General features: G+C 40.1%; 1 protein-coding gene across 2 annotated transcripts; it reads left to right on the top strand.

The window, feature by feature from the left end:
• Nucleotides 1-3,231: 3,231 nt before the first annotated feature.
• On the top strand, nt 3,232-41,738 carry mvb12ba (multivesicular body subunit 12Ba). Of its 2 annotated transcripts, none has more exons than XM_037533740.1 (10): nt 3,232-3,621; nt 7,910-8,029; nt 13,514-13,621; nt 21,672-21,768; nt 22,810-22,939; nt 25,384-25,536; nt 33,693-33,784; nt 35,096-35,151; nt 35,640-35,699; nt 37,097-41,738. In XM_037533740.1, the coding sequence occupies exons 2-10, from the start codon at nt 7,919-7,921 to the stop codon at nt 37,181-37,183; spliced, it is 894 nt and encodes a 297-aa protein (XP_037389637.1). In that variant the 5' UTR covers nt 3,232-3,621; nt 7,910-7,918; the 3' UTR covers nt 37,184-41,738. The 2 variants fall into 2 exon arrangements, with proteins under 2 accessions (XP_037389637.1, XP_037389636.1); XM_037533739.1 differs by lacking the exon at nt 3,232-3,621 and adding an exon at nt 3,652-3,855.
• The last annotated feature ends 14,954 nt before the right edge of the window (nt 41,739-56,692 follow it).

A 56,692-nucleotide genomic window follows, 5' to 3' on the forward strand; every position in this document is an offset into this window, starting at 1 on the left:
GTTGCACCTGTTGATGCATGGTGAACTAATCAAAAATCAGTAGCTATTTTAGTGGCAGGCAAACATTATTATATTTTGATGGAAATCTACAGGGACAAATTTTAACCAGGTGAAAAGGTCAGTTAATACTGAGCTTGAAAAAAGGTTTGCCCATGGTAGCTGTGGAACCTACCCGTGTTATTCAAACTGGGTTTTTGGACCATGAGCAAGACATCAATTGAAGGAATAATTCACTTTAAAACACTTTCATTTCCCAGAACAGCAAACTTCAGAGTGATGACATTGCTACTCATCCATCTTGTTTAAATATAAGCACAGTAACACAGTAGTGGAAGGAATTAAGTTATGTTTGCTCATTTCCTGCATACTTATAGATTTCATTTTCTCTTCTTCATACTTCTGCCAATATGCTGACACACTGAATTCACTAGTGTTTCAGGGAAGAATGTGTTAAGATATCCATTTGTTTAAAGTTCCAAACAGAAATCACTACAGCAGGCAGGGTGGATTATGCACCGCCATGTTATAGAACAATCCTACTATAAAGCTGGTGAAAATTACAGAACAGTATGTACGGGTGGTGGAAAAAATAATGGAAACACCATGTGAAAGTCATGCTTAGTGTCCCACATCGTATAATGTGTGATGCAGAGGCCACAAATAACAATAATTGTGTATTACAATATGCAGACTTTTGTTCTCTGCAGACCCATGGTCTCCTGCCCTCCTCCTGGAGATCTACCTTCCAGCAGAGTTCAGTTCTAGCCTAACTTAGGTACAGAAATCTATGGCACTGTAACAATATGGTAGAACTCCGGTATGGATATCTGTGGTATCGTATCAGTGTGGTAGAACTCAGGAATGCATATCTATACTGCTGTTTCAGTGTGGTATAACTCAGGTATGGATATCTCTGGTGCTGTATCAGTGTGGTAGAACTCCGGTATGGATATCTGTGGTGCTGTATCAGTGTGGTAGAACTCCGGTATGGATATCTGTGGTATTGTATCAGTGCAGTAGAATTCCGGTATGGATATCTGTGGTATCGTATCAGTGTGGTAGAACTCAGGAATGCATATCTACAGTGCTGTTTCAGTGTGGTAGAACTAAGGTATGGATATCTGTGGTGCTGTATCAGTGTGGTAGAACCTAAGTATGGATGTCCATGATGCTATATCAGTGCGATAGAACTCAGTTATGGATGGCTGTCTTACTGTATAAGTACTATTTAAGTGTGGTAAAACTGAGGTATAGATGTGTATTACTGTATATGTGTTAAACGTCTATAGTCCGTTACTGTGTGACAGTAAACTGCTGTGTAATTGACGACAAATTCCATGCAAACATACTTGAGCAATAAAGCCTGATTCTGATACTCAAGCATGGTCTGCTCGAATTGCTAGCATGTTAGTGGGGCTATGTGCTCTTGGCACTCCTCACTTGGCAAAGCTTTGCTGAGAGGGTTTTAAGAATAAGCTGTAGAATAGATTACACTGATCTCATTAGGTTCATATGGGATCTGGGGCATCTAGTGTGTACAGAAACTCACAGAACTAGAAGCACACACTGCCAGCACTTTTCTCCTCACTAAAAACTTTCTTTCTAATTAACCAGAGAATGACACAATGTGTTGGAAAGTAATATTCTAAATGAGATCTCCTCTTAATCTCATTTACTTCTCCTCGACATAGTTAGTGTGAGACTCATAATCAGTGTGAGACTCGCCTCCTGAGAAACAAGCCTCAGATTTTTTCACAGATGGCTTAACTCTTTTCCCTCTGACTCATCTTGTCCCAGCCTCTGCTGAATTATATTTACGTAAGTGTGAGATCTTTTTTCTTTTACAGCTTTTCTGTGTGTCAGAAATATTTCAGGATTCTGTGAGTGTAGATGGAGAATTCTGAAGAATTCTTGTCTCATTTGTCTCTGGCACTCATTTGTCTTTAGACGAAATTTGGAAATTTGGAAAATTGGAAAAGCTGTCCAACTAGTAAACTGCCCACGGACAACCAATCAAGCTTTGTTTCCAAGTGAAAAATTCAGGAACTCTAGAGCTGTGTTTACCAGATGTGACGTAAGTAGATGACCATTCATTGTGAAAAATGATAAACCTGGCCTTGAAAGTGATGCCTAAAAATAATTCTACGTGCTTTTTTTTTTTTTTTTACATAACAAAGAAAACGTGAGAGGTATTCTCCAGACATTCATTTTTTCTGTTTTATTAGTTAACTATTTGGTATGTACAACCTTCTGAGGAGCACCTAAGTGCAGCATTAACCTCTTCTTTGTTCATATGGGTGGTTTAGGAGAAAGAATTCCTAAATCAGTGGTTTGGATATTTGAATTTATAAGGTATTATTCAAAAAATATCCGTACTGTCTGTATTATCTGCTGCCCGAGGTGCCAGAGACTGTCTGGTGAGGCAGCACAAAGCTTCTCCTCCATTCTGCAATAACCTCTAGCTGCCTGAAGTAGTCTTTCTGTACTTTGGACTAAACATGCATCAGACTCCAGTCCTTGCAAGCCAAAACACTGCAGACTTCAGCACACTGCCTCACTGAAAACACGTGATTCAGCTCATCATCTTCTTAACAAGGCCTTCAGAAACTGAATTCAGAGTGTTAGATGAGGGTAAATGCTAATTTGGGCAGGATGGTACACGGTTGGACATGCCTAGACTAAGCCAAAGTGCCTATAGAGAGTATGTCCACTTGATGGCCGATGGCTCTTGGTAAGGCCCCCTGCAGGCATTTCTAGTCATACAGCAATAACACCTCCTATCTCTGTTAATGGAGAGATACGTCTAAATTCAAAACTAAAAGCCTCATTACCATTTCAAAGACATCATAAAATCATTGGTAAAATCTGACAAACAGCATAAACAGGTTTTAGAGGTTGCCTCAAATAATGCACAAACAGCAGGGGCTGTGTTTTCTGTTTGAGGCTTTACCAGCAAGCTGACTGGCTCTTTTCATTAAACAGACGCGATGTTGAGCATTGCTTTGTTTTGTCCAGTGTCCTGTCTCTAACCAAACACATATGAAACCGACCAAAACGTAAGACACAGGCTCTTCTGCGCGCCATTTCACACCAGACCACTCTGGATGACGCCTTATTTATTGAATTATGCAGAAAATTAAAATGGAAAAAATGGTGGAATTTCCCTTTAAAATAACAGTGCTCCCTTTGTTTAAGTTAACCAGTCTAAAGAATCATTGATTGATAAATAAATAAATAAATAAAAATGATTGTTATTAATGTTGTTGTTGTTGCTACCAAAGTGAACTAGCTAGCATTAACTGAACAAGTTTCTTTTCTTCCTTTCCTTTTCTTTAAAGGTTGATTCGTGGTGTTGGCAAGGCGGTACAAATCCGAGCTGCGCGACTCAACACACCCTCTTCACTCTGACTGTGGGATGCAAATGGCAGTTATCGAGGACCGCTAACTGCACTCGGGCCAGTAACAGGGGACTTCTGCTGTTTTTAACATGGACTGATTCAACGAAGGGCGCGTGGACTTGCCAGCCTTGAGCCGTGGGAATAAGGGAGAAGAGGATCTAGTGGATTTAGCTTTCGGAACCCCAAATCGTTCGTGTGAAATAAAATTGTTGACCTCGACAGGGTAAGACATCGGTGCATCAGCTAAGCTAGCTAGTAGGCTGCTACCTCTGCTACCTTTCCCCGCTGCTGCCTCCCTCTCACCGAGGGCTGGCCTCACCCGCGCTGCCTTCCCCACCGCTTCCCTCCGCTGTGGCCTCAAGCTCACCCGAGGCTCCGGCGTCTGCAGCTGCTGTGTGGTGTGGTCATGAAAAGCTGCTTTTGTCAGAGAAGGAAGGACGCACTGCCGCGAGTAACAGTTAAGTCGAGACGACATTTAACGGTAGCCGTAACCAGACCGTTCGCTGATTTGCCCTACCTAAGCTAACAGCACTTTAGCAACCATTGTATGGTAAGTCGTTGAACCAGCCAGCTGGATGGCTAACCTAGCTTGCAAGGAGAGCTGTTTACCGTTATTTTCTCCACAGCCGTCCACCAAACGGTTCCTGTCTCTTTCTCATGCATGACATGGTGAAGAATAAAAGGTACAGTAACGCTAATTACCACATATATGAAACTGGCGAGTCGGCTAGGCGAGTGTAGCATATTCAAGTTTTATAGTTGGCGAGCTAATATAAACACTTAAGCTAGCTAACTAGCTAGGTGGGTAACAGCTAGCTAGCTACACCGTACATTTTTCGTTCTGTCGTCTGTGTAGCCGTTTGCTTTTCAAAACGTAGCTACAAATCAGAAGTCTGTTTAACGTGCAAGCTAGTTGCTAAATCTATTAAATAAAAACGTTATGCAGAATATATTTAAAACCAACTAACTAATGCTCAGTGCACTCATATCAAATTGGCCTGTTTATGTGCTGTGGGGATATAAATGCTCGGCTTATTGCGGTGTCGATCGGGTAGCGAGATATCCAATTATAGCCAGGCTAATATTAACTACTGTCGTTATTTATTAAGACTATTTCAGGATTTCAAAAGCTAGTATTTGCTTAAATTGTCATGTCCCACACTTCGGTTGCATTGTTGATTCTCTTTGCTTTCCATTGCTTGTTTGTGGTGGTCATCAGCTTTCAGACATCTCACTCTCATCAGTGGTCAGTGTATTGGAGTTTGGGTTTGATGGATCTGATGGGTATGTAAAGTGGGTATAAAATTCTACTAAAAGTGATCTGAACTGGCTCATTTTAGTAACCCAGGTGGAGTTGTCTGCTTGGTAAGAAGTGTTTTTGGCTGAAATAAGGCAGCAGCCATTCGCTTTGACAGTACAAATTTAATAGAAACATTGCCCAAACCTGACAGACATAATAAAGGCCATAAAAGCTTTCACTGACTCGGAGATTCCACCTCACTTTGTTGTTAAGTAAGATTTTTTCCAGACGTTGTGATATGAGTAGAGAGAGAACATGAAACCAGTAAGTGTGCTATTTGAATCAGCCATCAGTGCCTGTAAAGTGAGAGATGTGAAACCTGACCGCCCCATGCAAGGTGAGGAGCATCTCAGTGAACAGCTCATATTGCAGGCCAGAATGTAATGTTTGTCTCTGGCACCTGCTAAGTTTGATGTGCCTTTATGCCCTTTGGAACATTTACTTGCTGGCAAGTTTGTTAGGTACCTTGCATCAACATTTATTGTCCATTTTATCAAGTCTGCTTAAGATGTACGTTCACTTTGCCGCTCTACAGTTACAGATTATGCATTACCATGTGAGTGTCACTGCAGTACTGAGAATGATCCCCTACCCAAATAATACATGTTCTTTGCTGGTCCTTTAGTGGTCTTGACCATTGAGGAATGAGATAAAATGGGAACTAACAAATCGTAGAGCTACAGAATGTCCCTAAATGGTAAGTGGGCATGATAAAATGGACAGTGAGTGTAGATACTACAAAGGTATGGTGTTTATTTACTAGCCATGGTAGGTCTTATTATTTGTTCATGTTGTAAATATGTATTGCTTAGATGGCCTAGCTTACTATTATAATTACTGTTATAATTGTAGTAAAAATTAACTGCAATATATTGTTTTGTCAATGGTAAACAGCTGTTGAACTGCCTGAAGTAGCCAGGCTGGCTTATTAGAGTTAGTCTTGCGATCTAGCTGTCCAAACTTATTAGCAGCCAACTGAGGACAGACGCATCTCAAATAAACTAACATTGCACACTGCTGCCTTCACCACTGTGTCAAAGCTAGTCAGAGCAGTTTTTATTTTAGTGAGACAATTAGTATGTTTTCATAGCCCAACAGATGAAAACACCTCCACTTCACGTTCTTTTTGTGATCTAAACAAATGATTGTGAAAGCTAATAACAGTGGAAAATAATGGCAGTCAGCTCAAATAATGGCAGTCAGCAGATTATGTAATAATTGTGACAGGCCTTTTGAAAATATCTTGTTTAGACATCCAGTTCCTGAATATAGCATATAACCTACCACCAGTCTTCATGACACTTCATTACGAAAAAGCCTCTTCTGTCAACTGTGATTTGCCTTGTTTGTTGATGCTGCAGGCTTCTTTTCTGACCCCCCACATCAGAAGAGTTCTCACACTGAGCTTGTGTTCACTTTCTCACCCTTTCTTGCGTCTGCTGTTTGCCTTACCTCAAGACAGCTCCATCTGTGCCAGTGATTTGACACAACCCCTTTGTGACTTGTTTGGGCAAGAGCTGAGAGTAGCCAAGAAGAAAAAGCCAGTCAGGGAGGTCTGGTTGCCAGGCTGCCTTCAGAGCGTTTTGCTTCCTTCAAACACTGCTCTTATTAGTATGCTACTGTGGTCTAGGCGTCTCGGGTCTATTTGTAACTCTGGAGAGTCTCTGATTAAAGAAAATACGCTTGAAAACCATTGCAGCCTTTATTATTATATCAGTCCATACTATGGATGACTTGTAAACTGGTATCTCTTCTGGCAGGTTGTGCTTATCTTAATCACTGGATCTGAACATCTGTGTCTGGGCTTTGCCGTCATGCCGCCTGTATTCAAGATAGTGATAGTTTAAAAAGTTTGCACAGATGTCCGAACTTGCACCTTAAGCCAAGCGTGCACAAAGCTATTTTAAGGCTGATTTTAACTCCAAGTGATGCTTCTGAAGAATTTTCAAAATCATAAACAATTTTTCAGATTGGAAGCTTGATCAGAAAGATCATATGGTGGTGTGAAAGGAACAAGTTAGTTTCAGCAGTCGCTGACATTGATTCATCACCAGATATTGGTATTGGGCTGATATCAGTAGAAAATGCTGAATTTGGTATAGGAGGGGAAAAAAATAGTAAATCTGATCCAATCATGTAACAAATCTAGCCTGAAATAGCACAGTCACATTGTGTGATGTGATGATGATAGTGTTTGAGTAGTTTGAGCATAATGGTTTACTTTTAGATGTTCTTCTTAAGTGCTTAAATTAAATTGGAAAAATTTAGTGGCTTTTGAAGAAATTGTGTTGCCATTGGTTATAGTTAAAAGCAGTATCAGAAAAGGTAAAGTGGTATTGTGCCTCCTCTAGTTGCTACTTTGTAAATTGGAATCATCGTATCTATAAGAAGTTTATATGTGCCTTCAACTTCCCTTTCAGGTTGTCTTTAAAACTGGCAAAGCGGTGCACTTCACTAGCCCCCACTCTGTAATCCCCTCCCACTGAGCTCTCTCTTTTGACTGTACTTTCACAGACCACTGCACTGTTCTAACATGTTTCCTGCTCAGGGATTTAGTTCCTTTTATGAGGTCGTTTTCATAGTTTAGCAGTGTCGTCATGGTTTTGCACCATCCCGTGTTTTAGATAAATGAGCAACATTTGTTTTTTAGCATTACTGTGGAAGATGTTCTTAACCAACAATTCATAGAATAACACATTTTTCCATGCACTAACTGCGTAGAGTTCGAGGTGTTTTCATACATAATTAATCTTTTACATGCTTCTTTTCAGTGTCTTTACATTGTTAAGTTTGACATCTTTCATAAATGTAATAGAATTATTACAGAATGGAATTTCACACAATTCCTTGTAAAGTGTTATGCAAGTGAACAGAGTGTAATCTGTTTAGCAATAATTGATCATTTACCCTGTTGTTATAATGCCATTGTAACTGTATGAATTTGACCAGACTTACCTGCAATTCTGTTCCCCAGCAAGCCCCCAGTCAGTAAATATTTTTCATCCATTCCTGCTTCAGCACACATTACTCAAGGCAAGGGCGTTAGATTGCTGATTTCTTGGCTGAATGGAATAGAAGAATTGGAATAGATTAGCTCACTAAACAGTTTTTAGAGTGTTTTTCTGCAGTTTTGTCTGTATCTTGGTTGTCCGTTAGGTGGTTTTGTTTTCCATCTATGTATCAGTTGTCTAACGAAATACTTTACTTTCAGAACTCCAGGATGCCTGAGGTACGGGACCTGTCGGATGCCCTACCAGAGATGCCCATGGATCCCATCACTGGTGTTGGTGTTGTTGCCTCAAGAAACCGAGCCCCCACTGGCTATGATGTAGTAAGTATCTTATAACAAGCTATCAGTTCAGAGTGTATTACACTGTAAAATGATGATAAAAAAAACAGATCAGTCCAGAATTTCACGTTATGCTCACACTAAAATGAACTGAACTTACTGTAGTTTTTATTGGCAGCGTACTATATTACCTAAACTGTGCAGTTGATGTTTAATATTAAAGCACTCAGATGAGATTGGACCCCAAAGAATGATTGAGGACATCTTTAATTAAACTGTAAGATGATGCCTAAAGACAGTGTTGAATGTATAAACATAATACACACGTCCACCAACCAAAAATATCTAGCCGACAGCGATCCTGTGATCTAAACTGATCGCTGAGGATAGCAGAACTAATAACTCAAAAATGATCATGTAGTCTTGAAGTATATGGACATGTTTCTGTTCAAAAGGTTGGGATTTTAAATGTTGGTTTAAGGTTTAGGTTTGAAGGACTGAATTTTATTGTGTACGGGGTTGGCTTGAGGCATCCTTCTCGAATGTTATTTCGATTGCTTTTTTTTTTTTTTGCTCCTCTGCAATATAGATTTTTTTTTTTCCCGCCTGCAATATTGATTTTGCAGTTTGAATTTGTAAAGGAGGGTCTCTAGTTACTTTTCAGGGCTGTAGTATTGATTTATGAAATACATTTGCCTCATATGTGCTAACTAAAGAAAAGAAAAAAATAACAATGCCGTTCTTTATATCAAGGGTCCTTAAGAAGAGGTTGTTGTTGTTGTTGTTATTATTATTATTATTATTATTATTATTTTTATTATATATTATTATTATGTTTTGGCCAGTGGTGGAATTTCAGTAGTTAGCAGTGTAAGCAACAATATCTGGCTGTACTGGCTTTGGTTCAAAGGCATATCCAGTTAAAACTTTTTGGGTAACCTGAGTATGCAAATGAAGTTGTGTTTCCAGGGCTTGACTTGGAAATGCCGCCAGACATGCAGGATAGACCACACTGCCAGACGTGCAGGACAGACCACGCTGCCAGACATGCAGGACTGTATTATAGTGATACCGTATACCAATTCATTAAATAATATTATTTAAATTCAGTGAAGTGGTTCTCAGTGCTGTTATTTTTTAACATAGTGCAAATGTGCTTCATGTTAATTGTTTGTTATTAGCGCATTGAACATTATAAAGTGCAATATTTTATAGAAATGCTCTAGCATGTTCAGTTATTTTGAACACATCTGGCAGTCTAAGGGAGAACATTTTAAGCTGTTTTGCATAAAGTCTATCACTTCTTTTCTTTTCTGATGTTTGCCTTTTTTAAAGGATTTTCTTTACAATGTTCAGCTTTCTTTCTATTTCGGAGAACTGTACTGGTTTCAGAAAATCAGTGGGATTGTGGTGTTTCCTTTGGCTGGCTTTGTTGTTGTCGACACCCCAGTGTGGACCATAACAATGCTTTCTTGTGTGATGTGAGGCAGCAGAGTTTGTGTGAAAGCCCAAACCCCCCACGTGTCATTCTCAAATGGCAACCCAATGGCAATTTACATGCAGACACAGACAGTGAATAAGAGCAAGAGAGACCTCTGTTGTGTCCGATGATTACAATAGATTGGTTGTCATCTTTCTGTTGGCTTCACTGTCTGCGTGTCCATGGGTTGACATTTGGTTCTCTCTAAAGCCCAGATTAATGCAGTAGTAATTGTTTTCATGCTTTATTCCTTGTGTTAATTTTCTGTCCCAAAAAGCATTTAATTCTAATCTAGATGTTAACAATGAGAGTTTATTCTGGTGAATCCTAGTTGCATGCACTACTTACTTATGAAATACTTTGGAAACCTCTGTTTGGTTCAAGAATCGAGAGCAATATTAAACTGGCGCATAAAGAACTTGGGACTGTTTATAAAATTATAAAAATGAATTAGATATGAACATGTTTTAAAGTTTTTTTTGACTGAGAACCAGCCACAGACTTCCACATCTAAAAGCTGAGCTGCGTTCAAAGGCATTTTAAAATACTTATGAGTGCACACATTAACTGAATTCTGGTTTAATGTATGAAATGAATGTAAGATTTTGAGTGTTTCTTGTATGGGCTGCAGATTGTGATACTGAAAGCTGGGAGCTAGGCCTTTGCCAAGTCCTCTTATGCAGGTAACTGTGTGGGGAAAACCACGCTTCTGTAATTTTCCAGTTGTCCCTTACACTGACGTGGAAACAAAAGAAAACACTGAGCATGTGTTTCATGTCTGGATCATTTGATCGAACTTTGGCCAGATTCCATTTACAGTTTTCACTAAAATGTGACCCCAGCGTGTCCGATTTTGCTTTCTCTTTTTAAAAAAGCATATCAGCACATGCGATCTTTCCATATTACTTTGGTTTACTTTTTTTCCCGTTACAACACGAGGTGACAGACTTGGTTTGGACATTTTCAGTGACCCAGAATGCAAAACTGCTGTTGTTTTGGGGAAAAGTCCAGAATTGTCTTTTCTCCATCTTTCATTTCATTGTTTATCCTCTCACGTACCGGTCAGCTCAGCAGATGCATTTCCGCTAACGTAACTGTATATGGACAATGAAAACGCATTCTGTTCACACTTGTGTTAAATGTGGTCAGAATCTGTCTTGAAACATCTCTAAATGTGTTGGTGTGATACAATCAGAATCTGATGACAGTCCGATCACAATGTGTTCTGGGTGCGTTTACACCAGGCACTTCATGTTGTCAAGTGAAGTTTGAGTGTGATCCAGTTACCAAGAACGCATGCAAGGTCAGGCCCTTTTGTGCTGAGTTGTAATTTTTGTCAAATAAAAGAATGTAATGAAGTCCAGTTCAGTAAAAGTTGTTTGTAATACCGTCATATTTAAGTCAGCCACAAACTGATTTAATAATCTCATTGCACTGTGAGCTCCTGTAACCACAACCAAATTCCTTGTATGTGTTAGCATACCTGGCCTATATTTAAGTTAACTGATATGTAAATATGTGTGATGTGTTCTGTTAAAGAATTTCATTAAGTGAGTGATGATTTTAACCATTTTCTGCACAAGATTTTCAAAGGCTGAAATTCTAATTCATCCGATACCACCTGATACCATATGACAAGCCTGGTCTAGGGCTGCTATGCTAACAAAAGAAATGACTCAAGTTGACCGTGAACAAGGGTATGCTAAACTGCAGCAGATGCCTTGGCAGTGGGACCCAAATTGTTGGTCGCTGAAAACATCCCAACGTGGGAGGCTAACAAAACGGTGGCAAAAAAATTGATATTTGCTGCCAATGTGTCTTTACTTGGTTATAAAGTATAACATGTAATGTAGCCATTTTTAACTGTCCTTTGTAAAAGAGTCTGCAGAGAGATTGTATAGTCCTTCCCACGTACATAACAACTTGATTTTAGTTTCAGTGTGGCACAAGTCAGCAGAGCTGCTACAGCTCAGTTTCTTAGCATGTCTGTTTAGTACTTGATGTGTAGCCTGCTGTTTTGATTGAAAGAGCTTTACTGATAATTGACCATAGACAGAGCTGTGTGAAGGGACTACATTTGGCATAATCTGTAAACTAAACCAAGTGTTCTCATACAGTTTGTGCATGTAAATCTTAGGCTTTACATGTACATGATGGTCTGTTCAAATGTACAGTGTAGGCCATCATCAAAGAATAGATTTGCTAAAATCGCACAGTTTATGCTTGCCTTTATAGGACATTCAGTCAGTGCTTAACCAGCCAACATGACAAAACTGGGCAAACATGTTCTTTGGCTGCATTAGACTCAGATGTGATTTCTGCTGTCACTGTGCCACAGAGTCTGTTGTTGAAAGAGACAGATGAAGTGCATGAAATCAAAACTATTTAACTATTAATGATTTAACTGTTAAGACACAATGCACTCATTTTCACTAAAACTGCTTAATTCTAAGTAGGTTCCTTGTTATGGCTTCAGTATCAGAAGTACTTAAAAACATTAACTACTCAGTCTGAAAAAGATGGTATAGATGCATTCCTAATCGTTTGAGTTGATTCAGATGCTTGTGTGTAGTCTTTTTTTATATATATATATATATATATATATATATATATATATAAGTCTGTAGGAAGGAGCACAAAGTGGTATGAATGGGGTCTCACTGGTAGGAACCATGTTTCAACACAGAAAACATGAAATGCAGACACTTTTAGGAGGTCTCTTCATTTTGCCAGATCCTCCCTGGCTGGTCTGGCCTAGTATTTGTTTCCTCTCTCTTTCATGTTTTCACTGTTCTTTCTTTTAACTGCTGTTGTCAGGATGCTGTGTGTACTGACCTGGGGAAAAAAGAGTAAAGTAGTTGTTGAGTAGATCTCTGCATAATAAAAAGGTGTTTGAGTTGGAAAGTGATCATTGGCTCATTAGGAAGTTATTTGCATCTCGAAATCCTGCATCTCTTTTTCTGCTGCTTCTTTTTCTTTAATCCTGCACTTGTTCTCACAACCCTGTGCTTGTTTTTAAACTTGAAGGTGACACCACAGACTTCAACCATGCCAAGACCAAAGTGAGACAGGTTTTCAGACTGGGAGTTGTGTGATTTAGACCAGCCCATCCTAGCTTAAAACTGTATTTTCTCTACTAGCCTTTAGTGTTATTCATCTGTCTCTGCTCTGTGTCTGCAAATAGGAACATAACATAAGAGCGTTTCTAATTAAAAAATGTGACCATATTTTGTGTTTTACGAGCATGCAAATGGGTGCACTAATATGTAGGGTACTTGCAGCTTAGCTGAACACAGAGACAGGCCGACTTCATCTCTCTGTCCATCCACCTATCCATGCATTACTGTGGGCAGGCCTCAGAGGGTCATGCCCACTGGCTAATTTGCTAGGCCGATCTAGAAATGGTGCACGTATAAGGTTTTTGTTTTATGTGACAGTTACGTACTCTTTAACTGCAAAAGGATTGGAATCGACCTTTTGCAAGAATTCAGTATAACGTAAATATAGCACATCCTAATTTCTCCAGAAATGAACAGGCACAAAATGGTGATACCGCTAAGACTATAATTAAAAAGGCCAAAGGGCAAGACACCTATAATTGCTAACCGGATTAAAACATTACTACAGGCCTACAGGGAACTCTCGCAATCCTCCTGATTTACCCACTTCGACACTGACTGCGGTCCAGTATGATCTCCATATGCTGTTAATTGAACATTCGTCTTTGTGGACAGCACTCATAAAAATGATGGAAATGTTGACATTTCATGACGAAATATGCCACTTGAGAATCTGATTAGTCTGCATTCTGAATAGTAAGGCTGGGAGTTGAAATTCTGAAAGGCTGTTTAGCCCTGATCAGATCTGTTTTGTTTGTTCATTATAAGGTGGCCTTCTTTCTATGTTTCAATTAACAAACCTTTGCTTTCATGTGTAGCAACTGTGAATATGGACTAAGAGAAATGGCAGATTTCTTCAAAGGGCTTATAGGACTATTCCAAAAAAAAAGAGATTGCACCCTTGTTCATTCTGCTTATTTCCCATAGGTTGCACAGACCACAGATGGAATGGATGCTGATTTGTGGAAAGATGGCCTTTTCAAATCTAAGGTGACACGGTACCTCTGTTTCACAAGGGTCTTCTCCAAGGAAAATGTAAGTTGCTTTTTGCCTTTTATGGTTAAACTTTGAATTGGAAATGACCTTGAATCAGGAATTCTGCTTGTTCTTGGTGCAGTGTTTATTAATTCAGTTACATCTGTGACTTGATGTAAAATGGGAAGTTGAAGTGTTGTCTAGGAAGTTCATGGAAATACTGGGATGTTGTAGTTCGGTCTGAAAGTTTGGTATTGGAGCTGATCATGTTATTGTCATTTTAGCTCTCTACCACATTGTAATGGAGCTGGTATTAAACAATGAATTTGAGCTCAAAGTACAGGCTTTCAACTTGAATTTGAGAATTACAAACACTTCATACAGAGCCTATCCATTTCAGGCGGGACTCAAAAGTAACTGGATACTTGACTGCTCAGCTGTTCTGTGGCCTGTTACTCCCTCATTATTTCACTTACAAATAAGCAAATAAAAGGTCTTTTGCATTTGAAATCGATTGCTGTTAACTCTCATTATGAAGTTCAAAGAGCATTCACTGCCAGTGAAAAGTCAAAACAAAGCCATCAGACAGAGAGCCCCAAAAAAGGGTGTGGCCAAATCATCTACTTAAAAATAACACCCCGATGAGCTCAGAAATACCAAAAGGCCTGGGAAAGCACAACAAACGACTGTGATGGGTAGCAGAAGAATTCTTCCCCTTGTGGAAAAAAAACTCCTTCATGACAGTTGGCTGCATCTGTGTTTCTGTAGCTGTATCAAAGTCAACAGTCAAGAAAAGAGACTTTACCAGAGTAAATACAGAGGGTTTACCACAAAATGTAAACCATTGGTAATAGGCATGTACTGATGGCACTTTTTTTCCTTTCCGATACGGATACCTGATGCCGAGTACCCATACTGATGCTAATTGTATCTAACCTAACTAGCTTATTAGTCAACAAAGATCATTGTGTAAAAAAAATTGGGGGAAGAGAAAAGTATGGAAAAGTATGAAGTACGATAAGGAACTAATTCCCTTGTATTTAATGATAATGTGGTAATCTGCTTAGAACATGAAGGAGATGAAGTCAGCTGCAATAAAGGCCTGGCAGAACATTACCTGGAGAGAAATGCAGTGTTTAGGGATGTCTGTGGGTTCCAGACTCCAGGCAGTTTTTGACGGCAAAGGATTTACAACAAAATATTTAAAATGGCAGTTATTTTTAAAGCACCTGAAAAATGGGGGACTGTGCTTGAAAATGGTTGTAATTCATACATCATTTGTAAATACCCCAAAATTTAAATTGAAAGTCTGCGCCTTGAGCTCATTATTTAATTTCGTTTCTGTCTCTGTGGTAGACAGCTGAAAGGACAATAACTTGAATCACTGTCCAAATATTTATGGACTTGATTTTGTCTATTGGCTCTATAGAGAATGACTAATTTAGATTATTTGTTAAGGCAGTTTTACTTGGATAGTAGACTTGAGCTGACTGGTATCAAGATGGCTAAGCTGAATGATTCAAATGTGAGAAAATATACTGCTCCTGGGTTTAAAAGCACAAAAGTAAATCCTGGTTGTCACAAAATCTGTGGTCCCCTGAATCAGCCCTAACATGCTGTCAATCTTCAAAATGCTCTATAGCAGTGTAAATAATGTACAAGCCTAAATGACATACTTATTGGACTTTTGTCTAGGAGTAGTGGGAGATCAGTCACTTTGTGAGTAGCTGATATATATATTGTGAGTAGCTGATATATATATATATATATATATATATATATATATATATATATATATATATATATATATATATATATATATATATATATATATATATATGGTACTTTGATAGCAGTGGTGTCACCTACATCAAATTTAGACACACCTAATTCACTTTTTGTCCACAGAAAACTGCAAGGCATCAGTATTGTTTTTTTTGATGCCGTTACACAAGATAAATATGCAGGATTAACAAGATGAGCCTATGAAGACAAGTGCTATAGGAGAGTTAAGGCTACGTTTACACAGCAGGTAAAAGTGGCCCAAATCTGATTTTCTCACCAAATCCGATTTTTTTGTTTGCTTGTTCACACTATCTTTTAGATGTGATCTGTATGCAACAGCAGTCTGAACAGATCAGCTCCCAAACCGACCCGCATGCGCAAAAGAACGATATACTTCACGTGGCTCATCCAGAGGTAAACAGTCATGATAACTAGGGAACACTAGTCGATCCTGGTTTCGTCTTCACCAGCATTACAGGAGCGATTATGCAGTTTCAGTGGTTGACAGCTGAGCTCATTACCCACAGTTTGTTCAAGTTTGCTATAAAAAGGGCTTTTCTTATTCGGCCACTTCTTTGGTTCGTGTCCTCGGATTGTTTAAACTGTTCTCTGACACTGCAGCCTCAGGCTCCTCCGGCCTCGCTCGGCTGTTTCGTTCCAAACCGCTTCAGACACGGAGCGGCTATGATGAGTCTCCTCTAATATTTTGGTACAGAAGCATCAGCCTAAATGTCTGAGTCTCAGCAGCGCGAAATGATGACAAATGTCGGGTTGTACTGACGTAAAAGTCGCATGAATTCCGATCTGGCTGATCAGACTGAGTCACGTTGCCGCAGATCGGATTTCAGTACCACGTATGAAAGCGTCTCAAATCGGAATTGAAAATGTCAGAATGCATTTTTTGCTGTTCACACAGCCACAAAGACGACACATCTGTGTCACATTTGAGGAAAAAGATTGGATTTGGGCCACTTTTACCTGCTGTGTAAACGTAGCCTTGAGACTTACCGTTTTTTGTTAGCTACTTTCAAAGGAATCTTACTAATGTCAGCTTAATTGATTAATGTAAAGCTATTTATTTTAAGTTAGCAAAGTTATATTAATGTTATTATTTATGACTAAGTATTACTGATAAAATCATTTCTATTAATTTGATACTAGAAAGCTGGAAACCATCTAGCTAATGTCAGAGCTACAAGCACACTAACTGACTCAATACCACAGTCAACATACCTTGACCAATTGGCATATAGCTGCTTAAGAAAAGATGCCATGACTGGTGCACTTACAAGAATGACCCCTCAATAGCTCTGATTGGCTGGAGTTTTTACACAAACGTTCAGACATTTTACAGCGAGCAGATACAAAAGTTGAGAAACCAGCCATTAGGGGTGTAGTTTGTGTACTTCTGGTGCCGGTCCCAAGCCTGGATAAATGGTGAGGGTTGCGTCAGGAAGGGCATCCGGCGTAAAACTTGTGCCAAAACTATCATGTGGATCACAAATATGATTACCATACCGGATCGGTTGAGGCCCGGGTTAACAACGACCACCTCCGGTGCTGTTGACCAGCAGGGTGCCGGTGGAAATTGGACTACTGTAGGTCGAAGACCATCAAAGAGGAGAGGAGGAAGGCAGGTTAGAAGGCAGCGAGAGAGAAGGAAAAGCAGGAGTTTGGAGGTTAGAGTAGGGACTCTGAACACAGGGACAATGACTGGTAAAGGCAGAGAGCTTGCAGACATGATGGAGAGAAGGAAGGTAGATATTCTGTGTGTCCAGGAGACCAGATGGAAAGGAAGCAAGGCCAAGAACATTGGAGGTGGATTCAAACTGTTCTATCATTGTGTAGAGAGGAAGAGAAATGGAGTAGGGATAATCCTAAAGGAACAGCTTGTGAAAAGTGTTCTGGATGTAAAGAGAGTGTCAGACAGGATCCTGAGCCTGAGGTTGGAGGTTGATGGTGTAATTTTGAATGTGGTCAGTTCATCTGCACCACAGGTTGGTTGTCAGTTAGAGGAGAAAGAGGAATTTTGGAGAAAGATGGATGAAGTGGTAGATGGTGTCCCTAGAGAGGAGAGATTAGTGATTGGTGCAGACTTCAATGGATATGTTGGTGAAGGCAACAGAGGGGATGAAGAGGTGCTGGGTATGTATGGTGTGAAAGACAGAAATGCGGAAGGTCAGATGATTGTAGATTTTGCAAAGAGAATGGAAATGGCTGTGGTTAACACGTATTTTCAGAAGAGGGAAGAACACAGGGTGACACACAAGAGTGGAGGGAGGTGCACACAGGTGGATTATATCCTTAGCAGGAGATGCCACCTAAAGGAGATTGGAGATTGTAAAGTGGTACCAGGGGAAAGTGTAGCAAGGCAGCATAGGGTGGTTGTCTGTAGAATGAGATTAGAAACAAAGAAGAGGAAGAGAGTGAAGACAGAGCCAAAGATTAGATGGTGGAAGCTGAAGGAGGAGGATGGTTGCAGGCAGTTCAGGGAAAAATTGCAACAGGCCCTTGGGGACAGTGAGGAGCTACCTGAGGACTGGGAAACTACAGCTAAAGTGGTGACAGAAACTGGCAAGAATGTGTTGGGTGTTTCGTCTGGTCAGAGGAAAGAAGACAAGGAAAGTTGGTGGTGGAATGAGGAAGTCCAGGAGAGTATTCAGAAGAAGAAAGCAGCTAAGAAAAAGTGGGATAACCAGAGAGATGAAGGAAGTAGGCAGGAGTACTGTGAGGCTAGTCACATAGCGAAAAGAATGGTGGCAAAGGCAAAGGCTCAGGCCTATGATGAGCTGTATGAGAGGCTGGACAGTAAAGAAGGAGTAAAGGACTTGTATCGTTTGGCTAAACAGAGAGATAGAGCTGGAAAGGATGTACAGCAGGTTAGGCTGATAAAGGATAGAGAGGGAAATGTACTAGTGAGTGAACAGAGAGTGTTGAGTAGATGGAAGGAGTACTTTGAAGAACTAATGAATGAGGAAAACGAGAGAGAGAGAGGAGGACAACGGGGGGAGAGATAGTGGATCAGGAAGTGCAGAGAATTGGTAAGGTGGAAGTGAGGGCAGCTTTAAAAAGGATGAAGAATGGAAAGGCAGTTGGTCCAGATGACATACCTGTGGAGGTATGGAGATGTTTAGGAGAGAAGCAGTGGACTTTTTAACCAGGTTGTTTAACAAAATCCTGGAGAGTGAGAGGATGCCTGATGAGTGGAGAAGTAGTGTACTGGTCCCCATTTTTAAGAACAAGGGTGATGTGCAGAGCTGCAGTAACTACAGAGGTATAAAGTTGATGAGCCACACCATGAAGGTATGGGAAAAAGTTGTTGAAGCAAGGCTAAGGCGAGAGGTTCAGATCAGTGAGCAGCAGTTTGGTTTCATGCCCAGAAAGAGTACTACAGATGCAATTTTTGCGTTTAGAGTGTTGGTAGAGAAGTACAGAGAAGGTCAGAAGGAGCTACATTGTGTCTTTGTGGATCTAGAGAAGGCAGATGATAGGGTGCCAAGAGAGGAACTATGGTACTGTATGAGGAAGTCAGGTGTAGGTGAAAAGTATGTTAGGGTGGTGCAGGACATGTATGAGGATAGTAAGACAGTGGTGAGGTGTGCAGTTGGAGTGACAAATGGTTTCAAGGTGAAGGTAGGGTTACAGCAGGGATCAGCTTTGAGCCCCTTCTTGTTTGCAATGGTGATGGAAAGGTTGACAGATGAGGTCAGGCAGGAGGCTCCATGGACCATGATGTTTGCAGATGACATTGTAATCTGTGGTGAGAGTAGAGAGCAGGTGGAAGAGAATCTGGAGAGGAGAGGAATGAAGGTCAGTAGAGACAAAACGGAATACATGGGTGTGAATGAGAGGGAGGCAGGTGGAAATGTGAAGATGCAAGGAGTAGAGGTCGTAAATGTGGATGACTTCAAATATCTTGGGTCAACCATCCAGAGCAATGGACAGTGTAGAAAAGAGGTGAAGAAGAGGGTGCAGGCAGGAAGGAGTGGGTGGAGATGGGTGTCAGGGCTGATGTGTGACAAAAGGATAGCAGCAAGAGTGAAAGGGAAGGTTTACAAGACAGCAGTGCGTCCTGCTATGATGTATGGTATGGAGACTTTGGCTCTGTCTAAAAGACAGGAGGCTGAGCTGGAGGTGGCGGAGATGAAGATGCTGAGATTTTCGTTGGGAGTGACAAGGATGGACAAGATTAGAAATGAGCAGATGAGAGGGACAGTGAAGGTGGAGCAGTTTGGAGATAAAGCCAGAGAGGCCAGGTTGAGATGGTTTGGACATGTGTTGAGGAGGAATAGTGGATATATTGGTCAAAGAATGTTGGAGATGGAGCTGCCGGGTAGAAGGAGAAGAGGTAGACCTCAGAGAAGGTTTATGGCTGTAGTGAAGATGGACATGGAGATGGTTGGTGTAAAAGTAGAGGAGGCAGTGGATAGGGCAAGATGGAGGCAGATGATCGGCTGTGGCGACCTCTAAATGGAGCAGGAAGAAGAAGAAGAAGAAGAAGAAGAAGAAGAAGAAGAAGAAGAAGTTGAGAGCACTGTGCAGCTGAGAGCAGAAAGTATTTGCATGGACATACAAGTTCTGAAGCTGAAGAGCACGATTTAGCGAGTTTCCAGTTTTGAGTGAAACCCGGAGTGTTTTGCACATACGAGCTCTGAAAGGGATGCATTGTTGTGCGGATTTTCAAGTTTTGAATGAAACTAGTGTTTTGTTGAGTAAATCTGAAGGCATTTACCTGCAAACTTTGTGCTGAGAAGTCCATTAAAGTTCATTAGCTGTGTGCTCAGAGCACTGCTTTTCTCTCAAACTGACATTCCTCTCTCAAACATCAGGATCTTCTCTCAAACATTCTGGCACAAAAGGAACTTCTTAGTAATAAACTGAGAAATTAGGCAGGGCTTTAACAAGTGGTTTAAATGTCTGTTGCTGCTGGCTGCTACTTTTCTAAAGTGGAAAATTAAAGTGGTCTAACAGCCAGCTGTGGTATACACAGTGCTTGAGCTTTGACTGTGGTTGTGATGGCTGCTTTTGGTCAAACACTGTGAAACTAGCTGCATGTGTACCTACACAGTTAGGGGTAAGATTATCACCATCTTTAAAGAGGCAGAAAATAGACTCTAAGCAGAAAAGCTGTGTGCTTAAATTTAATGTGCAGCTAGTTTTTGTTGAAAGGTGTCTTGATTACAGACAGTCAAAACATTGGCATTAGAGGTATTACAAGTTTCATTTTCCATGTATACTTGGTGAAACACTGCAGACATTTAAGATTTTTTTAACTTTGTGTCTATGAGAATTAGCTCAGGCTTCATATAGCCAAAATCCAGCTGATTAACATGTGTCTGGATCAGCTCCAATCCTGATCCTTCAGGTTGGATTGAGATCACTTATTGTTTCCATTTTCCTGCAGTTGAAAAGAGGTAAAATTTTTATGTTCCTTTGAAGCTAACTTTTTTTCCCCCCCTGATCCCTGGCTAAAGTGGGGATGGCTAGTTTGCCATTGATTTTGAGGTTGTGATTTGTCTTTTGGCTGTCTTGTCTTTTCCCTGTACAGTTAAAGAATGTATGCTGTGGCAGTCCATACCAGCCGCTCATAGTCCAAAGAACACGGTTGTTAATGGAAGCGCTTAAAGAAGAAAACTAAACATCAGTCATAGTCCAGCTATGGCTTGATTGGGTATTAAATATGTAGAACTCTTTCATGCATTTTTAAATAGGAGGATCATGCATCAAGACTTAATTCAGAACATTTTAAAAGCGCTCTTTTTGATCTGTTGACTATCTTTCCAAAGAAGAATATTTTATTTCCACTGTTTTTTTTCTTAATCTGACACATGGTCTCTGTTTAGTTTGTGTTTAGGGTGTTGTCTGCTGCTTTAAAAATATCCTTTGTCTGTGAACTTATCATTTGTGAGACTTAAGACGTTTCAGAGTCTTGGATAAGATGCAAGACAAGCAGAGTTTTAGAGAAAAGCCAGAATACTTTGTCTCACGGAATACTTTGTCTCTGTCAATTGTTTCTTGTATTTAGGTCAGCAGTGTCTTAGAGGAAAAACTTGAATTATGGGTTTTACATGTGTGTATTTTTTTTTCTTTACTAATTCTGTATCTACTGCCAGGTTATTTATTTTTTTTTTTTGTCAGAATCTCTAATACTTGCTACGTAAGCAAATCTCTTTGGATCAGGAAGAATTTCATTCTCTTAAAACTCTGATCTAAGATCAGACCTCATCATTGTTTGTAGTTCTATTCAGTGTTATATAAAAGGCAAGAACTGATCTCAGATCAGAACTCTTAAATAATATCGGCTGTTGTATGCTTCTTTCCACAGAGTCATTTAGGAAATGTGCTGGTAGACATGAAACTCATTGACATTAAAGATACACTGCCTGTGGGGTTTATCCCAATCCAGGAGACTGTGGACACACGTAAGCACTGCTCTCTACTTTTATTCCTTTTTTTTTTTTTTTTTTTGCTCCTCATGCCTTTTTTTTTCGAAATGTGACTTTGTTACTAACTCCTGAAGTGCAGACATCTTGACAGAAAAGGTGTGCAGGTATACATTCACTTGTAGGTAAAGCAAGGAGTACATTAAGGTATGGTGATGTTTAGTTGAACTTAAGAATATATAAAATTTTACAACAGGCAGTGTACATGCATATGTACAGTATTTTTGAAATATCACATTAAAAAAAAAATTTTAAATCCCTATAAGCCTATACATTTTAAGGCTCTGTCTGCAATTAGTGCAGATAATGAGGGTCAAAGATTTTACTTTTGAACTTGCAAAACTTTTCATATCCAAACAGTCATTGCTTTTAATCGTTAAATGTTAAAAAAAAATAGGGGCAAAATGCAGATGGAACCTTTTTAGCTCTGCTTGCTCACCTATGAAAATAAAACAGTTTTGGTTTAGCAAATCATACACATTTTCATGAAATTAGATTCCATCAACATTACTAAAGTAAAAATGCGTAGTTGAACTGAGGGACCTGCAAAACAGGTACTGTGAAAGTTATAATGACCAAGGATGTAAACTAACAGGCTGAAAAAAGGTGCATTTTGATTTAATGTCAACCCTAATTACTCTTTATATGCCAGCTTTTAATACAAACACCTGATATAATACATGATCAAAGGGTTTTTCCTCAAGTGCTGTAGTGTACAGTATCAGCAGGAGAACTAATTAATACTTTCTTCATGGGTTATTTTTCCCCTTGTTGTGGTTTAGTGAATGGCGCAAGAAGTCACTTATAAAACAGTAGCAACCTTTAATCACATACCTGCATACATCATTATTACCTTGAGCCTTTTCTTTCTGTAGTCTGGTATGTCAGTAATATAATGTGCCTCTCTTGTGTTTCCTGCACTTAAACTAATTAAGTGAATTGATCCTTAACCATGCTTTTGACCCCACTGCAGACTTTCACTTCATTCACACTTCTTCCTCTGCCTCTCATCCTCTGTAGAGGAGCCCGCATTCCGAAAGAGGAGATTGTGTATCAAGTTCATCCCAAGGGACTCAACCGAAGCTGCCATCTGCGACATTCGCATCCTAGGACGCTCTAAACAGGCTCCACCACAGTATACCTTCATAGGGTCAGTTGCAATTTAAGATAATGGGGCTTCGCTGATATGAGCATGTTGTAAGCAGCACCACCTTGAAGGAGTACAGTCTCTGAAAGTGTTGAAACAGCAAGGCCAGGTCTTTTTTATTTGCTATGTACACTGAAGACATATCTGTTTCAGGTCGAAAGATGAATGAGAAGGTAGATTAGAATTTCAACTTTTATTTCCTAATACACAACTAGATGTGTTACAGTTTGTAACATAGCGCATTTTATTTGAACTGATCTATTTTTCATGTGAGCAAAAATACTGGACAGTGTTTTGAAAGGTGTTTCTTGTCGCCAAGTTGTGCTCTGTTAGATTGTTTGTTTAAACAAATAATAGCTCTGTATAGGCCTGGACAGTAATGTATCGTTAATGTAATAAATTATGCCACAGTATGTCACGCTAAGCTTTTCTGAAGAGGAAAGAGGAAAAATCTGTCTGAGCCATTGCACAAGCATTGTGCATAGATTTTTATGGAATGATGAGGTCAAGATTAACCTAAAAAAAATGTATCTGCTTAAGATCCAAAACATACAAGCTTATTGGTCAAGCATGGTGGAGGTAGTGTCATGGCATGGAACAGAACATGACTTCTAGAACAGGTTAGCTAAATCTTTACCTTTACTGATAATGAAACTGGTGGTAGCAGCAGAACAAATTCTGAAGTCTACAGAAATATGCTGTCTGGCAGTTTACACAGAAATGTATTGAATCTAAATGGGAGGAGCTTCATTATGCAGCAAGACGGTGGCTATGTTTACATTCAAAGACACTGAGGTGTTTATATTCTCACTCTATTCAAGAATTTGATGGAAGTTCAAGCGCACTAGAAGTAATCCGATGCAAAATGATGCATATGTGTGGAGTAGTGCTTAAAGTAAACTTTACCATGACAGTGAGCATCACGAGGTCCAGTCCGCGTGAGATGAGTCTGCAGTTGGCGTGCTTGTTTTTATTTTCTTTAAGATATCAGACTCAGAAAAACCTATCAGATGTACTTATTAAGGAAGCAGCAAGAGGAAGACATCATGTTTTGAGACTAGCTGGACGTCCGTCCCACCGCTGTCTTTTAAAGATCAGTGCATAAACTTCGTCTCCTCTCCAGACCAGTTTCTGCTCCCGCCATGTTGAACAATATATAAACTTTCACTATGACGCGACACGCATGCGCAGAATGTACTTAAACGTTCCGATTGGAATGTAATCGGATTCAGGTGTTCACATGGCTATTATTCTTTTATTTAATGGATTATTTAGAGGTTTACCCACCTCGTTCAATCGGATAGAAATTGTATTGCAAGTGTCCTCAATTGGACTAGACTCTTCAAATTGAGGTGTTTACATGGACATATTCAATTTCGATTGAACTATTAGTTGGATTATTAACGGATTATTAGGCTGCATGTGGCTAATGACCCAAAACACACTGCCAACACAACAAAGCGCAAATCAACCACCAGAGCTTAAAATAAGCATGCATTTTATTTCTTGAAGAGGAGGCTGACTTGAGAAACCCTATTAAACAAACAACTTAAATAAATAAAGTATTAAAAGCAAGAAATTGCAGAAGTTATAAGCAAGGGATATGTGCTTGAATATTAAGTGTTATTTACTTTTGATTTACTTTTGATTTACTTTTAGACTACCTGTTCTGTGTGCTTTTGTGCACTTTGGTCTGCCAGCAAGAGTGCCATTCTCCAAGTTGTTTGACAGAGATGGAAATATGTCCAACAGACATTCTCATCTAAAAATTAAGCACTGTCTAGTCACTTTACTAATTGTTGACCTCCACTTTTAAGCTAAATGGTCCTCATAGCTGTATCTTACCGGTTAGGGTATTTTTTTCTGATGTGCAGAAAAACTATGCAAGACAGTGGCTCAGAGAATAACAGCTACACTCACATACTTGATTATGGATGTCACTCAACACCATTCCATTTACTTTGCACTCTAAGATGTGGATCCTTTAATTTCTAAACCTGTATAATTTGAATCAGGGTGAACTGACATACTTTATTTGACAGTCTATACACAAAAGCATTATTCTCTGCAGAAGTAACATGGTAGTCATGGTCATCAGGCTTACTGTGAAGTAACTTCACCATATGCCTCTTATTCCCATCAAACCCAAAGCAAAAATTTAAGCTACAAAATAGATATTTTGGTGTTTTGCTATCCATGAGCATTCCAACATGTTCTTATGTCCAGATGAGCTCAGGTTTGATGTTTTTAAGTCCTCTTGTTATGACAGAGTTTGCCAGGCAGATTTCAGCAATTTTCTATTTCAAGGACCTGAAATGTGCCATTATTGCTATCATTATTTATTCTTAAGGCCAAATAAAAAGCTAGATTACTATTTAATGCCCTGTTTAATGTCATCATTGGCTGCTGTTGATATACTTCTGACTTAATTGACATTTCCTCTGCAGAGAGCTGAACAACATGGGGATTTGGTACAGAATGGGGAAAGTGCCCCGGACCCAGGACTCATCTCCAGTACAGAGCAACTCCTCCTCCACAGGCAATACCACCAACATTCAGACAGTCACCACCAACTCCACTCCAGCACCTGTCATGCCCAAGTACGTGTAGCTGTGTTATATTGCTTGTTCTATACCACATATAGCATGGCATGACCAGCAAAGCAGAATGTTTCCACTTTGCTTTCGTTTTTACATCAATTCTCAATGAAAACCGTTGCATCAGTGCATTTTTTACATGCTTCTAGTGGCATTCCATTCACAGCAACTGGCAAAAAAATAAATTTAGAATGCATATGTGGCTGTTGCTAAGCTGCTTTCTATACGCAGCCAGTATAAAAGCTACCTTTATTAACCTAGGAGCATAATGCATCAGTGCAGATGTTGTTCAGTGTTGCTGTTAGTGACTTCCAACCTAAAATGTACTTCAGAATGTATAGATGAAGAAGACTAAGTGGAACAAGAAGTATAAGGAAGTGTTCACCATTCATGCAACTCAGAGCTGACCAGTGCCACTGAGAAAAGGAAGAAGAAAGAATAAGAAAGTGAGCGGGAAGTAAACGCTAGGGTGTGTGACTCTGTCAGGCGGCCAGATGCGTTGCATTCCACAGATAATAGTATTAACAAATGTGAGCCTGCTGAGATCCCCTGGTGCTTTGCAGTTGAATCTACAATGAAAAGTCCAAACAGTTAAAAAGGGCTGCCTTGAGCTGTCTTTTCAGCATTGTCTGACATTGTCTGTCTTAGCAGAGTTCATGTAGTCATTATTGGTGTAAAACAGGGCTGTTAAAACTGATGAGGCCTTTAGTTTTTCAAAGTAGGTTGGAGGCTCTTGAAAGGTTTTGCTTGATTCACATCACTGTGAAACAAGAAGTCAACTTCAGCTGTTGTTTCCACATCTGTCTGCTTCCTGACTTTAACGTGTGTGTCTCTCTTGTCCTCTAAAAAAAGATTTGTCTCGATCAGAATCCCTGTCTGTGCTGTAGGTTCTGTTTTAGAGGCAGTATTAGAGGCAGTATTTCCCAGAGACTATGCATGACCCCAAAGATGGTTTAAATAAATACATGATAAATCATTTTACATGCCACTGTTGTCAGAACAAAACCTCATATCAAAATTAGAACTTTACAGGAGAAGAAAAAAAACATGCTTTCAGTGGAACCCATTGACTGACTTATATTAAAGTCATTCAGTGACTTTTTAGAGCAATTCATTTTTAGTAATTTGTTTTGGTCTGTTCATCATGAAATGCACACACAATGTAAAGGGCAGGAAGGATTTTCAAATCCTTTTACCGAAAAACGCCAAACATGGAGATATGAGGTTTTGTTCCTGACAGCAGCCATATTTACTATTTATTTATTTATTTTTTTCCCCCTTTGAATTTGTCATGAATTAATGTTTAATTAATTAATGTTTAATTTAATTAGTCAAGCTGCACACAATTAGACAATTCTTTATTAAGGAAAATTAAATCAACAATCTAATTGTAGGGCTCCAGACTAGCTTTTTCCAAAACGGTCCCCAAAGATCTTGTCAGCTGTCCAAAAATGAAAATTGTCCGACCAAAAAATTCAATTGCTTTTACTCTGCATTTTTGTTGTATGTTTTTGTACTGCCATACATTTATGTACACCCAGTGTCTATGAAAGCATGGATAACAAACATTTTGTAACTATGTTTTAAAACATTACTTCATTCTTTGTAAATTTCATTCTTGAAAAACTCTATTAGTATTATGGAATAATACTAGAATGTTGATGCTCCTCAGAACTAGCATGCGTTATTATGCACAGTCATTATAAACATTTATTTATAAAATTTATGATCATATGGTTACTATTAGAATAAGAATTAAGCAAGCTCATATGATTGTGCCCTGGAGCATAATTTGTCTTTGAAAGGGTTAAATCCTCTGCCGCTATGAGACGTTGTTAACTAATCATGGTGCATAATAAACAGTTGACCTTAGTCTTTATAGTACTACCTAGTGCTGGGCGATATGACCTTGAGTCAGTATCACAATTAAGTGAATGTTTTACCTTGATTATGATTAACGAACAATTTTGTTTTTGTAATTTTGCACTCAAGGTTCACTAAAAAGGTGTGTTGTAAATATGCTCTGCATATCTTAATGTAAATCATCTCAACAACCAAATTGGAATTCACGCCACTTTTACGCCAGTCCAACTCGACATTCGTCATAATTTCATGCTGCCGATACCTCAAACATTAGGGGTGATATTTCTGTACAAAAATTAGCAGAGACTAATCCAAAACCCCTCCGTGTTTGAAGAGATTTTGAAAGAAACGGCCGATTGCGGCCGTAGGAGAGCGAGGCTGCTGTGTCAAGGAGCAGTTAAAAGTCTGAAAATAAAGTTCCGAGGACACGAAGTGACTGCACCTTTTTTGCTGTGAGCTCGAACACATACCAGGTGATGAGCCCAGCTGTCAGTGAAGCTTCATGATTGCTCCTGTGAAACTGAAGCCTTCGGGAGCTGCTGGTGTTCATTCATAGTCAGGCCTGTTTAGCTCTGGATGAGCCACGTGAAGCAACATGATGTGCTGTTCTTTTGCGCATGCAGATCTGTTTAGGAGCTGATCTGTTCAGACTGATGTTGCATACAGATCACATTTAAAAGATATTGTGAACGGCCAAAAAATTTATTTGGTAAGAGAATCCGATTTCGACCACTTGCTGTATAAACATGGCCTTAGTTTTTCCTGGTTGCAGACTGGACGTGGTGGAGTCACATGACTACACGTGCAGTAGTACGTTTTTTTAAGGGGAACACAGTCTGGCAAGGATTAACATTAGAGGTTCTGAATGTTGGTTTCTATTTCTTTTTGATTAATCGCCCAGATTCTCGAAAGACTGTGAAACTCTAGCATACAAAGTAATGAATGTTACAAGCTTAAATTGTCTATGTTGAAATGTGCAGTATGCTAAGAAACATTAATGCACACAGTTGGCTTGATGCTCATATTACATAGAAATTCTAATTAAAATTCTAATTCAAATGACCATTATGCTAGCAGTATAAAATCTATGAACAATGGCATTTATACAGCAAATTAAATGCATTTTGGATAAAAAATTGCTTTATTTGGAGTGGGTGTGAATGACTGGCATGTTCATGATGTTATGGTCATTTTAGACATTGTTTTTGCACACAAGCTAATTGTCCCAGATTAGCTGTTAGTTAGTTACATTAGCCTTGCAGCAGCAGTGCAAAAAACGATTTTCTGGCACCAAACCTCTCTTAACTGATCAGTTTAGAATAAGGGAGAAATTGTGTAAATTAGATTTTGTAGTGATGCTTTAACAGATGTTCTTGACACATGCAGTGCTAAAAAGGAGTGTGTTTACTTTCACACCTGTAATACTATCATTGTCTGATTTTGTCAGTTACCTGATTATTCAAGTGGTCTTCTAAACAGCATGCTCTGGTTTCTTAGATCGGATTAAAGGCGTTATCTGATTTCCAGTAAGGGGACCTGGGTTTAAGCTTGGTAATCCTGTTTTTCTGTTCCTGTAAACAGTTAATTTGATTTCTTTTGTTTTCCTGCATCTGAGCACGTATGCAAACAGAGCCAGATAGAGAAAAGATACCTAAGAAACAGCAAAACTAAAGACTTGTTTCAGCACTACAACTGTGAAATGGAGAGGCATGACCTGCTATGTGCAGTTTGGAGCTCTATGAACTCTCAAATAAAGAACTTTTTAAAAAGCAAATTTCAATAGAATTTTAGGTCAGTGGCAAGTTGCTGAACACATGAAAGATAAAAGAAATCGGATTACTAAATGACGGTTGTAGACCCAGAGTTTTTTCCTTCTCAAACTGCTGTAGTGCTCGTGAACATGTTGAACAGATTATTTCCAAAATCTCATCAAATTATTTTCTACATGTAAACATACTGTTAAACACGGCCTAAAGGTTGTACAGCTTTTCCTGCAAGACCAATACTGCTAGACATTTATGGTATTTCTAATGAAAACTAATAGATGTCAAAAACTCATAATTCTCCATTGTGACTGGACTTATGGCTTATGTTATGTTTACAAAGCACAAGAATCTCTAAGCTAAATAGGCTAACTTTGTGACTAGAGATGCTAAAGATTCAGCCTCAGGGATCTTATGAGCTACCTACGTAAGGCACACTTTGACTTTTTTGTTTAAAACCGTATTTGTTCATTTTAATAAGAATGAAATTGAATAAAAAAAATTAATGAATGATTGACAAGTTTCTGCAAGGGGGGGGTGGGGGTAAGCTCAGTCCTTTGAGTTTAAAAACCTGATTGCTTGAGGAATAAAGCTGTTGCAGAGTCTGGCAGTGGTGGCATGGATGCTCCGTTACCTTCTGCCAGACGGCAGCAGTGCAAAAAGTCTGTGTGAGGGATGGATGGATGGGGTCGTCCACAATGCTGCTGGCTTTCCAGATGCAACATGTGGTGCAGATGTCCATAATGGAGGGGAGAGACATATAGTCTACTATATACATATAGTATAGACGTATAGTGAGCTGTCCTCACTATAAGCTGTAGGGTATAGTGGTCCGAGGCAATGCAATTCCCAAACCAAGCAATGATGCAGCTGCTGAGGATGGGAGGGGGGAGATGAGTGTTCTTCAGTCTCCGCAGGAAGTAGAGGTGCTGCTGAGCTCTCTTGGCTATGGAGTTGGTGTTGAGGGACCAGGTGAGTTTGTGAGGTTATCTGTGATGTGGACACAGAGGAACTTGTGCTCCTGATGATTTCCATAGCAGAGCTAGTGATGTTCAGTGGTGGGTGGTCACCTTGCACTCTTCAGAAGTCACCCACCATCTCCTTAGTTTTGTCTACATTCAGAGACAGGTTGTTGGCTCCGCACCTGTCAGTTAGCCGCTGCACCTCCTCAACTGCACACTGATTCGTCGTTCTTGCTGATCAGACCCACCACAGTCGTGTCATCAGCGAACTTGATGATGTGATTTGAGCTGTACTTTGCAGTACAGTCGTGAGACAGTAGAGTGAACAGCAGTTGACTGAGCACACAGGTGCTCAGTGTGGTGGTGCTGGAGATGTTATTTCCTATCCTGACTAACTGAGGTCTCTCAGATAGGAAATCCAGGATCCAGTTACAGAGGGAAGTGTTCAAGCCCAGCAGCCTCAGTTTTCCAATAAGTTGCTGAGGAATGATGGTGTTGAACGCTGAACTGAAGTCTATGAACAGCATTCTGACGTAGGTGTCTTTATTGTCTAGGTGTTAGAGCCAGGTGGAGTGTAGTGGAGATGGCGTCGTCTGTTGAGTGGTTGGGGAGATATGCAAATTGCAGTGGGTCCAGTGAAGGAGGAAGCTGGTCTTTAATGTGCCTCATGACAAGCCTCTCGAAGCACTTCATGATGATGGGAGTGAGTGCAATGGGGCGGTAGTCATTGAGGCTGGACACTGGAGACTTCTTCGGCACAGGGATGATGATGGTGGACTTGAAGCACGTTGGAACGACTGCAGTGCTCAGAGAGATGTTGAATATGTCCTTGAGAACATCAGCCCGCTGTTCGGCGCATTCTCTGAGCACTCTGCCTGGTATGCTGTCGGATCCTGATGCTTTTCGTGGGTTGACTCTGTAGAGTTCTCCGCACATCAGCAGTGGACAGACAGTACCTGTTCAGTTGGAGGAGGTGTGGTTTTCCTCACCGTTGTTCCGTTCTGTGCCTCAAATCGAGCACAGAATTTGTTAAGCATGTCTGGAAGGGAGGCAGGTGGAGGTGACTTGTAGTTGGTGATGGCCTGAATGCCCTGCCACATGTGCCATGTGTCCGCAGTGTTTTGAAAATGAAAAGAAAATGGATTTTAGTAGGCACGCTTAGCCTCTTCGATGGCCTGAGAGAGCTTGGCTCTTGCCACCCTGAGGCTTGCTTTATCCCTTGACTTGAAAGCCTTGTCGCAGGTTCTCAGTGGCATGCGCAACTCTGGTTGGGGTGAGTTGTGAGGGGTTTGGAGACAGTAACATCTTCAGTGCACTTGCTGATGTAGCCAGTCATTGATTCTGTATACTCCTCCAGGTTGATGGAGTCACCGGTAGTTGCTGCTACTCTGAATATCTCCCAGTCAGTGTGCTCAAAACAGTAGCAGAGATGGCTCCTGGCGGCCAGGTGCTCACTTGCTTCTGGTCTGGTTTGGCACGTCTGATGAGCAGTCTGTATGCTGGAATGAGCATCACAGAGGTCTGAGTAGCCGTAGTTGGGGTGAGGCTCGGCCCTGTATGCGCCAGGGAAGTTTGTGTAAATCAGATTCAGCATGTTAGCCCCACAGGTTGCAAAGTCCACATACTGATGAAATTTGGGGAGTACTGACTTCAGATTGGCATGGTTGAAATCACTGGCAACAATAGATTCCCCGGCCGGGTGACCGGGGTCCTCTCTGTGTGGAGTTTGCATGTTCTCCCCGTGTCTGCGTGGGTTTCCTCCGGGTTCTCCGGTTTCCTCCCACAGTCCAAAGACATGCAGTCAGGCCAATTGGGTGTGCTAAATTGTCCCTAGGTGTGAGTGTGAGAGTGACTGTCTGTGTCTGTGTGTCTGCCCTGCGATGGACTGGCGACCTGTCCAGGGTGTATCCTGCCTTCCGCCCGAAGACTGCTGGGATAGGCTCCAGCTCCCCCCCGCGACCCTGATGGAGAAGCGGCTTAGAAAATGGATGGATGGATGGATGGAATAAACAGTCCATCTAGGTGTGTGTTTTGCAGATCGCTGATAGCACTGTACAGCTTGTTCAGTGTGGCGTTAACATTAGGACTGGGAGCTATATACACCGCTATTATATACAGCAAACTCGGCTCTCTAGGAAAATAAAATGGCCTGGCTCTGACAATCGCAGACTCCACTAGTGGTGAGCAGTGACTGAAAACTAGGTTTTTCCACCATTCATTGTTGATGTAAACACACAGGCCTCCACCTCGAGTCTTACCGCACAGCTCAGCGTCTCTGTCCGCATGCAAGAACAGCAGGCTGTCGAGCTGAACGGCTTAAGTCCGGAGTGGAGCTCGTCATCCACATCTCCGTAAAAACGAAAACGCAGCAGTCCCTGAACTCACGCTGGGTAGCCCGTTGAATCTGAAGGTAGTCCAGTTTATTCTCCAAGGAACAAATGTTAGAGAGAAGAAGTGATGGAACTGCTGGTCGTGTGGGGTTAGCCATTAGCCTAGCGCGGACGCCGGCTCGCTTGCCTCGCTTCGGCCTCCTCCTCCGCATCACTTTCGGCCAGCAGGCTCACGCAGCGCCAGGGACTGTAGCAGGCCTAGCTCGCGCAGCTCTTCCCGCAGTTCGCTTGGAAGCAGAGATTGTGGCTGATTTCTAAGCTGTAGCAGGCTCTGGTGATGGTAGATGGTGGTGCTGGTAGAAACAGTCATGATATCTAGTTTTGGTCGGGTTACACGGCAGACAGTAAACAAAAATAGCAAAATAGCACCGTTTTGCTGTTCCCAAAGTGGCCGCTGCAGCTACTTGCCATGCCACCAGAAGTAACTCCTGCTTGTTCTTTACTTTGCTTGTGCTGTACTGATGCTTGTACTTTAGTTGCATTCAGTAAAAAAAAGATTTCAATTGTTAATAGCAGTTATTTCTATGGAGATTAATCTGCAAAATTGGCATGTCTAACCATCAGTATGAAGCCAGAAAAAGGAACCACACCTCATTTATGTGTCTCGGCCTCAATCCGTGGTTCGATTACCTCAGATATCCTGAGAAACAGCATCCAAACAGTATCTGTCACTCTCATCAGCGTGAGCGAAATATCACATTGCTCCAGGACGCCTGTGTTATGGGCCTGCAGACGGGCACAACCTTTAAGACAGGAGCTGGTCTTCATTAAGGCTGTCAGTCGCCTGCCGAGAGATTGACGCTAACCTTTTGGTAGATTGAAAAAACTCACCCTGCTGCTGGTCAGGGAAGCAGAGACACGTTGCTGTAAATGTTCGGGTCAAGAAAAAGACCTCATCAGGCTGGAGAGGCTGCAGTTTGCAGAAGCTGCAGAGGTTGGCATCCGCTTGATCAGTTAAAACAAGAACTGTTACATTTATTTCAACTTGAAGTCAACATGCAAAAAAAATGTTGTGTGCTACATGTGATTGGACGGCAACTAAGCAGTTCTTCTCATTTAGGGTGTCACAGTGATGAGTGCTTGTCATGGATCAAGGGGAGCATAAATTTTGAGTTTTTTAAAATTTTTTTATCAAAGTGCACTTGTTTGATTCTATGGTAATGCTTGTGTTTTATTCACAGACACATATCAATGACCCTACCTGCCAGCTTTAGAAAGAGTACCACTAGACCTGACTACGAACACCAAAACTCCAACCTATATGCCATCTCAGGTAAAAATCGCATGTGTTTTTATAATAAGTTTGCCTGTGATGAGAATTAGTTAATAATATAATAAAATAAGTGTTCACAGTAGCTCTCCCTTTCTCAGTCTCCATGTCAGTGCATTGTTAGCCAGCAGAGGGCATCTAAGTTTTGTAGACAGAGCAATTTGCACTCTCCTACAAGAAACTGGAAACAAGAAACACTGGAAAAATGGGGAAACAAAAAAAAAATAGAGGGAAGATGTGTGCATGCCAGATAATTAAATGAAAACAATTACCAAGATAGGGAGTTGGCACTATATAAATATCACTATTTAAATTGTATTTATATTGACTTTGTTACTCTGTTAAAGTCAGTTACCATGCTTAGTTTAATTTCCTCTTCAAAAGGCCACACAGTCATTTATTCATTTTCATGAGGTATTCCCCGATCCATTTGCATAAGCAGGGAAAAAAAGGAAAACCAGGGAAAAAACAGTGAGTCTCCAGTACTGGAGAATGGAGAAAAATCATAGAGAAGCTACTGTTGTGTACAGAACATTGGAATGGCCACCTCAGAGTCCAGACCTCATTGAATATGTTTGAATTGTTAGGAGCAGAACATGTAACAAACAGCTAAGACAGAGCTTTGAAAATGTTGAAAAATGTCCCTGCAAATTTCTTTAAAGACTGGAAGGAATTTTGTAAGCTGGAAACTAATAAAAACAAAGGGTGGATGCACTAAATACTGAAAATCCATCCATCCATCCATTTTCTAAGCCGCTTCTCCCTCAGTGTTGCGGGGGGGTGCTGGAGCCTATCCCAGCAGTCATCAGGCAGAAGGCAGGATACACCCTACACAGGTTGCCAGTCCATCACAGGGCACTGAAAATAATTAGCAATATTCAGTTGAGGCTTCTGTGTGATCTTTTTCAGACTGTTGTAGACTTGAGAGAGGACAAAAGGCTGCGAAAGGGTCTAGTTAGTATACGCTTTTATAAATGAACATTCTTTGTGCAGAACTATTAAAGGCCTCAGTACTGTTCGGAGTCTCAGACAAGATTTGCCTGTGCCTCGTTTCACCCACAGATTTGTAGTTAATGTGAGAACTAATAATAAACCCTCTTCACTGTAGTCCACTCTCCACTTATCTTTTTCAGTGAGAAATCTTTTTATAATTGTTTCAGATGGTGTTTGCGTGATGATTCGGAATCTCCTTCTCCTTAGTACAGTGTTATGAAAGATACTTTACTCATCTTGAATCTTGTCCTTGATGCATGTACATTTCATGACCGTTCATTCCTTCATTGATGAATTACTCTTTGGTCATGTGTTTTGAAGCTATGGATGGAGTGCCTTTCATGATCTCAGAGAAGTTTGCATGCGCTTCCAGTGACGTAAGTTTTTCTTTACAAATATTTATTTAGCTTTGCTGTGGATTTGCATATTTTGTTTACTGTATTTCCCTTGATAAATTCATTTTTGTTTTCTCTAGTGTATGAGTTACTGATGTCATTTTCGAGACATGACGGTGTTTCCAGATATTGAGCAAATGATCCCCTTATTGCGGGAAAACACCATTTGCATTTGTGGAAGTGACATAAAGAGTCAATAAAATATGCAAATCCAAGGCCTTTTAAGGCTTCTGTAGATTCCTGATCATTTGAGATTTGAGATTGTTGGGAAAACAATTTTTAATTCAATGTATTGAAATTTAGATAAAATCCTCTAACTGAATGTTATGGCTTCTGCTATTAAATAGTTTTGGGGCTGTTTTGCTGTGTCCACCCCCCTCTCCGCCAAAATATTTTGGAGTTTCATATGAAAGATGAGTGCAGTAAAAATACTCAGAGGTGGTTTTACTAATTATTTGTTCTCTTTACAGTTACAGCAGGTGGATTTGATGGGCATACGAATCAAATCTCTTGCCGAGATTGAAAAAGAGGTGAGTTTTTCTCTAGTGTCAGCTGTCCTTTGACTAGTTCTGAACAGTAGCATATCATTCGAGATATGATTGCAGACAGGCCTGTCACAATTTTTATAATTTTAGCTGACGATTAATTGGTATATAAATAATTTCAATAAACTTTTTTTCTTCTGATGTTTGTGTGATTTTATGTACCATTAAGTCATAATTATTTTTTAACAAGACCATTTTCAAATTCTCTTCATTAATAATAATTAAGTATATAATTAAGCTGGCTGTTTTTCTCTGTCTTTAAGACTGATATATGTAAATTTTCTGTTGTGATTGGCGGCCATGCGCTGTGCCTCATTCAAAAATCAGTCCAGAATACAAGTGGGTGGAGCTAAACTTCTATTAGGTGGTTATGTATATAATTATATTAATATTGAATTCATTCTATATGTGCTGTTTTTAAAGCTTATCCATATATAGACTGTATGAACTCTGGATTGAATGAAATGCTTTGATAGGAGAGAATGACTGACTACATGTAACGACTAAATCGCTCTGTTAGTAAAAAAAGAAAATTTGGTTTTCCATTTTATGGGCCTTTTATGCTACAGGTCTAAAACTGCTAAATGTCTTCCTAGTTCTGTACTATGCAGCCAGCAAGAGGTAATACACTACACTGCACTGCCATGTATGTAGCAAATGCAAAGCTTACATCCTTTGAGACTGTGAAATGTGAGCAAAGCATGCATGCATGCTAAGATTAGCATTAGATATACTAGCTATTAAAACTAGCTATATAAATGACTCATTCTCCGTGTTATAGTGGACATTAAAAAGTTATAGTTTCAATTTAAAAAATAGGAGAAAGAACTGATTTATTTGCTGCAATTTGCAGGTTAATTAGGTTAATGAAGACTGGGTTTATTGAGTCAGTGCTGAAAATAGAATCTGTATTCACAGCATTGTGATTTTTATAATCACTGAAATTCAAGTTATTCTAACTAGCACAGTTGCCATTTGCAGCCACTAGGGGTCAGGATTGGCTAACAAATATCTATACCTGATATCTCTCTTTCTCTTTCTCTTTCTCTCTCTCTCTCTCTCTCTCTCTCTCTCTCTCTCTCTCTCTCTCTCTCTCTCTCTCTCTCTCTCTCTCTCTCTCTCTCTCTCTTTCTTTCTTTCTTTCTCTCTTTCTTTCTTTCTTTCTCTCTTTCTTTCTTTCTTTCTCTCTTTCTTTCTTTCTCTCTTTCTTTCTTTCTTTCTTTCTTTCTCTCTTTCTCTCTTTCTTTCTCTCTTTCTCTCTCTTTCTTTCTCTCTTTCTCTCTCTTTCTCTCTTTCTCTCTCTCTCTCTCTCTCTCTCTCTCTCTCTCTCTCTCTCTCTCTCTCTCTCTCTCTCTCTCTCATCTCATTTTCTTCTGTCCCAGTACGAGTATAGCTTCCGCACGGAGCACAGCGCTGCTGCCCGCCTGCCACCCAGTCCCACCAGGACTTCTCTGGGTTCTGAGGCCTAAAAGCACATGGAACAGAGGAAAGCTGGGAGGAGAAAAGAATGCTCTGCATAAAGTAGAGACGGAGTGATGGATACTGCCTTTCTTACCGTGAAAAACAGAATTCCCTCTTTACATTATCCCTTCAATCTCTAACTAAGAAAGAACAAAAAACAAATCTCCCAACGCTGACATGTGGTTAGAGGAAAAAAAGATGTACTTGCTGCTGATTGAAGTGGAGGATGAGGAAGATTCCTTCACTACAGTGATCTAATCAAAACCACTATTGAATTAAAAGGGATGCCAAAAGAAGGAATTGCCTGTGGATGCTCCTTGGACGTTCAGTGTCTTTGGAGAAGTTTGTTGTGACAAAGTGCCACTCAACTGCGATGATGTTAATTGTTGAAGGGTTGAGCTTGGACACTTCCACGTTCTCGCTGCGTTACAGAAGTCGGTCGAACAAAAGCAGGTTTAAATTGCATGGTGTGGGAGAGTATTTAAATGCCTGTTGTTTTTTATTTTTTTTTTTTTTTTTTTTTTGTCTTTATTTTCTGTAATTTTTTTTTTTTTGCTCCACTGTTACTGCATGACTTCTCAGATTATTTGATCTGCATTCTGTGTTTGCCACTGAAAACAGAGCCCAGTTCACTGTACTGTAAAAGGACTTTTGAATTATTTTGAAATATTCTTTGTAGAAAAAAAAGAAAAACAAACAAAAAAGTCCCATCCTGACTCCACCTTGCAGAAATAATACTGTAAATAGGTTATAAATCAGGAATGAATTGTAGTTTTGGGATCTTCTGTTACTGTGTTTCATCTATTGTCTTGTGTAGTGGTTTTTTTTTTTCTCTCCATATTGTGGGTTTTTAATGTGACCTTTTTTTTTTATTGTTTTTGATTTCTTCTAAGGTTTTGTCTGGTTGGTGTATTAGAACCACTGAGTTATCACTATAATTTTTAGATAAGTTATACATGCCTTGTATTGTACTGTCTGGCTTGCTGGGCTACAGTACTGTGCAAAAGTCAGATCACCCTTCATTTATTTAATTTACAGTCAAAACAGACATTATATACACATTATTTTCAGGAGATTCTGAGGAGATTAGATAAAAGTTAATCCTTTTGCACAAGGAAAGGGAAAAATCAGTGAAAACAGGAGTCTCAAAAGCTGGAGTTAAAAACAATTATTAGAAAGAAAATGGGAATCCTAACAACACATGGTGGACCCCCAATGGTCATCACCATCGGACAAACAAAACGTAAAGCTTTCATCTTTAAGAGGGAGGAAAAGATGAACCTCTGCTTTTGCCTTAGATTTGAAGAAATCTGCAGGTGTTTCTGTCCATCCTTCCAATGTGAGAAGACAACTAAACGCTGTGAGTCTGGAAGGATGTTACCAACTTCTAAGACGGAATCCCTGCAGATTGCGGGTCTCCCAAAGTTATTAAAGGCAAAAAGTGGACACATTACATACTGAAAAAACAATTGTTTGCTGAATTGTTCTTAATGGCCAATTTGGCTGGAAATTGATTAAATAAATGGTGGTCTTTGACTTTTGCACAGTTCTGCATATGCAGGCCAGACTGCTAGAAAATGCACAAGTACTGTTACTTGTTTCTATGTCCAGTTGTTGCTTCTGCAGTTATGATGTTACTTTCTAAGCCATGCTCACACACTTAGGGAACACACTTGATATATTTTGGTCACGTGGTCCCTAAATGTCTGCTGTTTGTTCTGGGTTTTCAAAAAGTAGTTTTCCATTCATCAGAATCCAAAAAAAAAAAAAAGTATACATAGCTGCTATAATCCTGTCTGCTCCACATGTGAGAAGGTTAGAAATTCAAACATGTAGTTTTCTTAATCCTACGTTAAGTATGTAGGGGTGTCAATGCACATATACGTGTTACTTTGGTGAAAATAGTTGTGCATCTGTGTTGTCCTGTTGTTTCCGTCTCTCTTGAAAGTGCCCTGTTCGCTCAAACTCAGGTGAAAGTGTTGAGTTTGGAAACACCAAGTGCTGAAAAGGCTCTCTGTGCTTTTATCTGGTGGTTAGGCTCTAACTAGCACCTTCACTGTGAGACATTTTCAAATAAGAAATGATGTAGGGAAGCGAGTTCTGGTTTTAGTTATTGCAATTTAATTACAATGTTGTAGTTTGAGACCTAGATCAGGCTAAAGCCAGTAATTTAAAGGAGAATTTTTTAAAAGCTGTCACCATGAGAGGCGTTACAGCTTTAAATACTGGCTTAATTTTTCGCGAGGAATATGAGTGTGTCTTCCGCTATTTTGAAATATTAACATCACTAACCATTTTATGGTCGTCACTGAAAAATCAGTGCTGCAAATGTTTCAGTTGGATTGGGCAGTTACTTTAGATTTTGCATAATGCTGAAAGAAATGTTAACCATTTTTTCCAAATTTTACAACCAAATAATAAGGTGCAAGCGTGGAAAAATCATCTGTAAATACCTTAAAATCTGTTTCACACACAAATTTCAAAACCTCTAATTTTATTAAATTTTGTTGCCTAGCTTTTGTGGATGAGTAGTGTATCGTTTCTTTGACCCTAGTAACCCTGACAGTATTAGCCATCTGCTCAAAAGTTCATTGAAAATGAGTTCCACTGTCTAAAATATTAAGGGATACGTGTACACGTATTTATTTATTTTTTTCTCCCAATTTCATTTAATGGTCTTTATAAGATCAAACATTAAATGAGTGTTATTAATCAGAATGTGTTGGAATAGTTCATCTAGCTCTTCTAAATAAGCTTGTCAAATCCTACCAATCCTCTTTTTCCAGTATTCATTTTTAATTGTATTTTTTTTTTTTTTTTTTGTTTTGTTTTTTTTTTCTGAAATGTTTCTAAATTCAAAACAACAATCCACAATTAGGGCTGGGTATCATTCAGATTTTTTTTTTTTTTTTTTTTTACAATACAAAACTAATTGTTTATTGATACCTTATTTTAAAAGTGGGTGAGGCTGAGATGTAGGCACTCAAGTTGGTTGTCCGTCAACATGCTCAGACTTCAGATAGACTTCTGAAATTTCAAGCTGACGATAAGTCAGGACTGAATATTTCACTATTACATTTACTTTCCTAAACCTGCATCTTGCCTCTTGTCGTGCCATGTTCTTAAACCAGTGTCTGGTTTAATACGGCTTCAGATAACGAGCCCTTAGTCGATGCTTGGTGAGGCTTAGTTTTTCTTCAACTAGTATTCAACTAAATATCTATTAAACTTAAAATGGAATGTGTCTGATTTGACTAAATCTAACTTTAAACCTAATCCTAATCTTCAACACAACCTACGCCTACTCCAAAGCCTAACCTTTACCATGATAGTGTTGAAGAGCATTTGTTACTAATTGAATCTGTATATCCTCTATAGGGGACCATCAAAGTAAAGTGACTGAAAAGCTTTCAGTCTGATGGACAGAACGAAGCACTACAAGCAGTAAATGTGGTGTTTAAAGCAAAGAGGCAAAACGACTTGAAACTGTTGACAAGCATGTGTTTTGGTTAGCAAGTATGCTGGCTAGCACAATTGCTAATGTAGCCGAAGTTTTATTAGGTTTGCATAGTTTAACCAGCCGTTTTAAATTGCTTTGCTTCTTTCCTTTTCACATGACATTTACTGCATGTAGCGCTTCAGGTTTGTCGTTCACACTGAACATTTTTCTGTAGTGAAAGGCTCGTTATTTGAAGCAGATTTGAACCAGACGGGTACAAAATGGGAAGAAGTTTGCTTTTGCACACCCAAACTAAATTAAAATTCTCTACTAAAGACTCGAGGCTCAACTCGGACTCGCATCAAGTCACTTGCAAGCGTTTCTGCCATAGCTTAAGTCAGATATGAGTGTGAGGCTGGCTGTGGAATTGGACATATGAACTGACCCCAGTGGGTATCTATTCAAGAGCTTCTGACATTAAGAACAACCAATTAACAAATGAATAAGCATTCACTGGTTCTAATGAGACTGACTGCTTCAGTATTGAGTCTTTGATAGGTCCATAAAAGAATTGAATTGTGATACCCAGCCCAACCCACACCACATAAGACTGAATCCGTTTTCAAATTTAGGTCTGCCTTGTGAAAGTGGGTGAATGACATCAGCATTATAGGATTTGAAATTGAGATTCCCAGGGTGTTAGAAAACGATACAAAAAAGGTATTATGGCAACAAAGCTCTGTGTTCAACCTTACATGCTTATCATTTTATTAAGATTTTATTTTATTACTTTTGTTAATTATTTAATTACTAACTTAATGTTAGGATTGTAGCTAGTTAATCAGTGTTTTAATGTTTACTCGGACTAGTTTAATCAGTGATTCAGTTTTAACCATATACAACCAAGTTAGTACACTTCTGAAATGAACATGTTACGTTGGAACCATTACATTATGCATATTTTTTTCCCCTGTGTTTCAAATGACTTTGTTTTGCCTCCCTATAAACCTGCTGTGTTCATGTCAACTTCGGTGTGCAATGACTCAAGCAGTTTGGAATTGATTGCTCTGTCATCAGATGTTTTTTTTTTTTTATAACATGTATAAATGTGAATATTAGTACTGTCCTGTTGTGTGAGGTGTGTTTTGTTCTGATAAAAGTATGACAGCAGGCGTAACCAAATGACTTCACATTCAATGTATAGGTTCTCAAGCAGCTTTGCATAAGGAACTTCAGGCATGAGCACCAGTACTCAAGCACTTGGTTAACCTTTCCAGGTGCCAGTGTTTGAGTACTGGAAACGCTGTTCATAGGCCTGAAGTGCTCTAAACTGCTGACATGGTTGTAACTAAGCTAGCTGTGCATACTACCATACTAAATAGTGTGGGACAGTGGGGCACAACATGTTTTGGTTTTTACTGCCCATTTTTTGTTTGCCCAAGTGCTTTTGACACTTTTGTTTTATACACACAACCTGCATATCTCTGCTACAAATGAAAGCTTGATTTTTAATTCTACTGCTTACCAATTATGAAAAATATGGCTTAAAGCAGGCTGAGAGCAAATGTTAGGTGGGGTTAATTGTACCATATGGAAGGCCTAGTTTAGAAAAAAAAAAGTTTAAACTAATGCAAAAAGCAATTAATTCAATACAGTTCTATGTTCTTTAAACCTTAATACATAAAAATAACTGCAAAAAAGATGAGTGAAAGGACGGCGTGCGACATGTGCCAAATTTAGTTTTCACCAAAATGTAGCAAAACGAGCAAATCACAGCACAATGAAATTGAAATATATTGTATTTACATCTACAACTGAGTACAGAAGTTTAGACTCTCTCGATCAAATTACATTTTGTTCCATTTCTGTGTAAATTATTTAGCACATCAACTTAATTATGGCATTTCTTTGCAAATTTTACTATGCAGTTCCTAATAATTTGCTGCATTTAACATGTTGGTGAAGAAAAAAGCTAAATTGTACCAAACAGTAATTGTACATTGATATGTGCTGACTTGTGTTCTCTGTAGAAGATATTTACTTGTTTTTGTATGTAGGAAATCAACAAAACATGTAATTTGACCTGGGGTGTTCAAATTTTTACCTGGCATGTTTTGATAATTGATGTGGGAGGATATGGGCCTCTTGCGTTGCTTAATATTTGAGGCTTAGTTGTTACACTATGTTAAAATGCTGAGGCGCATAGTGCACAGAGGTCACCGACTTTCTGCAGAGTCAATTGCTACAGACCTCCAAACTTCATGTGGCCTGCAGATTAGCTCAAGAACAGCATAGAGAGCTTCATTGAATGGGTTTCCATGAATGAGCAGCTCAAGCCAGAATTCAAGCCTTACATCACCAAGCGCAATTCCAAAGCGTCGAATGCAGTGGTGTAAATCGCCGCCACTGGACTCTAGAGTAGTGGAGACGTGTTCTCTGGAGTGAGTAATCACGCTTCTCCGTCTGGCAATCTGATAGATGAGTCTGGGTTTGGCGTTTGCCAGGAGAACGGTACTTGTCTGACTGCATTGTGCCAAGCTTAGGTTTTGGTGGAGGGGGGATTATGGCGTGGGGTTGTTTTTCAGGAGTTGGGCTCGGCCCCTTAGTTCCAGTGCTCTGGTCAACTGTAAGTGTGATTATTATGCATAGGGCTGCATAATGTGTAAAAATCACCTATAGTCTGTTGCATTACTCACTACAGTCCCAAACTGTCTCTAAGATCACTATGTGCATTGCCAAGCATTGGCTGGTGTGGTGTAAAAAATGCAGCTACTGGACTCTGGAGCAGTGGAAATGTGATTTCTAAAGTGATGAATCTCACTCCACTATATGGCAGTCTGATGGACATATCTGGGTTTGGCAGATGTCAGGAGAATGTTACCTAATGGAATGCAAGTTTGGTGGAGGAGGGATAATGGTTTGGGGCTGTTTTTCCAGAGTTTAAGCTTGATCGCTTAGTTACACTAAAGCGTAATATTAATGCTACAGCACACAAAGACATTTTAGACAATTATGTACTTCCAATGTTGTGGCAGACATGGTTTGACCAGTTTGGTGTGGAGGAACTCCAGTAGCCTGCACAGAACCCTCAACCCTAATAACCACCTTTGGCATGAATTGGAACGTCGATTATGAGCCAGGCCTTCTCGTCCAACATCAGTGCTAGAACTCACAAATGCTGCTTTGACTGAGTAGGCTCACATTCCCACAGACACACCCTTAAACCCCAGAAGAGTGAATGCTGTTATAGCTGCAGTGTCGGGTCAATACCTTATTGTTTTTGAACAGGATGTCCAGTAAGCTAATATAGACGTGATGGTCAGGTGTTTACATGCTTTCGTCGGTATAGTGTATTATGCAAATGTAATATCAAGTTAAAAGCCCTTTTTTCCTTCCTCACAGTTAATAGAATGTGTTCATTGACTAGATACTCAAATATCAGTCATTCAGAATGCACATCCCCACATCACTGTTAATATTTACATGCATTACATGTAATAATTAGATCTAAATTTACATCATCGTTCACAATATTTGCTTGTAAATTTCTCTATAAACCCTTTACGGGTGCAGTTCCACCGTGTGCTTGTAAAGAATCTGATTGAATTTGGGTCCAAAGCAAAAGATGTTCTCCGGAAGTCACTCTCTGTTTTCACGTTCACAAGCTCTTTCTGCTTCCTTTGTGGTTGTTTCAAAACTGGTTTTTATTAAGATCCAACATGCGCACAAGCCACAGGAGCACTTTCATGGCTAAAGGCCTAATCCCTCAAAATGCTGTGAATGGTTGGAGACAGAACACAGCTGTTTGTGGCTGTCCTTCTGGACTTTGTTAGCTTGAAATAGATAAACATCGCCAGCGCTAGAAAAGCCATTCTTAGACCTATTCAGCCTAAAAATTCTGTTCAAGCATGGCCTTAAAGAAAACTGAAAATTCACCTTATTAGTCATTTTAATCATGATTCATCACATAGTTAGTCATATGCAAAACTCTATGCATGCTTTGTTGATTGTCAATAAGTCAACACATCCTCTACAGCTATTCTAGAGCACATTTCAATGCACAGTTACTTTTTAGTTTTTTGCTGAATTTAACATATTGGGGGAATAAAAAACAGCATCAAAGCATCTTTTGACTGTGGGTTTTCTAACCTTTGCATGTGACTGTGTATCATTTAAAAGACAACCTTCCCATTTTCTGTGATCTTCTGCAAAGTATTGCCCGCCTGTAAAACATCAGATTTTTTGTTTGTTTCACCAGGTGGTGAATTATTTTCACCCCCTGATCACGCCCACCTGCACTCTCAGAAAATGCTATATCTTAGGTAGTATCTTAAGCGATCCAAGACCCCTATTTAACCTCTTGGACCCCCTGAATGTCTTAGAATAAAAATTCTGGTTGTTCCCTGAAAATAAACCTATTACTATGTTATGCTAAGTATTATTCGTTTGTTCATGTTCAGGTTCCTAAGTTCTAACACCAAGATCTTCACCATCATTTCCTTCCAAAGGTTACAACAAACAGTTGGTAACTGCAGTACAAATTGTTACACATGCCACAGAGCATAGCAGGATGTTAACTGCTTAATGGTAACACTCTATAGACAAAAGTATTTGGACACACCTCCTGATTATTGAGTTCAGGTGTTTCAGCTACACCCATTGCTGACGGGTGGATAAAATGAAGCACATAGCCTTTCAGTCTCTATAGACAAACATTGGCAGTATATTCAGTCATACTGGTGAGCCCGGTTCATCTATAAGTGCTGTTATTGTGAAATGGAAGTGTCTAGGCGAAACAACAGCTTAGCCATGAAGTGTGAGACCGTGCAAACTCCCAGAGTGGGGCCACTGAGTGCTGAAGTGCACAGTGCCTATCCTCTGTTGAATCACTTAATAAATAACAAATTCCAAATAGCCTCTGGAAGCAACATCATCTAAAGAAGTGTCCAATATGAGCTTCTTGAAATGGGTTTCTATGGCCAAACAATTACACACAAGCCTAAGATCAAAATGGACAATGCCAAGCGTCGGGGGCGCAGTGGTGTAGAGCAAGCCACTGGAGCAGTGGAAATGTTGTTTTTCAGGTGTTGGGCTCAGCCCCTTAGTTCCAGTGAAGTGAAATCTTAATGCTTCAGCAGACCAAGAGATTTTGAACAATTTTATGCTTCCAGCTTTGTAAGAACAGTTTGGGGAAGACCCATTTCTGTTCCAGCCAAACTCAGCCCCAGTACTCAAAGGAAGGTCCACAAAGTCATGGCTGTGTGAGTTTGGTGTGGAAGAACCTGCCTGCCCACAGTCCTGACCTTAACATCGTAGAAAAACTTTGGGATGAACTAGATCAGAGATTGCAAACCAGGCCCTCTCGTCCAGCATCAGTGTCTGACCTCACCAATGCTCCCACAGTCATTCCCACAGTCATACTGCAAAATCTTGTAGAAAGCTTCCCAGAAGAGTGGAAGTTGTTATAGCTGTAAAGGGGGAACCAACTCCATATAAATATCTATGAATTTAGAATGACATGTCACAAATCTCCTGTAGGTGTAATGTGTAGTTGTCCTAATACTTTTGTCCAAGTAGTGTATCATGCAGTACTCCTGTCTGGAAACTTCTGCACTTATGTTTCTCCACTTAATTATTCAGGATTTTCCTTGAATTTGTCACCCTCCAGTACATATTTATTTAAAGCAATGTTTATTGAACTTCTATGTATTTATTTTGGTGGAGAGATGCCTGTCTTTGTGACAAATTGGAGAGGAACCAAGATTTGAGTGTATTTATGTCCAAAAGTTTGTTCATCAAACATTTCATGTCAATTCAAGGATATTAATAGGGTTCTTGTTCCCTTTTACTGCAGTGACAGCCTCTACTCTTCTTAAAAGGTTTACATTAGGTGTTGGAACACTGCTGTGAGGATTTAATGGTGCTTAGCCACAAGTGCATTAGTGAGGTCAAGTACTGATGCTGAATGATTGGTTCTGCCACTCCAACTCATTCCAAAACTATTGGACGGAGCTCCATCTCTCCAGAGAACACATTTCCACTGCTCCACAGCCCAATGCTGGGGGTCTTTATACCCATCTAGCTGATGGTAAACATTGAGTGTGGTGACCTTACCCTGTTACTGGGTCACTACCCCTCTTATCACTGGGTTGGCAACCTCAAGGGTACTTCTCAGTACCTTTAGTTAGTGAACAAATTTGTGCCATAATGCATTGAAATATTTCCATCCTTCCATCCATCCATCCATCCATCCATTTTCTAAGCCGCTTCTCCGTCAGGGTTGCGGGCATTGAAATATTTAATAAGTTATATTGACTCCACACGCAGGGGGGCAGGGCGGCGGCGGCGGCGGCGGGGCGGCATGGTGGGTAGCGCTGTCGCCTCACAGCAAGGAGGGCCTGGGTTCGATTCCCCGGCTGGGCGACCAAGGTCCTCTCTGTGTGGAGTGTGCATGTTCTCCCCATGTCTGCATGGGTTTCCTCCGGGTTCTCCGGTTTCCGTCCACAGACATGCAGTCAGGCCAATTGGACGTGCTAAATTGCCCCTAGGTGTGAGTGTGTGAGTGACTGTCTGTGTCTGTCTGTCTGCCCTGTGATGGACTGGCGACCTGTCCAGGGTGTATCCTGCCTTCCGCCCGAAGACTGCTGGGATAGGCTCCAACACCCCCCCGCGACCCTGACGGAGAAGCGGCTTAGAAAATGGATGGATGGATGGATGGATGGACTCCACACACCCCGTCTCGTCTCCAGGCTTTATACTTTTTTCTTCCGTTTTAAAACATTTGGTTCTAAAATAGTACAAATATATATTTTTCACTGGGGGAAAACTTAAGGTACACAATTTAATCTTAAAACCACTGTTGTGCCTTAGAGCGAACATTTACACTGTTTGTACCTTGATGAATGTAAAATGTACCTGTGCAGCACCTTTATTTCTAACAGTGTAGCCTCACATCTGGCTGTTTCAGTGCAAAATGAAATGTGTTATATCAAAATAAATTGCATAAAAAACAACAAATAGCAGTTTAAGTGTTTATTCCTACATTATATATTATACAAGACCTTTTTATACATTATGAAACGCATCAGAGCTGTAGTCTGTGCTGTACAGTGCAGATTGAGCAGATGTCTTACAACCTTCTTGATACAATTAACTACTGTTTTTGCTCACTCTGATGTCTTGTTTTGTCGTCATGGAAAGAACAGTGGGTTTAGACCTCCCAGTTGTCAGAGGCCTTTAAAGCTCTGGAGTGTTATGGATTGATGTTTTTCCATTAGCTTCAGAAGACAGGCTTTTTTTCTCTAAAGTGAAACACTGCCATTTAAAGTGGTGGAGTACTACTGTAATAAACCAAATAACGGGGCAAACCAACTTATACTAATACAACCCCAATTCCAATGAAGTTGGGACGTTGTGTAAAACAGAATACGATGATTTGCAAATCCTTTTCAACCGATGTTCAATTAAATCAACTACAAAGACAAGATATTTAATGTTCAAACAGATAAACTTTATTGTTTTTTACAAATATTCACTCATTTTGAATTTGATGCCTGCAACATGTTCCAAAGAAGTTTGGACAGGGGCAACAAAAGACTGGGAAAGTTGAGGAATGCTCAAAAAACACCTGTTTGGAACATTCCACAGGTGAACAGGTTAATTGGAAACAGGTGAGTGTCATGATTGGGTATAAAGGGAGCATCCCTGAAAGGCTCAGTCATTCACAAGCAAGGATGGGGCGAGGTTCACCACTTTGTCAACAACTGCGTGAGCGAATAGTTCAACAGTTTAAGAACAACATTTCTCAATGTGCAATTGCAAGGAATTTAGGGATTTCATCATCTACAGTCCATAATATCATCAAAAGATTCAGAGAATCTGGAGAAATCTCTGCAAGTAAGCGGCAAGGCAGAAAACCAACACTGAATGCCCGTGACCTTCGATCCCTCAGGCGTCACTGCATTAAAAACCGACATCATTCTGTAACGGATATTACCACATGGGCTCAGGAACACTTCAGAAAACCAGTGTCAGTGAACACAGTTTGTCGCTCCATCTACAAGTGCAAGTTAAAACTCTGCCATGCAAAGCAAAAGCCATATATCAACAATACCCAGAAACGCCGCAGGTTTCTCTGGGCCCAAGCTCATCTGAGATGGACTGACGCAAAGTGGAAAATTGTCCTGTGGTCTGACGAGTCCACATTTCATATTGTTTTTGGAAATCATGGACGTTGTGTCCTCTGGGCCAAAGAGGACAAGGACTATCTGGATTGTTATCAGCGCAAAGCTCAAAAGCCAGTGTAAGAGCAATAATTTGCAACTATTCCAATAATTATTCATTTGAATAAGCTGTGAAAGTTCTAGTCTCTTAGCAAGTTATCGGTATGGCGTATGTGAAGGGGGTGGGGCTAAGAAGGAGAGAGAGAGAGGTTGTATAGAGGAGGCAGTCGAGAGAGGTTATGTTTTTTCTCTCAGACCTGCAGCACTGAGTAGCTGAAGCTGTTGTGTGGTTTTTATCAAAAGTGGCTCCACCGAACTCAATCACCGGGTCCTTAACTCTTCTTTGTTTCCTCGTCCTCGCTACCTATCGCCGACCGAACTAACCCACAGCCCCGAGTCTCGGTAAGACCGTGAAGAAGCGAACACTAAGTTTTACACCAGCATCTCTGATGGTATGGGGGTGTGTTAGTGCCCATGGCATGGGTAACTTGCACATCTGTGAAGGCACCATTAATGCTGAAAGGTACTTACAGGTTTTGGAGCAACATATGCTGCCATCCAAGCAACGTCTTTTTCAGGGACGTCCCTGCTTATTTCAGCAAGACAATGCCAAGCCACATTCTGCATGTGTTCCAACAGCGTGGCTTCGTAGTAAAAGAGTACGGGTACCAGACTGGCCTGCCTGCAGTCCAGACCTGTCTTCCATTGAAAATGTGTGGAGCATTATGAAGCGCAAAATACAACAATGGAGACTCCGGACTGTTGAGCAACTGAAGTTGAACATCAAGCAAGAATGGGAAAGAATTCGACATACAAAGCTTCAACAATTAGTGTCCTCAGTTCCCAAACGCTTATTGAGTGTTGATAAAAGGAAAGGTGATGTAACACAGTTTATCCGTTTGAACATTAAATATCTTGTCTTTGTAGTGCATTCAATTGAATATAGGTTGAAAAGGATTTGCAAATCATCTTATTCTGTTTTTATTTATGTTTTACACAACATCCCAACTTCATTGGAATTGGGGTTGTATAATGTACATGAAATCCTAGACCATGTTGAAGATGCACAAAGCAAAACCCATATGATGATGGAAATCCTGAAAATGACCTCAACGTGTACTTTATGAATTGGTTACTGTGCTCCATGTGCAGTTTTACACCAGCTAGCATGTAATCAGGAGGACACAGTTGTTTTGGGATCTAAGAAAACAGCAAGAAAGTGCATTTATTATTAATATGGAATCTGAATGTGGGCTGGAGACAAGTTACAGGAATAACCAAGATAAAGAGCAAGATTTATAAAACATAGTGACGCTCACGTTTCAATTTTCACATGTTAAATTGACGTTTTTACTAGTGAAATCTCATTTCTGTAATCAGCATTTCTATAGTTTTTCAGTCATCTTTACTGTTATTTTATGTTTTAAATTGTACTACTATATTTTTTCAGTTTTTCACGTGTTTTGTTTTCTCTCTTTTTGTTTTTCTTTTTTACCAGTGTCTTGTATAACTTATTTTGTTGATTTTTATTGCATTTTTTAATGTATATGCTGTTTACTGTGCCTCAGGGAAAATAGTGGCTATCATGATAGTGACTAATAGGGATCCTAAAAATAAATAATTGTGGAAGATTAATTTTCAGGTGTTTGAATTTTGAGATGAATGTTTAAATATTTACTAGTTGAATTCTGATTTTCACATGCGTAAACTGATTTCCTGAGATAAAGTAAAATGGGAAATAAAGGCTAAAACACTTTGCCATAGTCATTAGACTATATTAGATTAATTATGTAGGGTAAATTATCACACATGTAACTTAAAAAAAAAAAAAATATATATATATATATATATATATACACACAGACACACACAGTTGCTTGTTAACACAAATGGCTAATCAGCCAATCACATGGCCGCAACTCAATGCATTTAGGCATGTAGAGGTGGTCAAGACAACTTGCTGAAGTGCAGACTGAGCATCAGAATGGGGGAAGAAAGGGGATTTAAGTGACTCTGAACGTGGCATGCTTGTTGGTGCCAGACGGGCTGGTCTGAGTATTTCAGAAACTGCTGATCTACTGGGATTTTCACGCACAACCATCTCTAGGGTTTACAGAGAATGGTCAGAAAAAGAGAAAACATCCAGTGAGCAGTCAGTTGTGTGGACGAAAATGCCTTGTTGATGTGAGAGGTCAGAGGAGAATGGGCAGCTTGGTTCGAGATGGTAGAAAGGCAACAGAAACTCAAAAAACCAACCAAGATCTCTGAGGAATGTTTTACACCTTGTTGAAAGTTTGCCACAAAGAATTAAGGCAGTTCTGAAGGCAAAAGGAGGTCCAACCTTTTACTAGCAAGGTGTACCTTATAAAGCGGCCAGTGAGTGTGTATATATATATATATTTTGTGAAGTACATTTTGCAGAAATGTTACATCTGATTGTGATTAAAATAGCTACCAAATATGAGAATTACAGCAACATTAAGTTTCTCCTTTTGTTTTTTTATTATATCCCTGCTTCTTTTTACCCATCTATAACTGTTCTGCACCTTTTTCTTTTAATTGTTCATTCTTCATCCCTCCATTCTTTCATAAACTGCTATTAATGTTCCATAAACCTATTTGACTATTTAAGTTTAATCATGCTCATAAACTCTCTGCTAGCTACATTTTTGCCACAGTGATGTTATGTCTTACAGCCTGTGTGCTGCAAACCTGAACATCTCAAGAATTCAGTTACTCTGGTTCTCTGGGCTGAGCAGCGTCTAGTACAGAGATAAACAGAGCAGGCAGTTCAGTCTATGGCGGCCACAGTTGTACTGAGGTCAGCTGAGAACCTCTCACTGTTCATTGTGTACTATCATGGCTTTTTGAATCTCATAAAACCCTGAGATACTTCTGAGGAGCTCGGAGTCCTAACACTAGTTACGAACATCACAGGCGCTGATTACTGAAGTAATTGCGGATTTTGATTGGCCATATGATTCAATGACAGCGCTCACAGAGAACAAATCAAATTTCATATAAAAAATGAGGCATAATATTCTGTCCCCAGATTTTAGACAAACATCAATAATTTGGAGACGAATGGACTTATTTGCATTTATAATCACTCCAGCTGGTTTCCAGACACGTTTAATCTATGAGAAACTGTCAAACACCAAGTCGTGAACTTTGCTTCTCGTTCAAATTCTCCCGTTCCACCTTAAATGGCACAGCAGTAATGTACATTCGGGCATCTCAGGCACCATTTAAGGTTTCGAACAAGAAGCTGGTGAATGAGAAGCTGGCTTCAACCTGGGAAACAGTCGGACGTTCAGAGACATTTTACATTTTAAAGTTTGACTGATGTGCGAGAGAAGCGGCTTCAGCTGACCTGAAGCTTAAAGCAGAGCAGACTGAGTGCGTTTTCGTTTATGTTTTTAGCCTGTACTAGTACATTAGCACACACTGAGACTACCTACAGCCACGATGGTAAAACCGATATGAAATGCTTCGGTTGCGACCCCTGAGCTAAGCCTGTAAGGGGTGATCAGCACGTGCCCGTTTCCTCCAGCTGTCCACGGCTCAGTCAGGATTGCATGGTCAGCCCAGTGAACCGTGCTCTGTGGTTCATTTGGCACAGATCACCTGACGCCTGTAGCGAAATTGTAGTGAAAATTGCCGCTATAGCTACACAAAAATCTGTAGGCGCTACAGCTGCATTTCATAAAACTGTAGCAGCTACATCCATTAGCTACAAATATTTGTAGCTAACTACAAAAAGTAATGCGTTATGTAGCTACTCCCCCATTTCTGGTGTTGAGCCACCACAGTCTGCGAGAACACCTTCAATGCATACCATCCATCCATTTTGTAAGCCGCTTCTCCGTCAGGGTCGCGGGGGGTGCTGGATCCTATCCCAGCAGTCTTCAGGCGGAAGGCAGGATACACCCTGGACAGGTCGCCAGTCCATCACAGGGCAGACAGATAGACACAGACAGTCACTCACACCTAGGCAATTTAGCATGTCCAATTGGCCTGACTGCATGTCTTTGGACTGCGGGAGGAAACCCACGCAGACACGGGGAGAACATGCAAACTCCACACAGAGGGGACCCTGATCACCCAGCCAGGGAATCGAACCCAGGCCCTCCTTGCTGTGAAGCGACAGCGCTACCCAACACACCACCGTGCCACCCTCAATGCATACCTTTGGCACATATTCTACAGTTCTCCAAAACTGTACTGACTACTGTCTACAACACCATTCTTCAGAAAGATGTTCAGTTGGTGTTTTCATGATGGTGGTGGAGAATGCTGGCTAACACATTAGACCCGAATCAACCATAGATGTTCAGCTGGGTTGGGATCTGGCAACCCCAAAGGAAATCGCATTAGATTTACATCATATTTATGCTCAACAAACAGTTCAGTGACCCCTCATGCCCTGGGGATGGGGTGTTGTCTTCCTGGAAGAGAAGACTCTCAGCAGGGTAGAAACAGTTTCATTCTGCCATAAAAGTGATCAGTCAGAATGACTTGGTGCCGGTTTGCACTGACAGTAGGGGTCAAGCACTCATGCTTGTACTGTTCTTTTGGTGTGCACCATACATCACTTTCCCACTTGTGAAGAACACGATGAAGGATGATTCATTTGACCATATCACTTCTTTCCATAGCTCTGTACATTAGTGCTTATGGTCTTTATAATGAGGGGTTTATTCTCTGCAAACCATCATACCATAACAGAAATCAAAAGATGATGTTTTTGAAAAATGGCAGCTTAGGCTATAACAATGAATAAAGATCTTAACATTGTTACGAGTTTGGGACTGGAGTACGACAAGAAACTCTGTGTGTAGTTCAATCAGGGGAGCCTTACAGGAACTGGCCAGCATCTCCAACTGGAATTTCCTTAATGTCTAACCATATACCAAACAGTACCAAAAGGCCCACCATGTCTCAAAGGTGAAATGACACCCTCAGGGAGGCTGGAGCAGTTGATGAGATGTTCGGGAAGGGCCTTTGCTTCTTTGTCATACATATATAGTTCCACTAGCAAATCTGCTTTAAATCAGGTTTCTTCAAGAAGTTATGTGAGTCTTCCTGACTTCCTCACTTACTGCCTACACAGTAAGTGCACATTAATACATTAATGGGTTTGTGGGGCATTAGCACTCAGTATTTGCCGCTGATATAATCAAATATCTTCTTTACAGACAGGGTCTATGTACGCACTCCTATTAAAGTGAAATGGCAAGTCGTTAGGGGTTTAGAACGTTGGCCTAATCCGAGTGATCTTCAATACACTGCCAGATGAAAGTTTCCTTTTAGTTTCTGAACAACAACCACAACAAGCAGTTTAAAACTCTGGTTTGTTTGGTTTGGTTTGTTTTTCCACATTAACCCTGTTGTGTGCGGTATCTTCCATTTGGAGGAAGCCTTGTGCCTTATAAAAGGGGATCACACTAATTTACTTTAAAAGAGTAGAAGTAATTTGATTAAGTGCATTAACATGTTAGCAGTAGCTGTAATGAACAAGAACTCATAAGACCGTGTTTGGCTTAATACTTGGTGCCCATTAAGTTCTTATTTGCTCATTCACATTTGAAGAACAGATTTTTTGGAAGAGTTTATGCACAATAGGGCCACAGAGCAGCCACTGCGTGAATAAATAAATGCCCGTTAACCCTTGAAATATTTGATATAAAATGGTAGTCCTATCTATGACTCTGCATGCAGTGGCAGTCTTTGCACTAGGGAAGGTTAGGCAGTCAACTAAGGCCCGCATGATCTGAGGGCTCTATGAAAATACACATTAGATAAGCTGTTGATGCTGTTGATAAATTGTTGATGTTAAAAATTATTCTGTTCCAGAATGTATAAACATTTTGAAATAGCTTTCAATTTCCAAAACTTTATACTGCCATACTATACATGCTAATAAAGGTATTTCTAATGGTGGTGTGCCATCTTCACATGCTATTTAGTACACTGGTATACAGCCTTGGAAAACCTGCTGATGTATCTTGAAGGTGGAAGCAGGTATTATCTGGGTGGTGGATCATTGTCAGCGCTGCAGTGACACTCATGTGGTGGTATTTTAGTGTAGCATGCTGGTCTGAGTGGATTACACACAGCAGTGCTGCTGGAGTTTTGAAACACCTCAGTGTTGCCGCTGGACTGCGAAAAATATCCAGCCCACAGCGTCCTGTGGGCAGTGTCCTGTGACCACTGATGAAGGACTAGAGGATGACCAGCACAAACTGTGCAGCAACAGATGTGTCTGACTTTACATCTACAAGGTGGTCCAACAACATAGGAGTGTCTAATAGAGTGGACAGTGAGTGGACACTGCGTTTAAAAATTCCAGCAGCACTGCTGATGTATAATCCACTCGTACCAGCTCAACACACACTAACACACCACCACCACATCAGCATCACTGTAGTGCTGAGAATGATCCATTATCCAAACAATACTTGCTCTGTTGTGGTCCTGTGGGGGTCCTGACCATTGAAGAACAGGGTAATAGGGGGCTAACAGAGTATGCAGAGAAACAGATGGACTACAGTCTGTAATTTAGAACTACAAAGTGCACCTATATGGTTAATGGAGTTGATAAATGGACAGTGCATGTAGGTTTTAATGTTATGGCTAATGGGGGTATTATTTCAAGCTTTATTAAATCTGTTGTTAGACAGAGAGTTAAACCATTACTGTTTTATAGATTGGCCACTCTGGTTTAGCCCTTCCTAGTCCTCTGCTCACATTTAAGACCGGTCTTGAACAGCTGGTGGCACTTCACTGTACTGATTTTCACTGATGTGTTGGTCAGACACTAGATGGCGCTCCAGAGAGAGTCCAAGATGAGCGACCTTTCACAGACATTCTGTGCAATGCTGTAATTTGCACTTAGCACGTTTGTGTGACTTTATATACCAAAATTAGAGACAAATTGCTTTACTTACATATTCCTGTTCCTGAGCCTTTAAGACTGGTAAACATATGGTCAATTAATCATCAATATTGATTGATATGGATTGATCAATAAATCAATCAATCAATATATTTAGCAAATTACAAATTAATTTCCCACGTCGAAACATTTTACATGCAATGTCACACCATTTTCGAAACAATCTAAGATGGGAAAAAGTTCTAAATTCAACAGAGTCGTCATAAATTAAATAAATCAGTTCACACTTTTAGATGGATGGATGGAAATGGATGGAGTTCACACTCTTAGCCTTTCCGTACAGGAGCAGATCTGAGCCCTGTGAACTGGTCACCCGCTGCTCTGCAGGCCCTCAACGCTAGAGGGCGGTGCTCTCTACAGGATGCAGAGAACGGACACTTCAAAGCGAAGGCAGAGTCTCCAGAGATCCGCCTGGACTTACAGCAGCGTCATCACTGACCACGATAAGTCGTTTTGTGCCCTGATCAGTAGATTTTGTGTAATTTAGTTTTATTTGTCCTGATGGTGATGTGTCTGTCTAACTGAGCTTCCGGCTGCTGTGTGCGCGTGTAGACCTGGTTTATGATTGAGGTCTGTTGAATTATCCAGCAGAGTGACACTGAGTGACCCTAACAACGTCCACGGTCAGTCATTCACTCACTGGCGGAGGAAAGCAGCCGCTGGCAGAAATGAAGAGGAAGAGCTGAAAGAGCTCGAATGCAGCTGCGGCTGTCTCGCGTGGAAAGTTCTAACACCAGAAACTCTCCACCTTTTCCTTTACTGGAGAACACGAGAAAAGAACCATTCACCCACTGACGCTTGACAAAATGTGGTTCTTTAAGGGTTCTTCTGTAAAGGCAATGGTTCTGTTTAGAACCATGAGTTCTATATAGAACCTTTCCACGCTTAATTAGTCCTT

This window comes from Pygocentrus nattereri, chromosome 23 (genome assembly GCF_015220715.1).
Source record: "Pygocentrus nattereri isolate fPygNat1 chromosome 23, fPygNat1.pri, whole genome shotgun sequence".
In the NCBI taxonomy this organism is placed as follows: Eukaryota; Metazoa; Chordata; class Actinopteri; order Characiformes; family Serrasalmidae; genus Pygocentrus; species Pygocentrus nattereri.

Coding starts and splice junctions, on each gene's coding strand:
- mvb12ba (XM_037533739.1), top strand. CDS start 3,805: ATGAAAAGCTGCTTTTGTCAGAGAAGGAAGGACGCACTGCCGCGAGTA. Junction 21,769..22,809: donor CCAGGAGACTGTGGACACAC/GTAAGCACTGCT, acceptor CATCCTCTGTAG/AGGAGCCCGCATTCCGAAAG. Junction 25,537..33,692: donor CCAGCACCTGTCATGCCCAA/GTACGTGTAGCT, acceptor TTTTATTCACAG/ACACATATCAATGACCCTAC.